General features: G+C 47.2%; 3 protein-coding genes and 1 long non-coding RNA gene across 5 annotated transcripts; 2 read left to right on the forward strand and 2 right to left on the reverse strand.

Moving 5' to 3' along the window:
• Window positions 1-8035: 8035 nt before the first annotated feature.
• Window positions 8036-9681, reverse strand: LOC136473304 (MYB-like transcription factor ODO1). Of its 2 annotated transcripts, XM_066470971.1 has the most exons (3): window positions 9283-9677; window positions 9048-9177; window positions 8036-8927 (listed from the first exon to the last, which is right to left on the reverse strand). In XM_066470971.1, exons 1-3 carry the CDS (start codon window positions 9413-9415, stop codon window positions 8174-8176), a joined length of 1017 nt encoding a protein of 338 aa, XP_066327068.1. In that variant the 5' UTR covers window positions 9416-9677; the 3' UTR covers window positions 8036-8173. The 2 variants fall into 2 exon arrangements, with proteins under 2 accessions (XP_066327068.1, XP_066327067.1); XM_066470970.1 differs by having other exon boundaries at window positions 9048-9681.
• An 18512-nt stretch (window positions 9682-28193) lies between these two features.
• LOC136469744 (uncharacterized mitochondrial protein AtMg00810-like) lies at window positions 28194-29181 on the forward strand. Its single transcript, XM_066467818.1, has 2 exons — window positions 28194-28736; window positions 29161-29181. The coding sequence occupies exons 1-2, from the start codon at window positions 28194-28196 to the stop codon at window positions 29179-29181; spliced, it is 564 nt and encodes a 187-aa protein (XP_066323915.1).
• A 1936-nt stretch (window positions 29182-31117) lies between these two features.
• On the forward strand, window positions 31118-38670 carry LOC136473305 (uncharacterized). Its single transcript, XR_010762567.1, has 4 exons — window positions 31118-31652; window positions 35507-35861; window positions 35965-36077; window positions 37674-38670. It is a non-coding gene; the product is annotated as an uncharacterized lncRNA (long non-coding RNA).
• An 11184-nt stretch (window positions 38671-49854) lies between these two features.
• On the reverse strand, window positions 49855-50295 carry LOC136469745 (uncharacterized). Its single transcript, XM_066467819.1, has one exon. The coding sequence runs from the start codon at window positions 50293-50295 to the stop codon at window positions 49855-49857; it is 441 nt and encodes a 146-aa protein (XP_066323916.1).
• Window positions 50296-71347: the final 21052 nt, after the last annotated feature.

A 71347-nucleotide genomic window follows, 5' to 3' on the forward strand; every position in this document is an offset into this window, starting at 1 on the left:
AACAACCCTATAAATCACTCTCGCACAAAAGCACATAGACATCTGACATCACTTTTTGAGAGACCACGAAGCCAAAGGAGATATCGTAGTTCATCATGTGAGCACCGAAAAACAACTAGCCGATATCTTCACAAAGCCCCTAGATGAGTCAATATTTTATGCTTTGAGGAGTGAGCTAAATATCATTGATTCTAGTAACGTGGCTTGATGTCTTGCACATACCTTGTTTGATCTAGCTAGGAGAAAAGATTTGAAAAATTATTCTGTGATGCTTTCAAAATCTATTTTATAGTTTTCATGTGTGACTATTGCCTTGTAATGTTTGACTGAAATCTAGTCACACCTAAAAATTCTAGTGTCGATCTTATTTTTGCCCCACATGACGTGGTGAGTTCAAGCTAGGTAGTTTTCAAGTTTCCTACGTCGTAAGTCCCAGTGTCTGTCGGAAGTTCGAGCATGGGCTGAAACTACCAACGTAGATCTGAGTCAGCCCCTTTGACTGCATTTTGACCACACGCTTTGACCCTAGGGTTAATATCCTTTCACTGTGGCCCAACCTAGTCATTTCTTTTTCACCCTCTCCCACCTGCCCAACCCCATCGCCACCGCTCCATGCTTCCCCGCTCATGCCCACAGCCGTCACCCTCCCTTGCACCCTTGTCGGGACCTCCAGCCGTCGGCACCTCCGCCCGGTGCTCCGGCCCGCCTTCAGCCGCTGGGAGCTCCAGCATTGCCCTCCTTCCGCTCTTGCCTGCGCCTCATCGCCCAAGTTCCTTGTCGACAACTTCTTCATGGATTGAAGGTCACATGGTGTTGTGGAGGCCATGGATCCGTTCATGGAGGCTACTCTTGCCATGGATTGTGTTGTCTTCTCCCTCCCTCTCCTTCGCTCAAGGTACAACCTTGTTTTGAAACCCTAACTTCCAATGTACCTTGGTTCTTGCCTTTTTTTCATCTCCCCTCTCTCCTTCTCTACCTTCCTTGTGTGGATGTATGTCTAGATCTAGAGCCCCATGAATGGGTTAACCACTTGGTGCATCAGAATTCCCAGCGTCCACTGGGAGTCCCAACAGCCAAAAGTCCCTGCTCCTGTTAGAACTCCTGACTCCTTGGTTGTCAATCCATCCATGTTTCTCCACCTCTAGATGTTCATTCCCATTTCCTTTCCTTGATTCTTAGTTCTTCTTTGTTTTTTCATCACAGCCATGGCCTCCGGTAGTGACGAAAGCCCTCCCCGCCGCCACGAGAAGCGCTCCAAGAAGAACCAAGACCCCACCGACACCTCTAAGCCATCGAGATGTACCAAGGCAATGTGGTCTCATGATGCTAGTGGTGCTCGTGGCCATGGTAGGGCCGCTTGTGCTCGTGGCGATCAAGTTCCGACGGACCTCCTCCGTCGGTGGGTGCTCAACAATGGGAGTGGGTCCCTAGCATTGGCAACATACGCACAGTGGATCCAGCAGAAGAAGCTCTTGAGTGAGAAGGATGCACCATTGCATCAGGTGTGTGTACTCGTACACCACCCTAGGGTCCTACTCATTTTGGTGAAGACCATTTGGTTCCTTTCCAAGGCGACCCTCCCACCATTCTGAAGCCTCAGCGCACCTACTCTCATGGCGATGGCTACACACCTCATTTGCATGTGTATTACAGTCACAAGGTGGAACATCTTAGGGAGCAACGTGCCAGCCATCTTTATGAGGAAGAGCCCAAGGACTTGAGGATATAGTATCATTTTTGGCATCCATTCCACTTTGATTTCTATGACTTCTTGGTCTATCGTCGGTATTCCACCTCCAAGAAGAATGAGCCTCTAGTCCTTGAGATGAAGTACATTGACACTTTGACACTTGGTGGCTTTCCTTAGCCGGAGCTTCAGTAGTTGGTTTGTGATTTGCGCTAGATGGGGCTTGATAAGTTGATGAATTTCCACAAACCATGGAACAATGAGATCATCTATCAGTTTTATGCTTCCTACCACCTTAACATCCACAACCGCTCTATCCATTGGACCACCGAGGGCAAGCACTACAAGGTTGATGCAGCCACCTTCTCTCATCTTAAAAAAGCAGTATAGATGAACAAAAATTACCTGACACGTTAATTTACAAGGCCTGATCTTTAACTCAAAAGATGCATACACAAAGCATCCAAACAAGATCTCTACGAGATCCAAAATCCAAGATTGTCCCTCTCGAATACAAATTTTCTCTCTAATTTTTTTCTCTTATTGAATTGCAACCATGGAGCTCTACTTTTTGTTCTTAAATGGCAGCACCTTCACCTCTATTTATTCTATTTATAGGCCAAGACAACTTCACAGAATTTCCGTACAATACCAGCTGTATTACATCAACCTCATCACGACATCCTTTGTACATCACAATCCTAGTACAAAATCTTCTGTACATCAACATCTATAGTATAAAATCTTCTTACATCAACATCTGTAGTATGAAATTTTGTGTACATTATATCTCCAATACGATCCTTCGAACATTGTCATTCATGGCATGAAATTTTTCATGCATCTGCATCCATATAGTATGGAACTTTTTGTACATAACATTGCAGTCGTCTTCCATTTTAGCACGTGACACCGAGTCACAAATTAACTCGCGCATTAGCAGGTGCTCGTATTCACCATTCTCTAGCCTGGACATCTCTTTTGACATTTTTTACCAATAGGACCTCAGTTCCTCCCTAAACACATAGTCCCAAAAATTTGTTCTCTCTTGGAACTAATTTTAGTCTGTCACAGACCACATTCCACCTCGAGCAATGACTAACATGAACAACTAACCATGTACATATGAGCACAAGTCCATGACTTTGACTCAGCATTAGTCCATGCAACACCACTCCTGCGAGTGTGTTGCATCTACTGTCATTAAGCCAGTTTGCTTTGGCCACCAGGAACCGCGTCCACATCACCCGAATTGTTCCCAGCCGTTCGATCTGCCATTGTGTGGCTGAGATTGGTTGGATCCGCTTCGATTCGAAGCTGCTTCTTGTGTTTCTCCTCTCTTCCAATGCCTTCTCCTCTGATTTTACTTTGCTTCTCTAGCTTCACATAAGAATCCGGATAAACAAATATATACCCAACTTCCAGCTGTTTCTTCCCCACACCTGTCCTTCTCGACGCTTCTCCTCTCCTTCCTGACTCTTCTCCTCCCCGCACCGTGCCCAACACCGCACCCGTCTCCGCCCTCGCGAGGTCGCTGGCCCTTCCTCGTCGGCGCACCCGTCTCAACCCTCACGAGGCCGGGCTCCGGAGCGCCGTCCTCGCTGCACCCCTGGCGAGGTCACTGCCGCCGAGCGCCGCGCCGGCCTCTCCGCCCCTGGTGCGCCGGTGACCCAACCTAGGGTTTCGGCCCTTCCTCGCCAGCCGCGCCGACTGGTCAGCTCACCGGGCGAGGTCCTCTCGCTCGATCTCATGGCTCCTCCCTGAATCCTTCCTCCCTCCATCTTCCCCTTTGCATAGGTCATTGGTCGCCGCTACAGCCTACGTTCCCTCCCGGCGATGGCAAACTCGCACAGGCCCTCGGGCGCACACTAATCAGTAGCTTCCTCCATTCATGATTTATTTGTTGTCTAATCTTTACTAATTTTTTTTTGCCATGCCACCTCCAGGGAGAGGATCCATGCTGCATTCCATCCATTCTTGTTTTGATATTTGCCATGAGTATGGAAGAGCTGCTGAAATTTGTTGCTGCCATTTTTCACTTTTTGTCTGATTACTTTTAGTGTGGAGTATTCCATTCAAGTTTTTTAGAATTTTGCTATAAAATTCGCACTTCCATATTTAGATTTTGAACAATATTGTGTGGTGGTTCTGCTACGTGTTCTGTGTATAATAAAGTAGTATGACATAATTTAGCTAAAGTTCTATAACATTTTTCCTCTTTACCACCTATTTACAATGGTTGATACATTCAATATTTGTTTTCTTCCTCGCAGGGATATTATGGTGATAAATGCACAGTTATGTGTTGATGGTGGGTGCTAGGTTTAATGCTCTAACGATAGTGCAGTTATGGACTAGCAAAACAGGTTACGCACCAGCAAAACACTCTACCAGCTGCATCTTAGTTCAACGTGCCTCTTAATTCATGTACACCCTTATATATAGTGTTTCCATCTTCATAGTGGTATCTAGAGGTCCAAAATATCTGAGGCTAGATAAATTTCTATTTAGGTGCCATATATTCTACTCTCTTTGTTTTATGTTCGTAGTTGCATGTCCAAAATATCTGACCTCTTTGTTTTATGTTTGTAGTTGCATGTCCAAAATATCCTCTAATTGTTATAGCACCTAGCGCAAGATGTTTTGGTTCAATATGTTGTTTCCCATCTTCTACTAATGTTTCCAAGAATTTTGAGGCCACACACAGTTTAGATGAATTCATCTATTGCATACGCAGAGATTTCCTTCGAAACTTGACTATGCTGCTCAAAGAAGTGTATTTTTCTACCCTTGTTTTTTGGGTGTAGATTTACTCTAAATCAGGTTTGTGTGGTTGGTTCCATGACATATCAGCACTCATAATATTAACCTGGTACAACTCACACTGCTCTTTATGGTTCTATTGTTCTACAAGACTACCTCTACCATTTCTACATTATCATCACTCTGACAATGTTTACTTCGTGTTGCATACGTTAAAATGGTTTCACGGGTTTGTTCTTGTTGAATAAGTTAAATTGATTTTCGTGAACACATTCCTTTTCCATGGGCTAAACCTAAAATTAATATTAGTATTATGACCACACCGCGCGTTGTTGCCTCTTGTCGTAGTTTTGGGCAGAATCAGCCGGTGCTCACAATGTGCTAACTGTGCAAACGAGATGTGCTCCTTCTGTTTACTACAAGTAATGGTACGATCCCTGGTTGGAAATTTTTTGTAATGTTTAGTTTTTTTTTTGCTTTTTCTTTGTTCACCAAATAAATTAATTATGTAATAAAATCATCTACTTACATGATGCTATTGTGAATGAAAAACTAGATCATCAAGCAGTTGACTCCCATCTCGAGAATCAGCTCAAAAATATATGTGCTTCACTGGTTTCGGTACCTGTAGTCTGTGTAGTAGACGAAGCAGGGAAAAATATATTCACATTGCTTCTTTTCTAATATTTTCTTGGGTATCACATTTCTGTTTGGTACAATTTATTTGGTTCTGTTAATTCCTTAGCTTCAGACATCGATGCTTTTCTCAAGTTCTCTCACACCATGCAATTTCTTTACATCGTGGGTTCAAAATTAGATGTTACTAGCAAGACAAAAAAACACTTAATTGCCACCTCATAGATATGTTCACTTGATACATTTTGTCCACGTATTTACAAGCCAGAATTCAGAAGGGGAACCGGATCAAATCTCCTCCCCTTATATTCCCCCCATCTTCCAGTTCTATTCATTCTCTCTCCATCTTTTTTTTTTCTTTTTTCCCATATCGACATTTGTCGTTCTGATTTTGGCGTACTGCTCATGCTGGACTCACGTGGGCTAGCTCTCCCCAATGATTTGTTGGGGATCCCCCTCGATTTTGGGTTTCCCCGTTTTATGTCCATTCTGATTTAGTTAATTAGTTCATGTTTTATATCTAGAGTATATTTATTGAAAATGTTCTAAATCGTGAGCTTGTTAGGTGGTTTATGTTATTGTGGCAGCGTTCTACTTTCAGTAAGTAGTCAATGCAATGGGGGAATTTTTTCAGACATTTATAGCAACTAAAGTATATAATATATGAGAATAAGAGGATTGGTGCTCTTGTTATTGCTTGAATAATAGGTTACAGGATTAGTTTTTACATGACTCGCTTGTTTGCCGAAGTAGGTCACAAAAAAAAACCTATGTGGATTACAATCAGCTTGAATTTGTTTTCAACTTAGACTGCTAGAATGGCAGCTTGCAATCCTGGACTACAATTTTATTTTCAGTGCTCACTATTTCCGAAATTGCCTTGCTAGTTTGTTAATGTAGGTGCTTTGTGTTTGAGAACAAATAATATGTACACGTGAATGGCGAGCAACGCAACAAAAAAAATGGCGACAAGGATTACAAACAGCTTGAATTAAGAGTTACCCTTCCTTTCATTCTAGAGAGATTAGGTAAGTGCTAATGTCACCTATTTGCTTTTGTTTGGATTTTGTGAGCTAGGAGCTAAAACAAAGAATTTTCCGCCAAAGGTGATTCCTCTGAATTTAAAATATCAGCCGATTACTATGCCATCTTGAGCTTGGCATATGATTGCTAAATTTTTATAAACAATGGTCCAGTGGTCTAGCTCAAATTCATCCAACAGAGAATATTGCACACTCTCTTTTATTTGTCCAGAGAATATTGCACACTCTCTTTTATTTGTCCAAGTCTGAGACTTTATCTGTAATGCTCAATCTAGATTTCTACTCAGTTTATAGGTTTGTTGACGAACATTTATTAATCATGCCACTTTGTTTCATGCTTCTATCGCAAAATAAAATAAAATAAAATGGTTCATGTCCTTATTCATGTTATTGTTGCTGAGCCCAGTGACTAATGTATAAATATAGCATCAATTTCATTGATTCGAACACAATAAACATACCTCTTGCCGCAGCTATGTTTATGTTGTCCTTGCTTCTTCTTACCTTCCTATTCTAAAAATTTTTGACAGAGTTATTTTATTAGTTCCTAAACTGGTGCTCCAATTTATGTGCATATTTTCTACAGGTTTTAGTATGCCACGAGGGTTTTAACTCAGCTTCGTAACATTAAAATGATTTTAGGTATGTTACGGTTGTTAGGTTGTTAGTAGTGTGGAAGTTCTTAATCACCAGTGTTAGCTTACAGTGCTTTGTATGGCCTTGAGGTTTTAAGACGCTATTCTAAAATTTGCGTTGTAAATTCGTTATTACCACGCATCGAAAGTGCCATGATTTCAAAAGTATGTATAGTGGATGTGTCCTGCACCATATAAAAAAAGCTCCAAGCTTTTGGTTTTTTGCATGACATATCTACATTAAACTCCTAATATTATTTCCATGCAAAGATTAAACATGTTTTTTACCTACGCCTTAATCAAGTGATTTGCCGGCGCGCGCGAGGGCGCGCGTAATGAACTAGTTAATCTCAAAGCTAGCACAATCCCAGCACCCGCATTTGAACAAATGTAATTATGCTTATCACTTTGCAATGTCAGTTTTATTACAAACCAATTCTTTATCATACATGATATTACACTTTGCCTCATACTCATCTTCAATCAAACACATCCTTGGGGCCAAGATAACAATGTCATCTGCAAGTGACTAACTCAGTGCGACTATGTACGCTACAAAAACACACGTTAATCACAAGCACTTGTTTCATCGATCACTAAAATCCCAAGACCGAAAATGGGGACCTAAATCCGTTTATAGGGATAAATAAATAAACAAGACTTCAACGCAGCCACACAGGTGGACAGGTTCCACCGCATAAATAACTTAATTTACCCTTGAATGATATGCGCATTCTTGATTCCTATATGTGCCAAAAGATCGAGTTACAATTCTTGCATGACCTCCTTTCTTATTACCTCCAAGCCAACAATAGATTTTCTGTTTGTGTTCTACTCGTACAAAGGCCGGAACTTTATCTGAACATGTTTCTTCAATGCTGAAATGAAGCTGTACTACTAGATTTTGTCTGTACAGTGTACACACTAGACACTGCACCGGTGGGACCAGAAAGCAGTTGCAGCTAACAGAATGAACAACCGTCCTGTACTGTCTAATTTGCTAGTTCAATGCAGTGAGAAGGTGGAAATCTCATTTATTAGAGGGTTATTAAGGGTCTGTTTGGTTGGGCTTTTTCTTTGGTTTTTGGTCCCAAAAGTCAAAAGCCTAATCAAATGGACTGTCTTTGGGGGCTGTTTTTTAAAAGCCGCTGCTTTTCCGTAGTACATGTTTAAAAACTGGTTTAATCCTGCTTTTAGCTTTCGGCTTTCTGCTTTTCGAAATTGGTGGAATAAAAAGCTCTTTCATAGTTGTTTCAAGAGAGATAAAGATAGAAGGATATTTTATACTTGTTTAACCAAACAGCTTTCAGTTTTTGTACAGCTCACGGCCCACAGCAGCTTTTCCACAGCTCACAGCCTACAGCAGCTTTTTCCCACAGCCACAGCTCAACCAAACACACCCTAAGTCATTAATAGCCATCGAATAGCTGAATCTTGTTCCCTGGCTCCGGGTCAAACGCAACGCCGCTCCTCTGCAGCTGGTACGCATATTCCTCGTACACCGGCAGCGATGGCGACAGCGGCGGCTGCGCCAAGGAGTCGTCCCACGACGCGACCATGTCGGCTAGCCCCATCTGGAACATGTTCTCCGGGACCGGGAACTCCATGTACATGAGCGGGAACAGCTCCTCCTCGTCGCGGCTCCAGGAATACGACGACGCCGAGGCTGCAGAGTAGGACGTCGTGGGCGTCGAGACGGCGGCAGCGGCGGGCAGTGAGAAAGTCGTCGGCAATGGCGGTGTCTGCAGGTCGCCGCTTAGTGGCACCATGATCTCGTCCGGGTGCATCATGGGTACCTCGTCGGTGCAGAAGCCTGGAGAGTTGCTAAGGAGCGTCTCGTCATCGTCGCCTGCTAGTTCCTCCTGGCTAGCTGTCGTCGCCGCCGGCGGTGGCGTCACCGGTGCTGCGGCTGTCTTCTCCTGCTCTGGAGGCTTCAGTAACGGAGATGGCGGCGATGGCTGCGCTTCCGGCGAGCCAGCGGTGGTAGCGGTGGGCGGTGGGCTCTGCAGCTGCTGCGGATCAGGGGACAATGACGGGCAGAGGGGCTTGTGGGTGAGCGGGTCGATCCCCATCTTCTTGAGCTTCTTCTTGATGTGGGTGTTCCAGTGGTTCTTGATCTCGTTGTCCGTTCGCCCTGGCAAGTGCGACGCAATCTTGGACCACCTAACAAATTTTTTTTAAGTTTATTATTTACAAGAAGAAACTGAGTTTATTTTCATTTTCATTTTTTGCTTTAGGAGAAAAAAGGAAAGAAGTACTCATATCTCGGTATATGGCACACACCTGTTGCCGAGCTGAGCATGCAGGTCGATGACGAGTTTCTCCTCGGCGTCGGAGAGCAGGCCCCTCTTGAGGTCCGGCCGCAGGTAGTTAGTCCACCGCAGCCGGCAGCTCTTCCCGCACCGCAGCAGCCCTGCACGCAGTATTTGGAAGCGCAACAAGTTCCTCTCATCATCACAAAAACTGAAGTGCGAAGCATGCAGGGACAGGGAGCGATGGAGCATGCAGTTGCACGCACCGGCGAGCTTGGGTACGGCGCGCCAGCAGCACTGGCCGTTGCCGAGGATGAAGCTGACGAGCTTCTGGTCCTCCTCCGCCGTCCACGGGCCCTTCTTCAGCCCCACCTTGTCGCAGCACGGCTGCCGACCCATGGTAGATTGCTAGAGGCGATGGACCAGGAGGGTAGCTGTAACGATGGACGACGGGGCCGGTAATGGCGGCACGAGCCCTGTCGGATGATCGCGAGCTAGCTCTGCGATGTGTGTAGGTAGACGACTAAGGATGCAGGTGCAGTGTCCACCTGCCTTTATAAGGAAGGATATATAAGAGGAGATGGAGCTCACTGTACCGCATGCGTGATCGATCACGAAGCAAGGGACGTCGTCGTGCTGCTGCCTGCTAGCTGCTTGCGTGCGTGTGACGTCGAATCCATGACCCAGCCTTTCCTCGCCCGCTACATAGGAGTGTACGTGTCACGGCCGTCGTACGTGAAGCTGAGCGGCGGGCCCGGGCGGCTGTCGGCACCGTTGGTTGGGCCTACCACGTGGCGCCCTGAGGCGGGCCCGGCCGCCTGATCGATAAGCTTCTGCTCATGGGTCCCTTTTGCTTGCGTTGCAATCGCAAGTGCTGCACTGCAAAGCCTCCCTCGATCTGTGCTGCTGCTGGCTTCTTACTTTTCCTTTTCCTTTCGTGATTGACCTCAGAATTATCTTGGGCTCAATCTTCCACGGGTCTTGTTCTTCTCCTTGTCTGATTGTGTTTTATTTACGCGGCTGTGGTTAACTTAGCCTCTGGCCCTCTACAGAATTGTCCAACGGACCATCGTCCCTAGCTAAGACCGTCTCCAACAAGAAATTTACATGGACATCCAAATCTAAAATAGATAACAAGAGACTTAAAATTAGCCTCCAATAAAGTACCTATACGGAAGACCTATTTTGAGTTGCTTGAGAGGTAAAACTCAAATATGGGCATCCTTTCTCTTGAAAACCTATTTACATAAAGGATTCTCTTTTGGATCTTGTTGTTGGAAAAGATACCAAATAGATATTGAACCTTTTGCCTGTAGCGTTACCCAAAAAATGAATAGATCTTATATTTTAGGTGTTGTTGTTGAAAATAGCTTAATTAGCTATCCTATCCTCTAGACGTTCAGTTCAGAAATGATGCCGCGTAGTACGTGATATTTTCTTGCGTTCCCAGTGATTCGCCGTCTTGAAATGCTATGGGCCGTTCGCTTTGATGAAAAAACAAGTCAAAATACTGTTTCAGCTAATTTGTTATATGAAAAAAAAGCTAAAAAGATGGATTATAAGAGAAACCGAAACACTGTTACGATGAAACTGCGATGAAATGTCAGTCAAGGATTCTGGAGCCTTGCAGCCGCTGTCTGATGCTAGCCTTGCAGCCGCTGTCAGCTGCTGGCCGGACTTAGGCGGGCATGGCTCCAGAAAGTGCCTGGTGGGGTTTGTTTGTTTTAGTTGACCGTGGATCTAGCTGATTCACCAACCAACAGTTACAATCAGGCATGCATATTTCCCCTTTCTTTCAGATCGGGCACGCAGTAGGAACACGCGCTGAAACTGTACTTCGTTTCTTTTATTTGACCCGTCGTCGATTTAACCGATTCACCAATCGGCAGTTACGCCAGGGAACCGGCCTATTGCATGCATGTTGACCAATTTGTTCTAATGTGTTCTTCGAAATGTTGAGGTGAGCAAAGGTAGATTAGTAAGAAATGGCAGCATGCTGACGACAGGGATCAGTAAGAATTGAGTGGTAAAGAAAACAAAACCAGCAGTTTGTTTGGTTTAGTTGAACGTGGATTTAGCTGATTCACCAACCAACAGTCACAGTCCACAACCAGAATATTAAATTTCTCCGGGGTTCTTTTAGTGTTTTGACATTCAAAATTTAGTATAAATTTTTCCGTTCAAATACCTCTAGTGAGATTTTCAAATGCTATGAGTAGTGATAGTATTGATACTTAAAAACGGACTATACAACGGAGGAGAGGAGATCTTGCATTGCATCCGACGAGGTCATTGACATGTGCAGGGCTCGCGCTCGCCATCGCAGAAAGGCTCTCTTTTTGCCTCGGCCGGCTCCCTGCGGATGCATCCAGTCGCGCCGGACGCGTGTGATCGGGGAGGGCCGGACGCGTGTGATCGGGGAGGGCGTTAGTGCCCATGTAAATGTCATGGATTCGTGGCCTCTTGTTCTTCATTCAGTGCCTGTCGACGGCCACCTACCGACTATAGTAGGAAAAGGAAAGCGTTTCGTTTCTAGCTGACGGACGGTGATGCGTTTGTTTCTGTTGGTGGCGTGTCAGCGAGCGAGCCAAGAGGTGCGCTTCACTCCAGCTCATGGTCATGGCAACGATCAGGGGGCTGGATTGGACGAATCCGATGCTGCCACCGTTCGGTCGGCGGCCAGTTTTTGGTTCTTCAATTTTTCTCGGAGTGGTTTCAGTCAGTAATTGGCATCGAAATTTTACACCCAGCCACCCAGGAGATCAGGGAGGGGAAAACCTGTTTCTCAGTTTCACACCCACCCAGGGCTAGGATCCACTCAGACGAGGTCTGAACATTGAGGACTCTAAAGCTTATGCTCTCTCCATCAGTAAAAGTTATATTCCAGAATCGCTTTCACCGCGTTAATCAGAGGGTAACACCCCAAAATTTGTCACTTTTGAAAATAGAGTTAAAATGATTTATTTCTGAATTTTGTGCACATGAAAACATAGAAAAATAAAATTTTTCATTAATTTAAAATTTATCATAAGGTAGCAACATGTATGTGCATACATGACGGTGCATTTGTTTTATTTGGTTGAGTGGTTTTGACAAAAATTTAAAATGGTTAAAAATTACTTTTGCAAATGAAATTAAAAATGGTCTTGAAGTAAAAGAAAAGAAAGAGAAGAGAATTAGAAAACAAAAGACTTTAAGAAGTTGTAAAAAATATATTTTTGAAAACTTATCAAAATTTCTCACTTTTATTTGAGTTGAAAAGTATATTTGAAACTACGTCGGAATTCGATTTGGATCATGTTTTAAAATCTGGGTTGAATTAAGAAAGGAAAATAGAAAGATATTTGGAAAAAGAAAACTCCATACTCCTTTTCTCGGTTTTGGCCCAGCCGGCCTGTTCTCCCTTCCCCGGCCCAGTTCCCTCTCAGCCCCTGCAGCCCAGCTCCTCCTCTCAGCATTCGGCCCAGCAACCCACCTCGCCTTTGGCCGTAGCCCGGTCCCGCCTCCAGCTCCCTTGGCCCAGTGCACCGGCCCAGGCCGAAGCCAGTCCGAAGCGCCGCGCCGTGCATCCCCTCCCTCTCTACTGCGCCGACAGATGGGGTCGCCTTGTCAGCTCCATCCCCTCCACAAGCTCGTATGCCGCCTGGACACTCCGTCGCCAAGGGAGTCCGTGCTTGTTCCGCCCGCTCCGTTGTCTTGCGCCGCAAGCCGCCTCCGCCCCATATAAACCGAATGCCCGTGCCTGTGTCCCCCAATCCAAGCTCCAGGGTCGCATCTGATCTCGCCGAGACGCCGAACAGCCCCGAGCTAGCTTGCACCGCCGCCCGGATCCCGCCGTGTGGAGCTTGACGTTGCCGAATCGCCTCCGCAGCTTCAACTCCGACCTAAGCCACTACTGAGCTACGTGTGGAGGTAAGAAACCTTTTGAAGTCATTTTCCCCTCGTTCTTCCGCTCTCAGTACCTCGCGCGACTTCGCCGTTGAAGCCGAGCCGCAAGCTAGCGCGTGCCGCCGTCACCGTCCCTCCACTGCCTCAACCGATGCCTCCATAGAGTTCTCCGAGTCTCCCTCTTGCTCCCCGTCTTTTTCCCGTAAAGGATGGTGGTCGGAATCACCGAAACCGACTTCTCCGGTGAGCTCATCCATGGCGCCACTGCAGGCACCTCGCCGTCGTCACTGTTCCAGCTAGCGAGTTTTTTCTCTCCCCTCCGATCCGATCTCAGCCGACCAGTGAAGATCCAACGGTCTGAGTTAGTCGATACCCCTTCACGTGGCCGCTTTACTAAAGAGTCCCTGCCTTTTTCAATTATAGAACCCACAGTCCAAAACATGTTTACAGATTTTGTTTTCTTCATTTGAAAGCGTATTTTGTTTCGGTTAAGTCTAAAATATGTTTTCAGCTATTTACAGATTTGCCACTGATTTTGTTTTGGTCATAACTTCTCCGTTTTAACTCCGATTTGATCCGTTCAACTTGCGTTAGGTTCGTAATTTCAAAATCTACGTGTTTATACTACTGTTAGATGTTTTTTCAACTTTTAAAATTCGTGGTTAGATTTAATCTATTATTTTATTAAAGAAAATCTTATTTATTTCATATCTTCTGCGTTTTAATTCCGTTTTAGTCCATTCAAGTTGCGTTAGATTCAAAGCGATGAGATCTACGCGTTAGTAACAATAGTTACCATGCCACTATTTCTGGAATTTCATGGTTTAAACTCTAATTTGAATAATAATTATGCAATTAGGTTTTATAAATAAAATATGATTTGTTTTAATTTAGTATTACAATTCAAACTTAAATTTGACTTAATTTATATTATCTATAAAATATCTTATATATGTTTTTATATATTAAAACACATGAAGCTAATGGTTTTATGTTTTTCTTTCATGAGTAAATCTCTCGGTAGTTGTATCTTTTCAAACGTAGCTTCGATTAGTGTGCTTTTCGCGTCTGTGTGTTCGTAGCGAGACGTAGATTCGTTTTACAAACTTTTCATCTTGATTTTATGTTTGGTGTACTGTTCTAATTTAGATCTATTGATTGCTTCATGTATGATTGTATGGATGCTTGTGTGGTGCTTTATGATTAAGTCCAGTCGGTGAGATATACGTGGTGATCAAGAAGAAAAAGAAGAAGAACATTGAAGATTAAAGCTTACCGAAGGATCGATGTTTAAGGCAAGCATAGCATGTGACCTTCCTTGTTGTCCTATACACTTTTAATCATTTAATTCATACTGCATGTGTCTACCTTGACTGCCACTAAGGATTTCCTAGTACTTTGTACCTTGTACCTTGATACCTATGGGGTATTGCATTTGGTAGTATGATGCTAGTGCTCAACTGCAACCATGATCTTGTAACTTGACAAATGTAATATGCAATAAACACTAAAATATGTTTTTTAGCAACATGGAATTAGAGGGCTAGAGCATTGGGCTATTTTTATGGTGCTCTAGATTCCTCTCCCTAAGGACTTATCTGTAAGTGATCATCCGGGACTTACAGCACAGCTATGAGGGCTACATGGCTCTAGCTTTAGCTCAGTATGAGGATCTTTTCTAGCTTGTGAGTGGTTACCTTTATTGGCGTAAGAATGGCTTGACGAATCGGGTATAGGACAGCCTCTACTCTTATGTGTATAGCCGTGATGGAATTGTGCCATTCGACAGGGGGTTCCTACATATGTTTGCCGAGTGAATCTAATGGCCCTAACTTGTTAGACGAACCTTTGAAAGGCTTCATAGTGAACCCTGCCGACCTTCCTTGGTAGTGGGTCAAGAGGCTGATCACCTCGGGTGAAAGGGTAAATCACGACTCATAGTGAAAGTGTACAACCTCTGTAGAGTATAAAACTGGTATATCAGCCGTGCTCACGGTCATGAGCGGCCTTGGAACATTTACATAATAAATGATGAACATAGATGATACTGATGATGAAGATACTCACTAATGATTACTGTTTATGCTATTCATTATTCATTTTTACCTGATCAGTGTTTATGGGCTTGTGATAAACTTGTTGCCACCCAATTGCTAAAAGATGACTCATTAAAAGCTAATCGTAGTAAACCAGTGTCAGCCTTTTGAGCCTCATGAACCCCATGTTATATTTGTTGAGTACAATATGTACTTACGCTTGTTTTATTTTCAATTATTTAGATAAAAATCCTAGATGGGTACCAGATTGCTAGAGTTTAGAGGAATTAGGCTTGTGATCAACTAGTTAGTTGTCCATGTGTATTTGGAGTCTTCGCTTGAAGATTGGAGTTGTCTTTCCGCTGTCTATACTCTGATGTTATATTCTTTATACTAATATGATATGTATTTAAGCATTGTCTATTGATATTACCCATATTTGTAGCTATATGTGAGATTTGACTTCCTAGGCTCACATATGGTGTGTATCTGGTTTTGTTCTTAAAACCGGGTGCTACATTCCCTCATGAAATTGATGGGTGGAAGTGGAACCTTAGCGAACAATGGGAAATCGAGAGCTGACAAGATAACTTTTGCATTGTTTCTTCCTTTTTCTCACTTCAGATGCTGCTTTGCTCACATGGAGGAAGATAGTGTATACATGGCAGTACAAACGTAACTGATTGTTGCATTCTGGGATCACGAAGCATCCACCTAAAGATGTGAGAGAAACTCAGAGTTTTAATGAGGTTTGAATAGAGGTTCAAGGGAGGTTTAACCGAGATCATCAAGATATTGATAATGCTACTGGACAAGATTTTGAGTTCGGATCAAGAGACCTCAGCTAAGTGTTTGAAGGAGTCCAAGAAGAGGTTGAAGTAAAATCTATGTATTATCTTTATCAGATTAGGACAAGAGCTTTATATCTACAATGATGCACCTTGTCAAGGTGTGGGATGTGTTCTTATATAAGAAGAAAAGTAGTGGCTTGTTCATTAAGTCAACTAAGGAATCGTGAGCCGAACTACCTAACATGTTATCTGGAGTTATCCATTGTGAAGTATGGAGGTACTATCTACTTGGGCATAAAAGTGATGTCTAGGAGGATCACAAGAATCTACAGGACATCTTCACTAAGTTGGTCTTGAGCTTCTGTTATCCTCATTGGAATGAAATTGATTATGACTTAGAAAAGTGCTATCACTTCGAGGAGCAAAGTCATGGCCGATAACCTTAGCAACGGAGAATTGTGCTAAGAAGGTTCGTGTGACACCAAGGACTACGAATTGTATCCAAGTTCGAGCAACTTAACTGGAATCCTTAATGTTTTGAAGATTGGTGGTAAATTCTCTTTCTGACCAAGAGATTCGCCAGGCTCCGTTAGAAAGTGAACATATGACGAAAGAGGTCTAATAAGTAAGGACTAAGAAGAAAAAAATGGCCTAGTGATTGAAGATACCTAGGTATGGTTTGGAGAATTTGTCAAAATTTTGAATTAGTAGAGCAAGTTACTTTGGGTAAGGTCAATAGGTATGCAGAGTAAGGCAGAATCCTTATCAAGAAGATGGAACTACTCGATGAAGTAAAGAAGAATCCAAAGGCGGAGAATCTATATCTCTTTGATCATCATCGTCCAAATCTTGAGGACGAGATTCATTTTAAGGGGGTAGAATTGTAACACCCTAAATTTTGCTTCTTTGGAAATAGAGCTAAATTGATTTAATTTTGTATTTTTGTGCTAATAAAACATAGGAAAATAAAAAAATTCATTAATTTAAAATTCATTATAAGGAGTAGCAACATGGATGTGCATACATGCTGGTGCATTTGATTTATTGCAATGAGTGGTTGAATCCAAAATTCAAAATGAATTCAAAATGCTTTTGAAAATGAATTTGAAAATGGCTTTGAAATAAAAGAAAAGAAAATTAGAAAATAAAAAAATAAAAGTTGTAAAATTATTTTTGGAAAACTTACCAAAATTTGCTCACTTTTATTTGAATTGAAAAGTATATTTGAAACCCTATTCAAAATTGATTTGGTTCATATTTGAACGTGGTTTTGAAATAGGAAAAGAAAATAGAAAGGGAATTCTTTATTTTTCCCAATCCCTATCCGGCATTTGGCCTACTCCCGCCACTCCCCCGCCGCGGCCCATCTCCTTCTCTCTCCCCACGCAGCCCAACTTCACCCCGTCGACCCGCAACCCACTCCCTCTTTTTCATAGCCCAGCTCACGCTCTAGCCCAAGCCGCGTAGGCTTGCTCCATCCTGAGGCCTAGGTCCCCTCTAGGCCACCCACATGGAGCGCCTCCCTCGCTCTCCCTCGCTAACATCTTGTCCCCGCCCTCTTGCCTCACTGACTAGTGGGACCCATCTGTCAGACGTCTCCCACCTTGCGCTGTCTCCTTTCTCCCGTCCACATCGGACTCTACAGCCGCCGCCGAGGAAGTCCGCCATCGCCACATCTTCATGTCGTGCCATGCACCCCGCGTTGCCCAACGTCGTAGCCTCGCCGTCAACCGCAAGAAAGTCCCGCGGTGAGTTTGCTATGCTCCCCTCGTTCTCCCGGTGTTTTTCTTGCTTCGACCTGTGGTCTCTAGGACCGTTTTCGCACTCGCCGACGAGCTTTGTGTCGCCAGCCATGGAAACTACCGTGCCGGAGTCACTGTGCTGGCTAGAGAAATCCTCCCAACCCCCGGTAGCCGTCCATCTTTGATCCAACAGCCCAGATTAGAAGATACCCCTTCGCAGGCAATTTTGCTAAAGAGCCCCTCAGTTTTATCTAAATAGAACCCACAGTCCATGGCGTACTCCTAGAATATGTTTTCTTATTCTGGAAGCGTAGTTTCTTTCAAGTAGATTCAAAATACGTTTTCATCTATTTACAGTTTTGCCACTAGTTTTCTTTAGGCCATAACTTCTCTGTTTTAACTCTATTTTGATCCATTCAAGTTGCGTTAGATTCGTAATTGAGTAATCTACATGTTCATCCTGTTGTTAAATATATTTTCAACTTTTGATATTTGAGGTTAGATTTAATCTATTATTTTATTAAAGCAAATCTTGTTTAATTCATAACTTTTTTGTTATAGCCCCGATTAGAGTGTTTTTCATGCCTGTGTGTTCGTAGCAACATATAGAACATCTTTAAAACCTTTTTACTTGTTTCATCTATTTGGTGTATTGTTCTAATTTAGATCTATTATTTGCTTCGTGTATGATTGCATGGGTGCTTGTGTGGTGCTTTATAATCATGTCTAGTCGATGAGCTTTACGTGTTGATCAAGAAGGAGTTCCATTGAAGGTTTGGACTAGAAGAAGGATATGAGTTTAAGGCAAGTATAGCATGGGATCTTCCTTGTTGTCATATACATCTTTAATCATTTAATTCAAACTGCATATGTCTACCATGACTACCACTAAGAATTTCCTAGTACTTTGTTACCTTGTACCTTCTTACCTATGGGGTATTGCATTGGGCAGTATGATGCTAATGCTCAAACTAAAGCCATGATCTTATAACTTGACTAATGGAATATGCAATAAATATTAAAAGATGCTTTTTAGCAACATGGAATAAGGGGGCTAGAGCATTGGGCTATTTTTATGGTGCTCTAGATTCCTCTTCCTAAGGACTTATCTATAAGCGAATATCCAAGACTTATAGTACAACTATGAGGGCTACATGTCTCTAGCTTTAGCTTAATATGAGGATCTTTTCTAGTTTGTTAGAGGTTATCTTTGTGGCGTAAGAATGGCTTGACGAATCAGGTATAGGACAGCCTCTACTCTTATGTGTATAGGTTGTGTGTCATTGTGCCATTCGACGGGAGGGTCCTATATCTGTTTGCCGAGTGAATCTAATGGCCTTAACTTGTTAGATAAACCTTTCAAAGGCTTCATAGTGAACCCTATCAACCTTCCTTGGTAGCGGGTCAAGAGGCTGATCGCCTCGGGTGAAAGGGTAAATCACGACTCACAGTGAAAGTGTACAACCTCTGTAGAGTGTAAAACTGGTATATCAGCTGTGCTCACGGTCATGAGCAGCCTTGGGCCCTTACGGAATAGATGATGAACCCTGATGATACTAATAATAAAGATGCTCACTAATGATTACTGTTTATGCTATTCATTATTCATGTTTACCTGATCATGTGTTTATATGGGCTTATGATAAACTTGTTGCTACTCAATTGCTAACATCATGACTCATTAAAAGCTAATCGCAGTTGAACCAGTGTTAGCCTTTTGAGCCTCATAAACCCCATGTTATATTTGTTGAGCACGACATGTACTTATGCTTTCTTTACTTTTTAAATCTTTGGATAAAAACCCCGAATGGGTACCAGATTGCTAGAGTTTGGAGGAATTAGGCTTGTGATCAACCAATCAGTTGTCCCTATGAAATTAGAGTCTTCACCCGAAGATCGGAGTTGTCTTTCTGCTGTTTGCTATCTAAGGTTACACCTTTCATACTAAGTACGTTATATATTGAGCATTCGTCTTTTGATATTACCCTTATTTGTAGCTATATGTGAGATTTGACTTTCTGGGTTCACATATGGTGTGTATCTGGTTTTGTTCTTAAAACCGGGTGCTACAAAGTGGTATCAGAGCAATGTTGACTGTAGGACGCAAGCCTAATAGAAAATTGTCATTTTAAGGTTTAGAAGTTGCTAAAAAACCCTTGCTCTATGGACCTTGATATTTTCTTCTCTACTATATCTCTATCCTTATTATTCATCTCTACCTTGGTGCTTATTTTAAAGTCTTTGTTCTCATCTTCACTCCCTGATTTGATATGCTTTTAGAACTGTCCCTCATCACCTTCTTATGTAATCTGAAGATGAGTCTTAGGATTGTTACCCCTAGTATAATAAGGACGATAGTATCGCAAGTGGAGTCAATGATTGAGTTGTGCACCATTATTGCTTTGTTGAATTGATATTATGCTTATGCTTGTTTGGATCTTTGTAATGACTTCAATGATCTTGTTGGGTGTTCCCACAATTTTCATTTAGCTTATATGCCTAAGGTATAAGGATTAATGAAATAAGTAGTTAGATTTTGTTTATCTTCTGTCTTCCCTATCCTGTCTTTTCAGAGCAGCCTGTCTTTATCGGTTAATATCTCTCTTCTACGATGACAAAAAATTATGAGAAAATTCTAGATAATAGTAGACTTCAATATCTTTCTCTGGCTGCAAGAATCACCCTGATAGCTATGTTGGTTATGGAGTTATGAAAATCACAGGACAATGCACCTGTGCTATCTAAAACCTAGAGCAGTTTCTGTTGTGCACTATTTTTGACTATCTGAACTGTAGAATTTGGAAAAAATGCTCTATAAGGAAGTCATGGAGGATTTGATAAGATTTCCAATGGTATAAGCTACAACTTCATTGAATTAATAGAATGAGAATTACAACTATTTTACTACACTGCTATTTTCTGCTCGCGAGGAATTCTAGATTTCTTGTTCTTGCCCATACACGAGAGTATCATTGGGATGTCAGAACGTCTTGATACTAGTTAGCTCATCTGGAAGAAGGTGCAAGCTACCCTTCATGTGTCCCCTAGTTGATCTTTTCTTAAGGGAGGTAGCCTAAGTGAAGGTGGTTTTGTAGATTCTAGCTCTCACTGAGAAGTAATCCTGCCAATTCTAATCCACTGCCACCTAATCCTCCATCTATAGAGCAGGCTTTGATGACGCGGACTTAGTTATTACAGACTATTGCTCAAAGTGTGTTGGACCACCTGCATCAAGCACCATCTATTGATAAGCGTGGTGAATTTATAAAGGGACATTCACCGACATTCTCTCATACAAGCGAACCACTAGAAGCTGATGACTGGCTTAGAGATGTGGAGACAATTGGACGTAGCTTAGTGTGATGACCATGAGAAGGTGTTTTTTTTGCATCCAGCCAACTCTAGGGCGTAGCACAAGACTGGTGGGAGTCTTACCAGTATGGACGTCCCAACAATGTTGGACAGATCACTTAGGAGTTTAGCGAGAGCTTCAAGTTGTACCACATTCCCATAGGTGTGGTAGAACTCAAGCCAGATGAGTTTTGGGCTCTCAAGCAAGGATCTATGACTATGTGTGAGTATCATGACATGTTCACTTAGTTGTCGCGCTATGCTCTAGAAGAAGTGGATAATGATGCTAAGAAACAGGAACGCTTTTTGAAAGGATTGAATGATGGACTTCAATTACAGTTGATGATTGTTGTGTATCCTGATTTTAAAACATTGGTGGACAGAGCAATTGTAATTGAGAACAAGCGTCGAGAGATGGGAGAGAAGAAGCGAAAGCGTGACCTTCAACACCAGTTAAGAAACACTCATCTCCGTTTTGCTACACAACCAGAATGTTAGTCATACCCTATGAATCTGCTTGGGAGTACAGATCAAGGTCAGTATTAGCAACCCTATGAGGAAGTGTAGCATTTTAGCTCTCAAGAGCCATGTCTATCATCTTCCACTATTACCTTGATAACGACAAATACTTCTACTAGTAGGGAAGGTTATGATTGTGGGGAGGTTGAGCCTTATAAGAATGATTGTCTTGAGAAGTTTGCTAAGAGTAATCAAGGCCAGAGGTGTTGATTGACCCTAGTGTGTCACATTCATTCATATCTAGGGAATGTGTAGAAGATCATAAGATAACTATACTTCCAATGAGGAAACCCCTGATACTTAACTCTCGAGGAGGAGAAATGAAGGCAAACCGCATATGCCCAAAAGTTAGTCTTGGCATAAATGGGGTAAACTTCGAGGCAAACCTTATTGTTTTGGAGTTAATAGACATTGATGTTATCCTTGGAAAGGGATGGTTATCTGCTTGTAAAGGAGTGATTAAGTATGCCCAATGTTCGGTGCTTCTAACAACACCGTCAGGAGAAAGATTTGAGTATGAGGGTATTAAACCTGCACCTGAGGAATATGAGAATGACCTATTAGAAGGTGTATACTCAGAGGATGTATACCACTTAAGGGTTTCATCATCCAGAGTAGTATCCTTTGCTTGGTTGATAAGTTATTGGATCATCTACGAGGAATGGATGCATTCGATAATATGGCTCTGTAGTTTGAGCTATCCTCAGTTGGGAGTCTAATCTTAAACATACCCAAGACAAGTAGGCACTGATGACGTAGGAATGAGATATCTAATAACTACAGTTGGTTCTACGGAGTCTCAGGAAATCCCAACAAAATACTAAGCATGACAAGAAGGTTTTGATTGAAGAGTGTTAATTTAGAATCCACCCAAAGATGTGAGAGAAACTCAGAGTTTCAATGAGGTTTGAATAGAGGTTCAAGGGAGGCTTAACCGAGATCATAAAGATATTGATAATGCTACTAGATAAGGTTTTAAGTTCGGATCAAGAGACCTCAGCTAAGTGTTTGAAGGAGTCCAAGAAGAGGTTGAAGTAAAATCTATGTATTATCTTTGTCAGATCAGGGCAAGAGCTTTATATCTACAATGATGCACCTTGTCAAGGTGTGGGATGTGTCCTTATACAAGAAGAAAAGTAGTGGCTTGTTCATTAAGTTAACTAAGGAAGCGTGAGCTGAACTACCTAACATGTTATCTGGAGTTATCCATTGTGAAGCATGGAGGTACTATCTACTTGGGCATAAAAGTGACATCTAGGAGGATCACAAGAATCTATAGGACATCTTCACTAAGTTGGTCTTAAGCTTGTATTATCCTTGTTGGAATAAAATTTATTATGACTTAGAAAAGTGCTATCACTTCGAGGAGCAAAGTCATGGACGATGACCTTAGCAACGGAGAATTGTGCTAAGAAGGTTCGGGTGACACCAAGGACTACGAATTGTATCCAAGTTCGAGCAATTTAACCAGAATTCTTAATGTTTTGAAGATTGGTGGTAGATTTTCTTTCTGACCAAGAGATTCGCCAGGCTCCGTTAGAAGGTGAACATATGAAAAAAAGGTGTCTAACAAGTAAGGACTAAAAAGAAAAAAAAATGGCCTAGTGATTGAAGTTACCTAGGCATGGTCTGGAGAATTTGTCAAAATTTGGAATTAGTAGAGCAAGTTACTTGGGGTAAGGTCAACAGGTATGCAGAGTAAGGCAGAATCCTTATCAAGAAGATGGAACTACTCGATGAAGTAAAGAAGAATCCAAAGGCGAAGAATCTATATCTCTTTGATCATCATCGTCCGAATCTTGAGGACGAGATTTATCTTAAGGGGGTAGAATTGTAACACCCTAAAATTTGCTTCTTTGGAATTGGAGCTAAATTGATCTAATTTTGTATTTTTGTGCTCATAAAACATAGGAGAATAAATTTTTTCATTAATTTAAAATTCATTATAAGGAGTAGCAGCATGGATGTGCATACATGTCGGTGTATTTGATTTATTGCAATGAGTGGTTGAATCAAAAATTCAAAATGAATTCAAAATGCTTTTGAAAATGAATTTGAAAATGACTTTGAAATAAAAGAAAAGAAAATTAGAAAATAAAAAATTTGAAAACTTGTAAAATTTATTTTTGGAAAACTTACCAAAATTTGCTCACTTTTATTTGAATTCAAAAGTAAATTTGAAGCCTTATTCAAACTTGATTTGGTTCATATTTGAATGCGGTTTTGAAATAGGAAAAGAAAATAGAAAGGGGATTCTTTATTTTTCCCTCTCCCTATCCGGCATTTGGCCTGCTCCCGCCACGATCCATCTCCTTCTCTCTCCCTGCGTAGCCCAACTTCACCCCGTCGACCCGCAGCCCACTCCCTCTTTTCTGCGGCCCAGCTCGCGCTCCGGCCCAAGCCGCGCAGGCCTACTCCATCCCGAGGCCTAGCTCCCCTCTAGGCCGCCCGCGTGGAGTGCCTCCCTCACTCTCCCTCACTGACATCCTGGCCCCGCCCTCTTGCCTCGCTGACTAGTGGGACCCATCTATCGGACGTCTCCCACCTCACGTTGTCTCCTTTCTCCCGTCCACGCCGGACTCTGCAGCTGCCGCTGAGGAAGTCCGTCGCCGCCACGTCTTCGCGTCGTGTCGTGCACCCCATGCCACCTCGCCTCATAAAAGTCGAGCGTCCATGCGCATCATCCCCATCCCAAACCCTAGCTCACGTTGCCTCATGTCAGACTTGCAACATCGCCGCGGAACCCTAGCCGCCGTGCTCGCCATCGTCCCGCCGTGCTGCCCGACGTCGTAGCCTCGCCGTCGACCACAAGAAAGTCCCGCGGTGAGTTCGTCATGCTCCCCTCGTTCTCCCAGTGTTTTTCTCGCTTCGACCCGTGGTCTCTAGGACCATTTTCACGCTCGTCGATGAGCTCTGCGTCGCCAACCATGGAAATCCTCGCGTCGGAGTCACTGTGCCGGCTAGAGAAATCCTCTCAACCCTCGGTAGCCGTCCATCTTTTGATCCAACAGCCCAGATTAGAAGATACCCCTTCGCAGGCAAATTTGCTAAAGAGCCCCTCAGTTTTTTCTAAATAGAACCCACAGTCTGTGGCATACTCCCATAATACGTTTTTTATTCTGGAAGCGTAGTTTCTTTTTAGTAGATTCAAAATATGTTTTTATTTATTTACAGTTTTGTCACTAGTTTTCTTTAGGCCATAACTTCTCTGTTTTAACTCTGTTTTGATCCATTCAAGTTGCGTTAGATTTGTAATTGAGTAATTTACATGTTCATCCTACTGTTAAATATATTTTCAACTTTTGAAATTCGAGGTTAGATTTAATCTGTTATTTTATTAAAGGAAATCTTGTTTAATTTATAACTTTTTCATTATAGCCCCGATTAGAGTGTTTTTCATGCCTGTGTGTTCGTAGCAATGTATAGATCAACTTTAAAACCTTTTTGCTTGCTGTATCATCTGTTTGGTGTACTATTCTAATTTAGATCTATTGTTTGCTTCATGTATGATTGCATGGGTACTTATGTGGTGCTTTATGATCATGTCCAGTCAATGAGCTTTACGTGTTGATCAAGGAGTTCCATTGAAGGTCTGGACTAGAAGAAGGATCTGAGTTTAAGACAAGTATAGCATGGGATCTTTCTTGTTGTCCTATACACATTTAATCATTTAATTCATACTGCATGTGTCTACCTTGACTACCACTAAGAATTTCCTAGTACTTTGTTATCTTGTACCTTGTTACCTATGGGGTATTGCATTAGGCAGTATGATGCTAGTGCTCAAACTAAAGCCATGATCTTATAACTTGACTAATGGAATATGCAATAGACATAAAAAGATGGTTTTAGCAACATGGAATAAGGGAGCTAGAGAATTGAGCTATTTTTATGGTGCTCTAGATTTCTCTCCTTAAGGACTTATTTGTAAGCGAATATCCGGGACTTACAGTATAACTGTGAGGGCTACATGGCTCTGGCTTTAGCTTAGTATGAGGACATTTTCTAGCTTATTAGAGGTTACCTTTATGGCGTAAGAATGACATGACGAATCAGGTATAGACAGCCTCTACTCTTATGAGTATAGGCTACGTGTCATTGTGCCATTCGACAGGGGGTTTCTATATCTGTTTGTCGAGTGAATATAATGGCTCTAATTTGTTAGATGAACCTTTGAAAGGCTTTATAATGAACCCTGCCGACCTTCCTTGGTAGTGGGTCAAGAGGCTGATCATCTCGGGTGAAAGGATAAATCACGACTCACAGTGAAAGTGTACAACCTCTGTAGAGTACAAAACTGGTATATCAGCCGTGCTCACAGTCACGAGAGGCCTTGGACCCTTACGATGAACACTGATGATACTGATGATAAAGATGCTCACTAATTATTACTATTTATGCTATTCATTATTCATGTTTACCTGATCATGTGTTTATATGGGCTTATGATAAACTCGTTGCTACTCAATTGCTAAAATCATGACTCATTAATAGCTAATCACAGTTGAACCAGTATCAACCTTTTGAGTCTTATGAACCCTATGTTGTATTTGTTGAGTACGACATGTACTTACGTTTGCTTTACTTTTTAAATCTTTGGATAAAAATTCCGGACGAGTACCAAATTGTTAGAGTTTAGAAGAATTAATCTTGCGATCAACCAGTCAGCTGTCCCTGTGGAATTGTAGTCTTCACCCGAAGATCGGAGCTGTCTTTCCGCTGTTTGTTGTCTAAGGTTATACCTTTTATACTAAGTACGTTATATATTGAGCATTTGTCTTTTGATATTACCCTTATTTGTAGCTACATGTGAGATTTGACTTTTTGGATTCACATATGGTGTATATGTGGTTTTATTCTTAAAACCGGGTGCTAAAATGAGATTCTCGAGTGTTATGACTAGTGGTAGTATTACTATTTAAAAATACTAGGAGAATTTTACCATTTTGATAGTGGTCAGGTATATTTCCCCTTTCTTCCAGATTGGGCACGCAGCAGGAAGTAAGAACACGCTGAAACTGTACTTCGTTTCTTTTACTTGACCGTCGATTTTAACCGATCCACCAACCGACAGTTACGTACAGTACAGTCAAGATTTCAACTCCAAGAAACAGGTTGAACGAATGAGCGGCTGCTTTTTTTCCTTCTTCCCTCGTTATTAATTATGTTCAGATGAACGAAGATCAATTCGTGCTTAAATTTCGACTTGCAAGTCAAATTAGTGTACAGTGGTCCACTTAATTTACCACCTCCTCCTTATTGAATACGAATAAAAAATTGCTGAAGACATCATCTGGTCGGTCATGTCAACGAACAAGTATAGGCTAGCCAGGATAGCTCTCATCCGTTCATATTTGTAAACGGCCAGCCACTCCACATCTCCTCTGTGGAATCTGCATGTATTCATTTTTGCACTGTATGATCTGCATGTATTCATTCGTAGCTGGCCAGAGCTGTGCTCCTGTACTTATACCCCAAATGAGTGAAATACAAGCTGCGGTCATTCTTCCCAAATTGCTTTCTTACATGTATCAGTCGACCATTGATCCTCTTTCTCATCTTCCGCTGCTTTCCAGCCATGACGAGCCCCGACGGTTCCATCTCCTCCAACCCGTTTGCTGCGGCCGGCGAACCTGCTCCTCCCACAGCCACCACACTCGTTCTCATCAATATCCACAGCCACATCCCTGTAACTCTTGCCACCGACGACGGCAACTTCCGTCAGTGGCGCTCCTTCTTTGAGCTCACCATCTAGAAGTTCGGGCTGCTGAGTCACATCGATGGCACGGTGGACGCCGCCGCCATGACTGATGACCCCGAGTGGCTGCAGATCGATGCCTGCATCGTGTCATGGCTCTATTCCACGGTGTCCAAGGACATCTGGACTGACGTCTTCAAACCACGCAACACCGCTTACGCCGCGTGGTCCGCCATCACCGGGCAATTCCTGGACAACAGCCTTCAACGCGCCGTCTACGCCCAGCAAGAGTTCCATAGCCTCTTCCAGGGCGACATGTCCATTGGCGAGTACTGCGGCCGCCTCAAGCGGCTCGCCGACACCCTCTATGACTACGGCGCCGTCGTCTCCGACCCGGCTCTCGTCATCAACACGCTGCGCGGGCTGAACAACAAGTTTAGTCATGCGATTGCTGTGCTCTCCACCATGACGCCGCTGCCGACGTTCCTCAACGCCAACATCATCACCGGCAAATGGATCTTCAAGAACAAACTTCACCCGGATGGAACTCTAGAATGGCGCAAGGCTCGGTGGGTCGTCCGTGGGTTCTCCCAACGCCCAGGGGTCGATTTTCACCAGACCTTCTCGCCGGTGGTGAAGCCCTCCACCATTCGCATGGTCCTCCACCTCACCGCCACACGACAGTGGCCAGTGCACCAACTCGACGTCAAGAACGCGTTCCTACACGGCGACTTGGCTAAGAAGGTGTACTGCCATCAACCGGCTGGGTTCGTCGACGAGCTGCATCCGGATCACGTCTGCCTCCTTGTTAAGTCTCTATACGGACTCAAACAGGCACCACGGGCATGGTTCCAGCGTCTAGGCAACCACCTCCGATCCATCGGATTTGCTTCGACAGGATCCGACACATCGTTGTTCGTCTACAAGCAAAGAGATGCCATGGCCTACCTCCTGGTCTACGTGGATGACATCATCTTGACTGTGTCATCGCCGTCGGTGCTTTGACACATAGTCCAACAACTCTGTCGAGAGTTCGCCATCAAGGACCTTGGCGACCTGCGCTTCTTCCTTGGTGTTCAGGTTCGTCAAGACGCCACTGGTTTCTCCCTCTCATAGGCTCAGTGCACGGAGGACATCTTGGAGTGAGCGGGCATGACCAACTGCAAGCCCGCCTCCACTTCAGTCGATGTCAAGCAGAAGTTGTCCGCTGCTGCTGGGGAACCAACAACTGACGGCACGTTCTACCGAAGCATCACAGGCGCATTGCAGTACTTGACTCTTATGCGTCCGGACATAGCCTATGCAATCAATCAAGCTTGCCTGTACATGCACTCTCCTCGTGCTGCTCACTGGAACCTCGTCAAGAGAATTCTCAGGTATCTTCGTGGCTCTATCAACGACGGCATCTTCATCTCCGCTTCGCCGTCGAACAACCTCACAGCCTACTCCGATGCCGACTGGGCCGGATGTCCGGACACCAGACGGTTGACGTCAGGCTACTGCGTCTTCCTTGGGGACTCGCTTGTCTCATGGTCATCAAAGAGACAACCGACCGTCTCCCGGTCAAGTGCGGAAGCTGAGTACAGGGCGGTGGCTAATGCCGCTGCAGAATGTTGCTGGCTACGGAATTTACTTCACGAGCTTCATGTTGATGTCAGGAAGGCCACTGTCATTTACTGTGACAACATATCAGCTGTATATTTATCTCAAAACCCAGTCCATCATCGACGAACGAAGCACGTTGAACTGGACATTCACTTTGTCAGGGAGAAGGTAGCACTTGGTCAATTCAGAGTTCTGCAGATTTCAACTCGGCATCAACTAGCTGACATAATGACCAAGGGATTGCCAACACCTCTGTTTACAGAGTTTAAGTGCAGTTTATGCATTCGGACAACCGATGCTCAAACTGCGGGGGGGTGTCAACGAACAAGTATAGGCTAGCTAGGATAGCTATCATTCGTTCATATTTGTAAATGGCCAGCCACTCTCCACCTCTCATTCTCTATAGGATCTGCATGTATTCATTCCTTCTATGTAGGATTTGTGCTCCTGTACTTATACCCCAAATGAGTGAAATACAAGCTGCGGTCATTCTTCCCAAATTGCTTTCTTACAGGTCAAAATAATCATGTCTTAGTCATCACTCTAGCTACCAGCATGATTAGCCACTCTTCTTTACACAACTAATCAAAGCATCTGAGACTTGACCCAATCCATGCCGTCAGTGCACCACCGTGTTTCGGTGTCGCTGCGAGGCCCAATCCTCGACTGCACCAGAATCAAAAGCTGTTGAAAACCAACGGTGATCGTCACGCTTTATTTCTCTACTGTCATCCACTAACCCTTCATCAAATCATTCCTCAATCAATTTGGATGTCACGACTCACGAGCCTTTTGACATGGGATGTGAAAGCATCAGGGCCCAGCTGGATTAGGAGTGGCCAGGTGGCAGACGACGCTTGCGCTTGCATGCACACAAAGGAAGCGATCAGATCGCCACACCGTACCCACACATGAGTGACATGATGATGGCGAGAGATGGTTGGGGGTGGGGTGGCCCAAAGATTGTGTTCTCCCAACCAACATGACCATACAACGGAGGAGAGGAGATCTTGCATTGCATCCGGAGAGGTCATTGACATGTGCAGGGCTCGCGCTCGCCATCGCAAAAATGCTCTCTTTTTGCCTCGGCCGGCTACCTGCGGATGCATCCAGTGGCGCCGGACGAGTGTGATCGGGGAGGGCGTTAGTGCCCATGTAAATGTCATGGATTCGTGGCCTCTTGTTCTTCATTCAGTGCCTGTCGACGGCCACCGACCGACTATAGTAGGAAATGGAAAGCGTTTCGTTTCTAGCTGACGGACGGTGCTGCGTTTGTTTCTGTTGGTGGTGTGTCAGCGAGCGAGCCAAGAGGTGCGCTTCACTCCAGCTCATGGTCATGGCAACGATCAGGGGGCTGGATTGGACGGAACAGCCCAGCAGGCAGCAGCATACTGCCTTGCCTTAGAACTCACTAGTGACTACGTAGTGAAACCAAGATGTGTCAGCGTTTTTGGCGGACGAATCCGATGCTGCCACCTGTTCGGTCGGCGGCCAGTTTTTGGTTCTTTAATTTTTCTCGGAGTGGTTTCAGTCAGTAATTGGCATCGAAATTTTACACCCAGGAGATCAGGGAGGGAAAAACCTGTTTCTCGGTTTCACACCCACCCAGGGCTAGGATCCACTCAGACGAGGTCTGAACATTGAGGACGCTAAAGCTTATGCTCTCTCCATCAGTAAAAGTTATATTCCGGAATCGGTTTCACCGCGTTAATCAGAGGTTTCCCTCGTGAAATTGACGGGTGGAAGTGGAACCTTAGCGAACAATGGGAAATCGAGAGCTGACAAGATAACTTTTGGATTGTTTCTTCCTTTTTCTCACTTCAGATGCTGCTTTGCTCATATGGAGGAAGATAGTGTATACATGGCAGTACAAACGTAACTGATTGTTGAATCCTGGGATCACGAAGCATCGGGAGCAAAAACTAGTCCATGTTGTACTGTACAATTCTGCTATCAATCAGCATCAAGAAAAATATAAGAGCAGTGTATGAGCAGTGTACGTGGAACCTTAGCCGAACGCATTCATTTTTTATTATTACTAGTTGACATGCACGTTCGTCCCGCACGTGTCTAAAAGATATTTGTTGTTTTTATTTGCCATTTTCTAGCTTGTTTGCCCTTATCATCTTATCATATTATTTCCATGTTTTTTAAAAAACCAACATTTTTTTTGTTTTTATTTGTATTGAATTTTTTATGTTTTTTAAACTTTTATAATTTATAATTGGTCGTTAAATTTTATATTGTACGTTGTTGGGGGCATTAGAGTAGAATTTCATATCCTTCAGGTAAGGTATTATTAGACACACCAATCATGTTTTTTTCCTTATTAATGATTTTTTTATTCTGTTTTTTTTACCAACTTTGTATTTGTATATATTTTATTTTCTAATTCTAATTGGACCAAAAGCCCATTAGACCCTGGTAGCAGCAAACAAGTGGCAAACGCCCATAATTGTTTCTGTCAGCATCTAATTTTTCTACGGCGGCGCATCCCAATTCACTGTCTTCTCCATTTCTCTCCACCTTCTCTCCTCCATTTCTGCCATTACTCCACCTTGCTGTGCAGAGCACCACCGCCGAGGCTGGCCGCGCGTCCCAGTTCTCGCCGCCGGTGAAGAAGGTGAGTCGGGCAGAGCTCCTTCGCGGGGTCTGGCCGCATCGCCCATATGGCTGGCCGCCATAGCCGGTGAATCTGCGCGTAGGTTGCCGGGGCAGGGCTGCGCCGGGTCTAACCGTGTCGCCCAGGGCTGTCCGCCGGAGATGGTGGATCCACCTGCAGGACGCCGGGGCAGGTCTGAGCCGGGTCTGGCCGCGCTGCCTACTGGCCGCCGGTACAGGGCCGCGCCGTCGGGCAGGTTGCCGTTGCTGGTTGCGCCATCCGAAGGCCGCCAGGGCATGCTCTCCTTCTCGTCTGTGAGGCGACAAGGGCGCCTTCGGCTCCTACTCGGCGAGTCCAGTGGTTGCTCCAGCAGCTCACGTCTCCTTGCCGCGTTCTATTTCGTAGTAAGTTCAGTTGATTTCATTTAAATGTTAATTTCCTCCCTTTAATCTCTTTTTGTTAGCAATAATATGCCTACCATATTCAGTTTTTGTATTTGGTCACTAATCTAGTCAAACTGAAGCGAAGTTAGCCCTGGTAAAGGAGGAGGGTTGTGTTAGGCGTGGCGAGCCAATGTAAAAACTTAGCCACTTTAATGGAGATGAAACCCGAAAAAAAATCGTTGGGGCGTAACCCTCTTAGCGACGCGCCATATCGGAACCCGGGTATGGTGTTAAATGGGCAAGGGCCGGGTCGTCACCCCCGTGACGCGCCGTGTCGTGATCTGGGCATGGTGTCAAGTAACCAAGGATCGGGTCGTCGCTTCCTTAGTGGCGCGCTACATCGGCGCCCGGGTGTAGTGAAAAATGAGCAAGGGTCTTCGCATCTGAGTCGACGGGTGCGAAGGGTAAGGAAGCTAGTCGAACCAACTAGGATCCGTTTAGGTAGTTGGAATGTAGGGTCACTTACTGGTAAGTTAAGAGAATTAGTTGATACCGCGACTAGGAGGCGTGTAAATATATTATGCGTTCAAGAGACTAAATGGAAGGGTCAGAAGGCGAAGGAGGTGGACAATACAGGTTTCAAGCTTTGGTACACAGGGACAGTCGCGAATAGAAATGGAGTAGGAGTTTTGATTGATAAGAGCCTCAAGAATGGTGTGGTGGGAGTGAGAAGGCAAGGAGATAGGATTATCTTAGTCAAGCTTGTCGTTGGTGATATGGTCTTGAACGTAATTAGTGCGTATGCCCCCCAAGTAGGCCTCGACGAGAGTGTTAAGAGACAGTTCTGGGAAGACTTAGATGGCATGGTTAGAGCTATACCTAGTAGTGAGAAGCTTTTTATAGGAGATCTTAATGGGCATGTAGGTACTACAAGCGCAGGTTTCGAGGCAGTTCATGGAGGTTTTGGGTATGGTAGTAGGAATCAGGAGGGGGAGGAAGTTCTGGACTTCACGGTAGCTTTTGACCTGATGATAGCCAACACTTTCTTTAGAAAGAGAGAATCTCATCTAGTGACCTTCAGTAGCGGACAACACTGTAGCCAGATTGACTTTGTCCTCGCAAGAAGAAAGGACAAACGAGCATGCTTGGATTGCAAGGTGATACCAGGAGAGTGTGTTGTTTCTCAACATAAGCTTTTGGTGGCAGATTTTCGTTTTCAGGTACGGGCCCGTAGGGATAAACAAGCTAAGATTGAAAGAACAAAGTGGTGGAAACTGAAAGGGGAGACGTCAGAGGTATTTAGGGAAAGGGTTATCAAAGAGGGCTCTTGAAAGGAAGAAGACGACATAAACAACATGTGGGACAAGATGGCAACCAACATTCGGAAGGTAGCCTCAGAGGTGTGTGGAGTAACCAAGGGAAGGGGACGCGAGGCTAAAGATACTTGGTGGTGGAACGAGGAAGTCCAAAGGGCTATTAAAGAGAAGAAAGAATGCTATAGACGCTTGTACCATGACAGGAGTGTGGACAACATAGAGAAGTACAAGGTGGCAAAGAAGACTGCAAAACGAGCTGTAAGTGTGGCAAAGGGTACAGCGTATGAGGATCTTTACCAACATCTGAGTACGAAGGAAGGAGAGAAGGACATTTATAGGATGGCTAGGGTTCATGAGAGAAAGACACGGGACTTCAACCAAGTTAAGTGCATTAAGGATGAAAGGGAGCACCTCTTGGTGAAGGAGGATGAGATCCGACATCGATGGCAAGAGTATTTTGACAAATTGTTCAATGGTGAGAATATGGACACAACATTTCAGTTGGATGACTCTTTTCATGACACCAATAGGCGCTTTGTGCGGAGAATCCAAGAATCTGAGGTCAGAGAGGCGTTGAAAAGGATGAAAGGAGGTAAGGCGATGGGACCGGATGGTATCCCAATCGAGGTGTGGAGATGTCTCGGGGACATAGCTATAGTATGGCTAACCAAGCTATTCAACCATATTTTTCGATCGAACAAGATGCCTGATGAGTGGAGGAGAAGTATATTGGTACCGATCTACAAGAATAAAGGGGATATTCAAAGTTGTACGAATTACCGGGGAATTAAGTTGATGAGCCGTACTATGAAGCTATGGGAAAGAGTTATCGAGCATCGCTTGAGAGCAATAACGCGGGTCTCTATGAACCAATTTGGTTTCATGCCCGGAAGGTCAACCATGGAAGCCATTTTCTTAGTAAGACAAGTTATGGAGCGGTATAGGGAGAAGAAGAAGGACCTACACATGATTTTTATTGACTTGGAGAAGGCTTATGATAAAATACCAAGGAATGTTATGTGGTGGGCTTTGGACAAACATAAAGTCCCAACGAAGTACGTCGGACTCATTAAGGACATGTACAACAATGTTGTGACTAGAGTTCGAACAAGTGATGGAGACACGGATGACTTCCCGATTAGGATAGGACTACATCAAGGGTCAGCTTTGAGCCCTTATTTGTTTGCTTTAGTGATGGACGAGGTCACAAGGGACATACAAGGGGACATTCCTTGGTGTATGCTTTTCGCGGATGATGTAGTGCTAGTTGATGAAAGCCGGACAGGAGTGAACCAGAAACTGGAGTTATGGCGGGAGACTTTGGAGTCCAAAGGTTTTAGACTCAGTAGAACTAAAACTGAGTATATGAGATGTGATTTCGGCACTACTACTCGGGAGGAGGAAGATGTTAGTTTGGAAGGTCAAGTAGTGCCTAGGAAGGATACCTTTTGATATTTAGGATCAATGCTACAGAGGGACGGGGATATTGATGAAGATGTTAGCCATAGAATCAAAGCAGGGTGGATGAAGTGGCGGCAAGCGTCTGGTGTCCTATGCGACAAAAGGGTACCACAGAAGCTAAAAGGCAAGTTTTATAGGACGGCGATTAGACCTGCTATGTTGTATGGTGCAGAATGTTGGCCTATGAAAAGACGACATGTTCAACAGCTAAGTGTCGCGGAAATGCGTATGTTGCGTTGGATTTGCGGTCATACAAGAAAGGATCGAGTTCGGAATGATGATATACGTGAGAGATTAGGGGTAGCGCCAATTGAAGAAAAGCTTGTCCAACACCGGTTGAGATGGTTTGGACATGTGCAACGGAGACCTCCAGATGCACCGGTGCGTAGCGGAATCCTAAGCCAGGACAGTAACGTGAAGAGAGGCAGAGGAAGACCGAAGTTGACTTGGGTAGAGGCAATAAAAGGAGACTTGAAAGGATGGAATATACCCAAAGACTTAGCCTTAGATAGGAGTGCTTGGAAGACAGCTATTCACGTGCCTGAACCTTGATTGCTTCTGATGGGTTTCAACTCTAGCCTACCCCAACTTGTTTGGGACTTAAAGGCTTTGTTGTTGTTGTTGTTGTTGTAGAGATACATAGAACATGTATATGTAGGTATGCTTATAGAATCAGAATCTAGCACCACCACCACTTTTTGATATATCTGTGTTGGATAGAGGGTAAATAGAGTAAAACTTTGTAGCTAATAATGTCATGTATCCCAAGCATGTAATAGTTGCAAAACTTATCTCTTAACATCTGTGGTTCCTATGGCCACGTGCGGCACGCACGTGTCTAGAAGATATTTGTTGTTTTTATTTGCCATTTTCTAGCTTGTTTGCCCTTATCATCTTATCATATTATTTCCATATTTTTTTAAAAACCAACATTTTTTATTTTTGTATTTTTTTTTGTTTTTATTTGTATAGGATTTTTCATGTTTTTTAAACTTTTATAATTTATAATTCATCGTTAATTTTTATATTGGTCAGCTCCTACACATGCAACACCTGCCTTTCAAGCTGTATAAACTGAACTCAATTTTTTTCTTGCAGGAAAGTTAATGATTTTGCATGTTTCCTTGTTCCTTGGGTTCACGTGGTGAACCTCTAGTACCCTTATGCTAAGCATGTAGGGATTCCTAATCCTTTTGCGGCCTGTTCGCTGGTTGGTTTCTGGGCTGATTTTGGCTGGCTGGTGCTGATTTGTTGTGAGAGAAAAATACTGTTGGCTGGCTGGTTTGGGCTGGCTGAAACCAACAAGCGAACAGGCTGCAACAGGATATGATGTTAATAGGAAAAATGTTATTATTTGAGGAGTCCTTTCTGTAACGGCCATCTCTGCAGAGTACTTGCCACCTATGTACATTGGTGGCAAGGCTGACCCATTTGTGGTCCTGTACTTAAAGAGGTGAGAAACAAAAAGAAGATGGGGGTTATTATCATTCCCAATCTCAGAGTTATGTACGTCCATATATTTTTTTCAAGGCTCTTATAATTCAGTATTATTGCAGGTTGTTACAGGCATGCTAAATCCAATATGGAACAAGACATTTGATTGATTATACAAGATGCACTACATGATTTGCTCATGGTGGAATTATGTGACCACGATACATTTGGAAAGGTGTGCATTCTGTCTCTTGCATATTGTTTATTCATTTGAAATCTAAAACTCCCTACCTTGATTCTTTGCGGCTTACGACGTTACTTCCAATTTGTCCCTGTGTTATTCTTTATAAGGTTTTTTTCCGTTTTGTTGGCTTGACCAGATAAACATTCTGGTTTAACAAGTCCGAGAAAAACTGTGCGAGAGGCTAACCGAGTGGCACAGCTAGGTTTTTGGTTGTTGTATGCAAGATTCTCTTATTTCACAATTTCAATCGTACCTAAACACAATAATATATTATTATAAATAGTTGAATACTTTATTAACATTAGACCAATAAGTTTAATAATAATCTTGCAGTAACCAAATATGTAATCAAACCTGTGTTGTTTGCAATTAGCATGCTTGATTAGGATGACGTTGTTCGTTAACATCGACCTTAGCCCTTAACTTTGCATGATAATTATGGTGATATTCCCAAATTTTAGCCCGTCTTTCTGCGTCTGTGTCTTTATCATTACACTACACACCAGTACGTTCTATTTCATATTTCAGTGTGTTTTGCCTCAAATATATAACATTTAATAGTACTGCAGTAATATTTCAAATTTGTAATCAAACCTGTGTTATTTGCTATCATCATGTTTGGATTAGGATGATGTTCTTCATTAGCACTGGCCTTAGCCCTTAACTTTGCATGATAGTTATGTTGATATTCCCGATTTCTAGCACATCTTTTTGCCTCTTTATCATTAGACTGCACACCAGTATGTTCTGTTTCACATTGCAATTAATTCTATTACACATTTATAACATGTAATAGTATTGTAGTAACATAATTAACATAAGTTTAAATCAAACCTAATTGCTTTGCTATTATCATGCTAGGATCAGGGTGTTCTTTTTGTTACCAACAGCCTTAGCCCGTAACCGTGCACGATAGTTACGCTGATATTCTCAGCTTCTAGCCCATCTTTCACCATCTTTATCACAAGTCATTGCATAATTAGCTTGTGCTTCACGTTTCCTTTTACATCCTATTGAATTTCTATTCTCCAAGCCGACTTCATCCTCTAACAAATATACGAAAATGTTATTTGATTTTGAAATAAAAAATCCACATAGACTGATTTTTAAAAAACAAATAACAAATCACCTTGAACATTGCTGTCTTGTCTTGTGGTCAGATTACCATCTTGTCTTGTGGTAGAAGCCATAACAAGATTTAGGTTGTCTTGTTTATATTAATATGGAGCACTACAAACAAGGAATTTTAAAGCAATGGTGAAACAAAAAATTAAAGATAAATGCATTTAAGCAATTCAGGTTTAGTTGCAACTTGCAAGTCGGAAAAGAGTAGATTACTTTTTAGAAACATGTAGTTGTAAGAGAGTTCAGAATAATTTGCAACTTGCAAATCGGAAAAGAGTAGATTATTACTTTTTAGAAACATGTAGTTGAAAGAGAGTTCAAAATAATTTTAATAAACACGCAACACAGATTATATTAATCAATCTTTAATAGAACGTAATCAATCTTTATTAGATCATATCAACACAAAAATAAAAAATTATATACCTGCATTAATCAAACTTCTGGCTTCTGATGTGTTAGGCAGAGAGCTGTAGGTGTCCACGACGGCAGGTCAGCAGCTACAGACGTGAAGGCGGTGCCGGCCACTGGAGACTCGCAGATGAAGCTGCTGCTGGACACACGTTCTTGACACGTGCTGTATGCCGAGGCCCGGAAGGATGCGGTGGACTTTCTGATCACACGTGCGTTACTCCGTGCCACGGGAAACCGACAAACGTGACGCCGTGATCGACGTGCTGCGGAAACCCGACGAACTTTCTGATCTCGCTTGCGTGACTCCGTGCCGCGGGAAACCGACGAATGTGACGCCGTGCGTGTGTACAGATAGGCGGAATAGGAGGCGCAGGTGGGTAGAATTTTGTCTCTGTGAAAGATGCCGTGATCTTTCGGGAGTGGGTGCGTGCGGTATAAAATTGTCTCAATGAAAAAAACAACGCCAGCGATGGAATTGATTGTATGGCAGGAACGTAAAAATCTTACATTTTGTGAGATGTGGCCCACTTGTTAGGAGGTAATCACTTGTTAGGAGGTAATGACGTTTATTATCCCTTAGATTAAGATCTCAAATCACATCTAAGGGTTAAAACATAGGGTGGGTAGGAATTTTCAGGTAACATATATTTTTCAATTCCTTCGCTCTTTTATATTATAGATTTTTGGATACCTGTCCGTGATATATCATCTTCATCCAGATTTTGGACAGATATAACAAATAGTTCCATGGCATAGCATTTCTGTTATGGAAGTTGTCAAATAGACAGAACAGAGACAGACGTTGAAAACATTTGCTCTGACAGCTGTTAGAGGTAAAAAAAAATCTTGCCAATGTACATTACTAGATGCATGTTGCAATGGGCACACATGACTCTTAAACATTTGACAAAGTGGCCAAAATAATACAGATAAGCAAAGTTGAATCATGACAACCCTTCAACTGTCTTGTTGTTCACATTGTCCCCCCTTGACATGGCAGCTGAGTAGGAGCCCTTTCATTCAGACAAGTTGGATGCGCAAGACCTTGAAGTCTGCACCCACTTTGTTTGATGAAAGCAATATAGGCAATTAAGCTTCTAGTTAGTCCATCAGGTCTCATAAGCTCCACACGTGATGATTAAGTCAATAAGAAAGGCTGTTACAGGGGAGTCCGTCGTGTGTTAACAGTCCCAATTATTTGGTTACCGTCACAGAGCAACATCTCTTCTGGTAACTGTCGATGGGGAACCCTACAGGCCCCCATGGACTATACTGCAGGGAGGTAGACCTTGGTAACAAGGCCTACAGCCCAATCGTCAAGAAGAACACGGAGCAAAACAACGTGCAAAACCGAAACTCCAACGCAAACTATACAAGGAAAGGCGTCCGAAGCATAGCTTAGGACTCTGACCTTGTATCCGAATAGGACACAAACAACGCCTCTCAGCGCCTGGACTATAAAGGGCTGGTGAGGGTACCCATTGTAAGAGGAGAACGCATACCCGATACTCAAAGCAATACAACGCAAACAAGCTAACGCCAAAACTGGACGTAAGGTTATTACTCAACCAAGTCGAGGGCCTGAACCAGTATAAATCGTGAGTCTCTTTGCGTAACCGCCGAATTCCACTATTCGCCGAAGCCCGAACAACTGTCCCGGGTACCCCCGTGGCAGGCTATCGGTGGTAAAACATCGACAGCTGGCGCGCCAGGTAGGGGCTTTCGACGAATTTTTTCTCGAGAGTTCGGCGGACCTCAACCTCAAGATGACCTTTTCGGCGGGAACAACCTTTGTCTTCGGATCCTAGATCTGCAAGGCTGACAGCGACGGCAAGCTTCGTACCCATCTCCGAGAAGAAAAAAATTCGATGACGAAGTTCAATACAAACTCGCCGAGAAGATGACGAAACTCTCAACTTCGGATACAACTCGGAATAAGGAAGAAAGCGGATACGAAACCGACTCTGAAAAAGAGATACAACCCGATTCCAAGACAATCTTCACGGCACAAGAGCCAAGCCTAATTGGACTCGGAGACCCAACAACGATCACGAAGGGATACGACCCGTACAACTCAAAGAAGAACTTGGGAACTTACGGACTGCGCAACGCGGCATCAGTCTATCAACACTTTACCCAAAACAAGATGAACTCAGCAAGAAGAATACTCCTGGAGGGAGCACAAGAAGGGATGATCATGACAGTGACCCCGCAAGATTGTGTGGTGCATTGGCCAGGTTCTTTCACCTCAAGCAAAGTCCAGACTGGCACGCGCGTTGAAGAACTACCTTATCAAGAGAGAAAAGAACTCGGATCCAGTTCAGAAGCTACAGACAGCTCAACCAAACGAAGGATGGAATACCATACAAGAAGAGCTCGGAAGAGGTATACTATATACATGGCGGAGCAGTTAGAACAACCTTTGAAACCACCACAGATACCAGATATAAAATCTTCAGACGAATCATAAGGCAACATCTCGCTAGATGAGAAAAGCAACAGCAACGAAAATGATGAGCAAAGACTAGCAAGGCTAAAGAAGAATAAATTGAAAGCTGGAAGGAGGAACCGGGCTAAACAAATGAAGCAAGTCTGGAATAAATACAAAGCGGAGCTAACGGAATACAACAGAAAGAAGGCGGAAAAAGAAGCCACAAAAAATACAAAAAGGGAAAGAATTGAAGAATTAACAAAGGAGTTGTACACCCTCACGAATAACAGGAAAGCAAAGGAAGACCAGAAGAAAGAAGTTGGGGGATCAGAAAAACAACCCGACGAAGAAGTTCCACAGGAGCCACAAAGGGAGCAGCCACCCAAAAAATCGAATTTTCAAAGGATAGGACTAGTAGAAAGTGCTGATATCAATGGAAGGAAGGAACACTACTCAAAGCAACAAGAAAGAGACAAACCAGAATTGAGCCAACGCTACCAAGTAATATCAAGAAGATTTGACAAAGAAGATGACTACGGAGAGTCTGAGTTAAAAGAAGACATGTCTTATTACAGAAGGGCAAGATCGCCAGATTACGGAAGAACAGAACCATACGACAGATTCCCTTGTTTCGCAGGAAGACTACAAACTTTAAAGCTACCGCACAAGTTTAAACCAGCAAATCATTCCAAGTATGATGGCAAAGTCGAACCAAGACAATGGCTAAGGGTTTACTCCCAATCTATTGAATTAGCTAGAGGAGACGACGACATCAAGGCTCTATTCTTCCCAATGGCCCTCAAAGCAATGCCGCTACAATGGTTTGACAAATTGAGGCCAAGATCAATCAAGTATTGGGAAGACTTGCAAGAAGCTTTCTGCAACAACTTCGCAGGCATTATTACCCATCCAATGACTACAGCCAAATTGAAAGGAGTAAAGCAAAGGAGAGGAGAAAGTCTAAGGGAATACTATAGAAGATTTGGAGAATTCAGGGCTCAAGTCCACGACATTACTGATAGGGAGGTGATAGAGGCCTTTGCAGAAGGAATCTGGGCAAACTGGCAATACAAGGACTATTTCAATGAGAACCCAAGAACAAATGAAGACTTCAAGAGGGTTGTTGAGAAGCTAATTTCGTCAGAAGAAAGAACTCGGCACAGATTTGCTAGGGACAACCCAGAGAATAGAAGACCCGATTATAGACAGCAAGACAAAAGACCAAGGCAGGACAATATGGTGGCAACCACAGACAACAAAAGAAGATACAATGGCAACGGCAATGATAGCAATGGTAGCAATCACAATGGCAACTACAACAATAGCAACAATCGTAACAACAGCGGTTACAACAGTAATAGCAACTATCAGAGTAACAACTATCGAGAAAGAGCACCGGAAAACATAGAAAACATGCCGTGTCACATACACCCAGGGGCTAGACACAAGTTAGTTGAATGCAGCACTTTTCAGCGGCAATTCATGAAGAGAGAAAACAGGAATCAAAACAACTCAGAGCCAAAGCAAGAAGAATCCAAGAAGGAGGAAAAGAGAGCTGAAGGAGATTATCAAGAACCCCAATGCCAATTAGCGGTGATATTTTTAGGTGTTCCTAACACACGAAGCAAAAGACAAGAGAAACTAGCTCACAGAGCCATCATGGCAGCTGAACCAGCCATCCCAAGATATCTAGATTGGTCAGAGTACCCCATCCACTTCACAAGAGAAGACCAATGGACTAGTGCAGCAAACGTAGGATGCTACCCACTGGTACTGGGTCCGACTATCACAGGAGTAGCAGTAACAAAAGTACTCATCGATGGAGGAGCCAGGCTTAACATAATTTTCGCAGATACTCTCAAAAGGATGAATCTGGATTGTGAAGGTCTAATGACACCCACAAGCACACCATTCTACAGAATAGTACCCGACAGAGCAGCTATGCCCCTCGGACAGATAACCCTACCCGTCACCTTTGGCACACCAGACAAATACCAGACGGAATTCATCAAATTCGAAGTTGCAGACTTTGAATCATGCTACCACGCAATACTTGGGAGACCAGCTTTAACAAAATATATGGCAGTACCACATTATCCATACCTACTGCTCAAGATGCCAACAATAAAGGGCATATTATCATTGAAAGGAGATCTAAAGAAAGCACATGATTGCGACGTACAAGCAGTACAAATATCCGAAAGATTATAAGATATAAAGGAAGGAAAGGAGATTGCAATGCTGGCCAATGAAATGAACCCAGATGAGATTAAGATACCGGCTAAGAAGCCAAGCAACTTCACACCACCAAAAGAAGCCGCTACCAAGACTATTGACCTACTGACTGGTGATCCGGAGAAGACGGCAATCATCAGTGCAAATCTCGACCCCAAATAGGTACTCGCGCTCACCAACTTTCTTCGGGACAACAAAGATATTTTTGCTTGGAAGCCAGCAGACATGCCAGGGGTCCTAAGGGAGTTGGCTGAGCACATAATTGATGTGAACAAAGGGTCCAAACCCGTTAAGCAGAAGTTACAAAGATTCGCTCCAGATAGAAAAGCAGCAATCAAAAAAGAGATCACCAAGCTCATGGCAGCAGGATTCATCAGAGAAATAATCAACCCGGATTGGCTTGCCAACCCGGTCCTAGTAGAGAAGAAAAATTCAAAAGAATGGCGCATGTGCATCGACTACACAGACCTCAACAAACATTGCTCAAAAGATCCATATGTCCCACCAAGAATTGATCAAATCATTGACTCGACAGCAGGATCAGCTCTGTTATCCTTTCTAGATTGCTATTCAGGCTATCATCAAATATCCTTAAGAGAAGAAGACCAAAGCAAGACTTCGTTCATTACACCCTTTGGGGCATATTGCTCGGGGGCTTGTCGATGGGGAACCCTATGGGCCCCCCATAGACCATACTGCAGGGAGGTAGGCCTTGGTAACAAGGCCTACAGCCCAATCGCCAAGAAGAATGTAGAGCAAAGCAACGTGCAAAACCAAAACTCAAACTCAAACTATACAAGGAAAGGCGCCCGAAGCGTAGCTTAGGACTCTGACCTTGTATCCGAATAGGACACAAACAACGCCTCTCAGCGCCTGGACTATAAAGGGCTGGTGAGGGTACCCATTGTAAGAAGAGAACGCATACCCAATACTCAAAGCAATACAACACAAATAGGCTAACGCCAAAACTGGACGTAAGGTTATTACTCGACCAAGTCGAGGGCCTGAACCAGTATAAATCGTGAGTCTCTTTGCGTAACCGCCGAATTCCGCTATTCGCCGAAGCCCGAACAACTGTCCCGGGTACCCCCATGGCAGGCTATTGGTGGTAAAACATCGACAGTAACCTTCTCCCAAACGGTAGCAAACGCTGTACACTCCTTACAGGTGAACTCGCCAGACGTGATTGTCGGTGTTTTGAACAAACACCAACTAGTAAATTTATATTTGTTACGCGTTAGACTCGGATAGTGTACTAAAGGACACAAGGTTTATGCTGGTTCGGGCAGAATGTCCCTACGTCTAGTTTGCTATAGCTCATGTTATTAGTACCGAAAAAGGTTCATAGTAGGGGGTACAAACGGTCGAGAGAGGGACAGGTCCTAAGTCTCTGATAGAAAGGTCAAAAGAATGCCAAGAGCTCGATTGCTGCTTGGTTGTGTATTGTGTGTGGAATTGATCCGTCCCCTTAGTGGGGTGCACTGCCCTCCCTTTTATAGACCAAGGGGGAGCAGGGATTATAGATGGGAGAAAGAGAAAAAAACCCAGAGGTTGAGAAGGTCCTTCGAAGGAGCCAGGTCTTCCTTTTCCCTTGAGCCTGCCCTGCTGACATGGTAGACAGTGCTAGGGATGGCATGTTCGTTGATCCTCATAGGGTCGTGCTCTGGCCTTGTTCAGCAAGTGGTTGCATCCCATCCTATATCGGCAGACAGTGCGGCGTGCCAGGGTGCCGAGCTGTGACCCTACGGGGGTAGACGGGGAAGTGACCATACGTCTGTCACGGAAGATGATGCGAGTTCTCTCTTGGATTTGTAGTGGTTGTCATATGCTTGTGTCAGGGTCCGCGCCCGAGGGCTAATGGCGGTGCCCACAACACTATAGGACAAAAGTCAGCGCCTACAACACTGTTCGGGCTCTGTCAGGCCGGAAAGGGCTTAAAGCGCCCGTCCCGCCGTATCCTGACGGTACCTTCCTACAGGCATGCAGGGCATGGTACTCGGTACTGCGGTTGACTCGAATGTCCTATCGTACCCTTTGCTCGCCATTATGAAGGAGTAGGGTACAGTCACCGGGTGAGGTGGAGCCAGCCCTCAGTCATTACGCGAGGCGGAGTCCAACCCTTGGGGGTCAGGTGAGGCGGAGCTAGCCTTCGGGGGTCGGGCGAGGTGGAGCCAGTCCTCAGATGTCGGGCGGGACGGAGACCTACACTCGGACATCGGGCGAGGCGAAGCCTACCCTCAGGCATCGGGCGAGGCGGTGCCAGCCCAGAACATTGGGCGAGGCGGAGCCAACCCGGAACATCGGGTGGGGCGAAGCTTGCCCCTAGACGTCGAGCGAGGTGGAGCTTGCCCTCGAACGTTGGGCGAGGCGGAGCCTGCCCCCAGACGTCGGGGGAGGCGGAGCTTGCCCTTGGACATCGGGCGAGGTGGAGCTTGCCCTCAGACGTCGGGCCAGGCGGAGCTTGCCCTCGGACGTCGGGCAAGGCGGAGCCAATCTTCAGTCGTTCAGGCAAGAAGTATAGCTACATTCTTGTCTGTTCGGAAGCATCAACGTTTGATGGTTATTAGTTACACCCCATTGGGTACCCCAGTATTAGGTCCCCGACAGTAGCCCCCGGGTGATTCGGATAGAATCGCCTAGGGTGATTTGACTTGCTAGAGGGTGCGCGTGAGCGCACCCGATGGGTGTAGCCCCTGAGCCCCTGAGTGATTCGGATAGAATCATCTAGGGGGGGTTTTGATTCGAAAGAGGGTGCGCGCAAGTGCACCCATCGGGTGTAGCCCCCGAGCCCCCGGGTGATTCAGATAGAATCGCCTAGGGGTATTTCAGACCCTTCGAGGGTATGGCTATGGATTCAGTATTTTGACAACTGGATAGCTTAAAGGGAACCCTGGTATCCCATTCATGGAGATTCATCTAGGGTTGGCCTAGCTGAGACTCAATCGTGGATCGAGATTCCTTGAGGTTCGTGTGCCTGAGTTCTGGCCGCTTGCGGGCCCATCCCTCTTTGGGACGGACGTCAAAACTATTGGACCAGTCCTCGAACTCTTGGGCCCAGGCGGTTCGGAGAAATGGTTCTTAACCTATATCCCCTCCGCGGGAAAAGAGTCCTAGTCTACCTAGGAAGGCGAAACGTCCGGCGTGACTTTTGGTGGGAAAGGATAGGGATTGTGGGCGCATATCCCACGGCATGATGTGGTGGTGTATCATGGCCAGCACGGAGATCTAGGAGGACGGTTGCCCTTCTCGCATCCATCACCCCTATAAAACCAAGCGGTTCGCCCCCAGGGTTCCGTACTTTGCCATCTCGCCTTTGCATCTACAGCTTCCACCGCCAATCGCCTGAGCCTCCCGTATCCGCATCGCAGCCACCGTCAAGCTCGCATCCACTCCCCTCCCAATCGTTTGATGGAGCCGAGGTGCAGATCCAACATCACCCCTCAGCGCCTGGAGGGCCTCGTTCACCGTGGCCTCCTTTGCCCGCTGACCGCACCGAGGAGTGGCAGCTGCCCGGTAATGAGGATGAGCCATCGCCGCCTGAAGGCTATGTGGTGTCCTTCGCTCGCTTTCACAAGTGGGGTTTTGCCATCGCCGCCCATAAGTTCCTTTAGGGGCTGCTGGATTACTACAAGGTGGAGTTGTAGCACCTTACTCCTAATGGGGTCTAGCACATTGCGGTGTTCGTCGCCCTGTGTGAGGGGTTCTTGTCGATTAGTCTCCACTTCGACCTATGGCGGTATCTCTTCGCCGTCAACCTTTTGAAGAAGCGGGTCGGGAAGCAAGAGCTGAGCGTGCCGGTGGGATGTGCTGGCATTCATCTCCGCAACAACCAAGTGAACGAATACCTATCAATGCGTCTGTCGACCTCCAACAAGGGGTGGCATTCGCATTGGTTTTATGTCAAGGACGACATTGCCGCCCCCTTGCCAGCGTTCTCCGGGCACATCATCGAAGAGGTCCCAGAGTTGTGGAAGTGGGGTGTCCCGTACAAAGCCAAGAAGAAGATCAAGGACCATCTCGCTGCCCTCCAAATTATGAAGGAGTAGGGCATGAAGAGATCGGGGATCATTGGCGCCTACCATACGTGGAGGGTGGAGCCACTGATGAGCCATGTGCTTCCCCTGTACTTGATGGGGCCCAGAGTGTCGCTCGAAGTGACAGCGCTTGTCGACAAAGCGCTCCCCCCTCTGAAGTGGTGCAACGCATCAAGGAGGTGATAGAGCCTTTGAAGAACAACGCCAATGTTGTCCTTGATTTTGTGTATCCAGTGCCAGGGCATCCCCCAATGTGGCCGGAACTGGGGTTCATCGACTTCGTAAGTTTTCTTTCCCCGTGCCTCCTTTTTACTTGAATTCCCGACCCCTTGATGCTGACCTCGAGATAGCGGGACCAGCCAAAGAGACTCGTCTTCTCGGATAGCCCGGCTCCGCTGCCTAAGGACCCACTCATGGCAGCAGCGAATCGCACCGTGGCCAAGTGGGATTTGAAGACAAAGGAGTTCAAGAGAAAGAAGATGCTATAGAAGCAGCAAGCACGGGAGCGACAAGAGGAGATAGATAGTGACGATGACGATGATGATGACAACAAGGAGTATGACGAGGTAGTTGCCGACATTGAGTGGGATCTTTATGGGATGCCTCAGCTCCCTGTTCGTCGTTTGCTTTGATTCTTGGTGCTCCATAGTCGAGGTCCGTCGGGAGGACAACCTCGAAACCGTACACCATGAAGAAAGGTGTGTAGCCGGTGGCCTGGCTAGGAGTTGTCCTTAGGCTCTAGAGCACCGCAGGGAGCTCGGCGACCCAGCGTGTGCTGAACTTGTTCAACCGGTTGAAGATCCTAGGATTGAGGCCCTGTTGGAGCATGCCGTTTGCGCGCTCGACCTGCCCGTTTGTTCGGGGGTGTGTGTCGGTAGCCCAATCGACTCAGAAGTGTTGTTCATCGCAGAATCGAATGAATTTCTTGCCGGTGAACTGCGTGCCATTGTCTATGATGATGGAGTTTGGTACTCTGAAGCGATGGATGATGTCAAGAAAGAACAGCATAGCCTGCTTGGATTTGATTGCAGAGATTGGCCGAGCTTCGATCCATTTTGTGAACTTCTCTATGGTGACAAGCAGGTGGGTGTAGCCCTCGGGCGCCTTTTTGAGAGGCCCAACCAGATCGAGCCCCCAGACTACAAAGGGCCACGTGATGGGGATCATCAGGAGTGCCTGGGCTAGGAGGTGAGTTTGTCGAGCGTAGTACTAGCACCCTTCGCAGGAGCGTACGATTTGCTCAGCGTCGGCTACTGTAGTGGGCCAGTAGAAGCCCTATTGGAATGCGTTCCCAACCAGGGTCCTAGGCACGGTGTGGTGACCGTAGACCCCATCGTGGATGTCGCCCAGCAGAAGCTTCCCCTGTTCGGTGGGGATACAGAGCTGCAAGATCCCGGTGTGGCTCCATTTGTAGAGTTCGCCTCCTACAAGAACGAAGGACTTGGCGCGACATGCGAGCCATCGAGCTTCCAACTTATCCATCGGCAACGCGTCACGGAGGAGGTAGTCGAGGTAGAGTGTTCTCTGGTCATCCAAAGGGTCGGGCTCTGTCGCTAGATCCTCTTCAAGCTCCATGACACCAGGGCCGGGCGGAGCCGTCGGTTGGTCAGCCCTCGGGGCTAGATTAGATGGGCCATCGTCAGCCACTTTGACCCTTCGTAGCACACCAAAGGTTTGTGTTGGTCACTGGTGAAGATGCCCGTCGGCACCGATTCTTGACCGAACGCTGCTTTTGCAAGTGTGTCGGCCACCTCGTTGAGGTGGCTTGGGATGTGATTGAGTTTGAGGCCGTCGAATCTGTCCTCCAGCTGTTGGACCTCTTGGTAGTACGCAGCCATCTTGGCATCGTGGTAGCTTGACTCCTTCATGACCTGCTCGACGATCAGCTAGGAGTCACCCCAAATGTCGAGGCGTCGGATGCCCAACTCGATGGCGATTCGTAGACCATTGTTGAGCGCTTCATACTTGGCCACATTATTTGATGAGGGGAAATGGAGACGATCCATGTACCTCATGCGGACCCCAAGGGGTGATATGAAGACCAGCCCCATGTCAGCTCCCTTCTTCATCCGCATCCTATCGAAGTACATCATCTAGTACTCTTGATCGATGACCACTGGTGGTGTCTGGATCTCGGTCCATTCTACGATGAAGTCAGCCAACACTTGGGACTTGATCGCCATTCGGGAGGCATATGTGATGCCTTGATCCATCAGCTCGAGTGCCCACTTCGAGGTTCTTCCCATGGTGTCCTTGCTCTGGACGACCTCACCGAGGGGGAATGACATCACGACCATCACAGGGTGTGAATCAAAGTAGTGACGTAGCTTCCTCTTGGTGATGAGGACGATGTATAGGAGCTTCTAGATCTAGGAGTAGCGAGTCTTGGAGTCGGATAGTACCTCACTAATGAAGTACATAGGGCACTGCACCTAGAGCGCGTGCCCCTTTTCTTCCCGCTCCACTACCAGGGTGGCACTGACTACTTGCATGGTGGCCGCTATGTATAGCAGGAGGGGTTCTCCGCTGCTTGGAGGAACTAGGATCAGAGGCCTTGTCAAAAGCAATTTGACCATGTCAAGTGCCTCTCGGGCCTCGGACGTCCACTCAAAGTGGTTGGCTTTCTTCAAGAGTCAATAAAGGGGGAGACCTCGTTCGCCGAGGTGCGAGATGAATCGGCTGAGGGCAATGAGGCACCCCGTGATTCGTTGAACCCCCTTTATGTTTTGAATTGGGCCCATCCTCGTGATGGCCAAAATCTTCTCCGGGTTGGCCTCGATGCTGTGCTTGGAGACGATGAATCCGAGCAGCATGCCCCTTAGGACCCCAAAAACACATTTTTTGGGGTTGAGTTTGATGCCATTTGCTCAGAGTTTCGTAAAGGTTTGCTCAAGATCAGCGACGAGGTGATCAGCCCATTTGGACTTAACTACGATGTCGTCGACGTAGGCCTCAACGGTCCGCCTGATGAGGTCCCCAAAGCATCTAAGCATACAACGTTGGTATGTAGCTCCAGCGTTTTTCAGACCTAACGGCATGGAGACATAGCAGTATGATCCGAAGGGGTGGTGAAAGATGTTGCAAGCTGGTCAGATTCTTTCGTCTTGATTTGATGGTAGCCGGAGTACGCATCAAGGAAGTAGAGGGTTTTGCACCCCGAGGTAGAGTTGACTATTTGGTCTATGCGCGGTAAAGGAAACAGATCCTTTGGGCATGCTTTGTTAAGACCCATATAGTCAACACACATCCTCCATTTCCCACTCTTCTTTCATATAAGAACATGATTAGCTAACCACTCTGGGTGGTGTACTTCCCTCATGAATCCGGTGGCTGACAGTTTTGCTATCTCTTCACCGATGGTCCTACGCTTTTCCTTGTCGAAGCGACATAGGCGTTACTTCACTAGCTTGGAGCCTAGATGGATTTTCAGGATATGCTCAACGACCTCCCTTAGAATGCCTGGCATATCTAAGGGTTTCCACGCAAAGATGTCTTTGTTGTCGTGGAGGAAGTCGACGAGCGCGCTTTCCTATTTAGAGGAGAGTGTGGTACCAATGCGTACCGTTTTGCCCTTGGAGCTGCTGGGATCCACGAGGACTTTTTTAGAGCCCTCGACCGACTCGAACGACCCGGTCGACTTCTTTGCGTTGGGCGCTTCTTCGGTGACCTCCTCCTTGAGGGTGGTGAGTTCCCCAGAGGCGACGATTGTTGTGGCGTGGCCGCAGCATTCGACCTCGCACTCGTAGGCCCGCTGGAAGGAGGTGCCGATGGTGATGACGCCATGAGGGCCCAGCATCTTGAGCTTCAGGTATGTGTAGTTGGGGATGGCCATGAACTTCGCGTAGCATGGTCGTCCCAGGATCGTGTGGAAGGTTCCGAGGAACCCAACCACCTCGAAGGTGAGGGTTTCAGTCCTATAATTGAACTGGTCCCCAAAGTTAATGGGCAGATCGATCTGCCCGAGTGGCATGGCCTGCTTCCTATGCATGATGCCATGGAAAGACGCTTGGATTGGGCGAAGGTGTGTCTAGTCGACGCCCATCATGTTGAGTGTCTTTGCGTACATGATGTTGAGGCCGCTGCCTCCGTCCATCAGTACTTTAGTGAGGCACTTTGGGCCGATGATCGGGTCGACCACAAGTGGATATCTTCCCGGGTGTGGGACGGCATCTAGATGGTTAGTCCGATCGAAGATTATGGCAGACTCCGACCACCGGAGGAAGGGAGGTGTGGCCGGTTGGATCATGTAGACTTGGCGGCGTGTGACCTTCTGACGGCGTTTGGAGTCATAGGCCGCTGATCCTCTGAAGATCATAAGGTAGCCGTCTGGTGTTGGAAAGTCATCGTCCTTCTCCTCGGCGTCATCTACAGTAGGGGTAGGTTCCTTCCCCTACTCTCCTTTGTTTGAGCTTCCGGACAAGAACTTCAGCATGAGGCTGTAGTCCTTGAGCGGATGCTTTACGGGAAAGGCGTGGTTCGGGCATGGCCCCTCGAGCATTTTTTTGAAGTGGTTCAGAGCGCCCTCCATGGGCTTCTGACCACCCTCGTGGTCAGCAGCAGTAGCTACGAGGGAGTCCTCATGCCATTACTTCTTATTCTTTCTTTTGGTGGAACGATTGGAGGTGCCTTCGCCGGCACCCTCATCCTGCCTTGCCTTGCCCTCAAGGTGATCAAAGATCGCTCCGACCACCTCCTCTCCTGAGGCATGGCTAGTGGCGATGTCCAGGAGTTCCTTGGTGGTTCATAGGCCCTTGCATCCTAGATTATGAACCAAAGAGCGGGTCATCTCAGACAAGAAGGCTCCTATTACGTCGGCATCGGTGACGTTAGGAAGCTCGTTGCACTGCTAGGAGAAGTGTTGGATATACCCATGGAGGGTCTCACTGGCCTTCTAACGGCAGTACTTAAGGTCCCATGGGTTCCTAGGGTGTTTGTACGTGCCCTAGACGTTTCCCACAAAGATCTCCTTCAGATCCGCCCAACTCTAGATTGTGTTGGACGGCAGGTGTTCCAACCACACCCAGGCCAAATCGGCCAAGAACAGTGGAAGGTTGCGGATAATGAAGTCATCATTAACCGCACCACCAGCTTGATAGGCAAGCCGATAGTCTTCAAGCCAAAGTCTGGGGTTTGTCTCCCTAGAGTATTTAGGGATATTGGTAGGTGGTTGCAGCATTGAGGATGTGTCGGCTGAAGGCCTGAGGCCCTGGTAGGCCAGGGCTTGGGCTTCGGTCCTTGCCGCTGTCGTAGCGTCCGCCATGTTGAGGATGATAGCCACGGCAAGCTCCTTCCCTTGGGTCGCTGTAGGTGCGTCTGCGCGCATCGATGGTGCTACGTGCGTCGTGGTTGTGGCCGAGTCGTTGATGTACTGGGGTCGCGGCGCGCTACCTGGTGCCTTGTGGTGCTTGGTGGACTGATGTGTCCCTAGCAGGATGCAACGAGGGCGTATGGTGGCTGGTGTTGGGCTCACATCGCTGAGACAATGAGCTTTCCGCCTGCTGCGCTGCCGCACGCTCAATGTCGGTGTTTCATACAAGCACCGGCAAGTAAATTTATAGTAATGCGCATTAGGCTCGGATGGTGCGCTAAAGGACAAAAGATTTATACTGGTTTGGGCTGAATATCCCTACGTCTAGTTTGTTGTTGCTCATGTTATTAGCACCATGAATGGTTCGTAGTAGGGGATACAAATGATCGAGAGAGGGATAGGTCCCAAGTCTCTGATGAAAGGGTCGAAAGGAGGCCAAGAGCTTGGTAGCAGCTTGACTGTGTGTGTGTCGTGTCCCCTTTGTTGGAGGAAGCGCATCCCCTTTTATAGATGAAGGGGGCGGCTTTACAAGGGTGAGGACTTAGATGCATACTCCACCTAGCCTTGTGGTTCATGTCTACCCAGCTCGGTTACCCATTCTGATGGGTGTGAAAGGATGATAAGCGCCCACAATACTATTGATGCCCCTGTAGAATGTCAGGATGTTTGCAGAATACTGCCCTGCGCAGGGTATGGGCCGTAGTACAGTGGTTTTGACTTATGAACCTGGCCCAGCCTTGCTCTGCACACCTCCTGGCTCCTATGAGTCTCTGTCGGAGGGACGTGGGGTCAGGGTCCAGAGTAGCGCTATGGACAAAGTCCTTTGATCGGGTGGACCCGAGGGGTCGGAAAGCGGGGCGCCGTTCCCTTGTGTCCATAACGTGGTGACGGCATGTCCATCCTTCGTGGAGATCACAAATCCTTTTCTAGAGTGTAGTGGTTGTCATATATCTTCATCAGGTTCCATGTCCTAGAGCTGAAGGTGGTGCCTACAACTCTACAGGGCGAGGGGCATGCGCCTGCAATACCTTTTGGGCTCTGCGGCGCCCGAAAGGGTCTAAAGCACCCGTCCAGTCATTCCCTGGCAGTACCTTTCCTGCCGGGGCTTAGGGTATGGTCCTTTAAGCCATGGTTGACCCGAACGTCTTGTCTTGCTCTGTACCCATCATCATGAGGGAACGAACGAGAAGTTATCAGGTAAGACGAAACTAGCCTTTGGACATCGAACGGGGGCGAGGTTTGTCCTCGGTCGTCGGGTGAGACAGAGTCCAGTCCTTATCCCTCGGGCGTGACCGAGCCCACCCCTCAGGGGTCGGGCAGGGCGGAGTCCATCCCTCAACCCTCGAGCGAGGCGGAGCTGTCTTGAAGGCGTCGGGTGGAATGGAGGCCCGCCCTTAGCCCTCGGGAGAGGCAAGGCTGACCCAAAGACATCGGGTGAGGCGGAGACTAGCCCTTAGCCCTCGGATGAGGCGGGGCTAGCCTAAAGGCGTCGAGCGAGGCGGAGACTAGCCCTTAGCCCTTGGGCGAGGCGGGGCTAGCCTAAAGGCGTCGGGTGAGACGGAACCAAACTTCCATCATTTGGGCAAGGAACATAGCAGCGCCCTTGTCTGTCTAGAAGTTTTTAACGTCCATTGGTTATTGGTTCCACCTCCTGGGGTACCCTAGTATTAGGTCCCCGATAGTAGCCCCTGAGCCTCCGGGTGATTTGGATAGAATCGCCTGGGGGTGTTCTCGATTTCGTCGGAGTTACTTTGCCGGAGGGTGCACGCGAGCGCACCCGATGGGTGTAGCCCCCGAGCCCCTGGGTGATTCGAGTAGGGTCGCCCAGGGGGTTGTATCAGACCCTTTGTGGGTAAGGCTGAAGGACTTAGTTTTTCACCAACTGGATATTTTTTCGAGGGGGTCATAGTATCCCGTTCGCGGGGATCTCATTCAGAGCTGATGTAACCGGGGCTTGACCGTGGATCGAGATCCCAGTAACGCTTGCGCCCTTGATTTCGGATCGTTCACGGATCCACCCTCAGTTGGGCCGGCCGCCGAGCTTCTGGGCCCTAGGTGGGCCAAAGAGAAAAAAGTCTTCGTGACCTGTGTTTCCCAGATGGGCAGAGAGTCCGGATTCGCCTGGGGAAGGTGAACCGTCCACCATGATTTTTGGTGGGAGAGGATAGGGACTACGGGCATGTGTCCCACGACATGATGCGGTGGTGCGCGTGGCAGGCCTGGAGATCAAGGCGGATGGTTGCCCTTCTCGTGTCCGTCACCCCTATATAACCACGGGGTTCGCCCCCAAGGTTCCGTATTTTGCTCCCTTGCCTTTGCGTCTGAAACATCCACCACCAACCACCCTAGCCTCCTACGCCCACACCGCCACCGTCGACCGGCTTGCGTCCGTGTTGCAGCCGCCGTCAAGCTTGCGCCTATCTTGTAGCCGCCGTCGAGCTCGCGCCCACCTTCTCCCCAGTCAGTTTAATGGAGTTGTGGGGCAGATCTAGCATCACCTCTCAGCGTTTGGAGGGCCTCGTCCGCCATGGCCTTCTCCGTCCATTGTCCATCGTCTAGGAGTGGCTGATACCTGGTGACGAGGGTGAGCCGAAGCCGCCCGAAGGGTATGTCGTATCTTTCGCCATCTTCCATGAGCGGGGATTTGTGGTACCCGCGCATAGATTCCTTTGGGGGCTGCTGGATTATTATGTGGTGGAGCTACAGCATCTTACCCCCAACGGGGTTCAACATATGGCGGCGTTTGTTGCCTTGTGCGAGGGTTTCCTGGGGATCGATCCCCATTTTGATCTGTGGCGGTATTTCTTTACCGTCAGTTTGTCAAAGTGGAAGATTGGGGGGAAGGATGTGAGCGTGCCGATGGGATGCGCTAGTGTTCATCTGCGCCATACCCGGTCGAGGGGTTACCCGTTCATGCGTCTGGCGACTTCTAACAAGGGATGGCACTCGCAGTGGTTTTATGTCAGGAATGATGTGAGTGCCACCCTACCGAGGTACACCGGGCGCCTTATTGAAGAGGCTCTGGAGTCGTGGGCTTGGGGCGTTTAGTTCAAAGATAAGAAACACCTTTCCGACCTTCTTTCCGCCCTCCAAGTCCTAAAGGAATAGGGCATAAAGGGGGCGGGGATTATTGGCACCTATCATGCGAGGAGGGTGGCTCCGCTGATGGCGCGCTTCCCCTGCATCGGATGATGCCCGGGATGTCGTTCGAGGGGACGGTGCTTGTTGACGAGGCGCTCCCTTTCTCGGAAGTGGTGCAGCGCATTAAGGAGGCGACGGAGCCAACGAAGGATTCCGCAGGCGGCGTCCTCGACATTGTGTATCCGGTGCCCGGACATCCCCCAATGCGGCCAAGACCTAGGTTCTTCGAATTCGTAAGCCTTCTTCTCCTGTGCTCTTTCTTTTTCCTGAATCTCCATTTTTTTTGATACTCGCTTTTGTGACTTTGGAACTAGCTGAGGGGGCTAGTCCTCAAAGACAGTCTGGTTCCGCTGCCAAAGGACAAGGCCATGGCGGTGGTGAATCAACTCGCGTCCAAGCAGGACAAGAATGCAAGGGAGCAGATGAAGAAGAAGAAATGACTGAAGCATGAAGCACGGGATCGGGGAGAGGACATGAGCAGTGATGATGACGACGACGATGATGATGATGATGACGAGGTAGTCGTCGACGTGGATTGGGGCATCCTGGAGGACGAGGACACGCTGACAAGTGCCCACCTGTCCGTGCAGGGACCCTTCCCGTTCCACGCGGAGGGAAGTGAGTCGGTGAGGTCGGTGGAGGCTAGAGAGTCCACCGCTTCGCACGGCGTGTCGGCCAAGGATCGGTGGATGGGGGAAGGCAGGCCTGCCGCCGCCGACCCCGAGGTGATGGTGGAGGGGAGTGGCTCTGGTGCCGTGCCCCATGAGATAGTGGAGGGGAGTGGCTCTAGTGCTGCGCCCCATGAGACGGTGGAGATGAGCCCCCCCTGCCTCAGAGCAGGGGGCAGGCTCGAAACGGTCCTGCCCAGACAAGTCGAGGCAGGGACCTGGGGATCCGTCCCCAAAATGCTTCTACCGGCCGAAGGCGTTAGTGTAAGCCGCTGATTCCCTTGTTTTCATCCTTTTTTCCCTTTCTATTTTGACCTAATGGCTTTTACCTTTGTGTAGGTTCTTGCGGACGGGACACTCCCTAGGGCTAGTGCCCAAGAAGAGCCTCGCCATTCAGGTGGGACGGATGGCACTACCCGGCGTCGCCCCTATTTCGGGCAGGAGTGGTGCCGATGTTGGAGCCATGTTGGCCGATCCGACGACGCCTGTGGTGGCGCCCGCGCCCTCGGTGGTTGCTGAGTAGGCGGCATCTTCCGTGGTGGGCGTGGTACAGCCGGCCGAGGGTCTGGTATCGCCGATGGAGGTGGTTCCTGAGGGCGCAGTGTAGTCCGTGCCGCTAGAGACCCAAGTGGAATTGGTTGCGGCCGTACCAAGCCTGGTGGGGCTGGATGTTGCCGTGATGGCGCCCGAGGGGGTGGCGCAGTTGATGCCATCGGTGGCCCAGGCCATGGCGGACGAGGCGGGCTGGATGGAGGCGGACATGGTTGGAGGATCGTTGGGCGTGGTGGTGGTGCCGCATAGGATTAGGAGGGAGCCGCCCTCGGCCCCTTTGTCGGGAGGCAGCCGCTCCCCCATGCGGGGGGAGCCGCCGCTCCAGTGGATGGCCGCCCAGGATCCGACGTCGGCTCTTTTCTCGCTCGACGATCATGCCAAGAGCATGGAGCGGGAGGGTCTTGACGTCGGGATCTCGACCATACTAGACACCCTGGACCAGGCCAGAGGAGCCCTACGTGAGATCGTTATCCCTACTATCCAGGTATTCGCTTGGTTTTCTTCTTTCTTCGCATGTTTTGTGTTTTTGTATTTCTGATTCCGGTCTTCTTCTTCTTCAGATTCTCGTTGCTCGTAGTTGGAATAAATCCCGATTCCTCCGTGAGCAAAAGGCAGAGTGGGATCACCTTGTTGAGGAGGCCCGGCTGCGAGGAGATGTGGGTGCGCAGCTTGCTGCCGCCTAGCAGCGGGAGGTCCAGGTGCATCAGGACGCGGAGGATGCCCACAAGGACAAAGCTAGATGAGGAGATCGCCAGGCTCCAAAAGGAGCGAGACGAGCTGCTGCAAAAGAATGCCACGGCTGGTGAGAAAGCCAGCGAGCTCCTGGCAGAGCTACAGACAGAGCGGGACCTCAAGCTGAAGGCTGAGGAGAGGTCCGCGACATTGCAGGAGAAGGCGAACCAAGATGCCGCAGTGATTGAGCGGACGACCCGAGAGCGCGACAAAGCGTGTCGGGAGGCCAAGGCACGCCAGACGGATCTTGGAGTCGAGGTGACCCGATGGTTGGATGCCGAGGAAGTTTCTACCGGTTTGCGCACCGATCTTGCCGAGGCGCGGTGGCTTCTTCAAGCTGAAGGTGATGAATATGATCGCCTGTCCCTCGCCATTCTAGCGGTCTGCGATAACCTATAGGTGGCACAAGAGGAGGGGACCAGCTCGCCTGCGACCCATGCCGCTAGTATCACGGCTCGGGTGGGCCAGCTTGAGGAGAGTGCTTTTTCACACCGGGATCACCCAGGCCTTCACCATCACCCATGCTCATTACGAGAAGGAGATCAACCTAAAGGTGATGAGCGAATGTTTCCCGCCTACCTATGAGGATGATGAGCTGGAGGCAATTGAGAAGGTGGTGGCTCCCCTTGCGAAAAACCTAGCGGATAATCTGAAAGAAATGGTTCTCCCTTAGTGGGAGTAGTTAGTCAAATAATTTTGAGCACAACTTATATGTAATATGTGAACAAGTGTCGGTATTTTCGAGTCTGGATGTAGTTTCATGATTTTGCTTCGTAATTTCATTTTGTTTGATTTCACCTTCTGCCCGTGGTCGTCTGGTCGTTTGGTTTTTGCGGTCTTACCAAAATGTTCCCCCAAATCTTGCCGCTGGTCTTGACGTGAGGAGGGAATCTAATGTAATGATTGTTTCAAAAAGAGGAAGGGAGGTAGCCATACCTTTACCAGTCCCCGAGTGAGATTCGACCCCTTGGGGTTGCTGGGGTCGGGTGTTACTTGAGACCGGAGTGATGGTGTGCCCGATGAGCTTGCCAACAGGGATGTTCGGACAGAACCTCGTTCCGTGGTTTTGTGACAGGGTCGGTAAAGTCCTTGGATGGCGTTCCACTATTCCCCGCCCTGCCTTCCAACAGAATTCCCTAAATGGGGACTCTATGGGCTTGGCAAAGGGGGTCATTGAACCTATGTCCCTACATCAAGCGGCTCAAGCCCCTGAGCCCTGTTAGGGTCTGATAGGGGTCGGCCATGTTTCGCGCGTTACCCCATCCTCGATTTTCGTAATCAGAGGGGCTGAGTAGACGACTCTTGCCTCGATGGCTCGAGTATCGCGCTCAATGAGCTCGCTAATGGGTACATTCGTGTGGAATCCGGGACCATCATTTGCTGATGGGGTCGGTAGAGCCCTCTGGTGGCATTCCATACCTTCTTAACCCGCCTCCCGGCAGATGCCCGAGCCGTTCGATAGGCTTAGGTGGCCCGATGGCCTCTCCTCGATGGAGATTCTGTGGGTTTAGCTCGGGGTTAGAATCGAATGAGAAAAGGTTGAGACGTCCCTGTCCGCTTCTGAGCGGGGTCAGGCAGGGCCGCTAGGGCTCGTCTTAGTTATTTCTCCCTAGCTTTGTTCAGCACGAGGCGGCCTCAAGCCCTTCATGGGCCGGCCTTCGAACCTCGGCTTGCTGCCACCTATATCGAATGAGGCGACGGCCGTTTCATGACGCGACACGAAGCATTGGGATGCAATGTTTAGCATATGTAATGTTTGAATGTATAATTTAATCGAAATAAAGGCGGGGTTGGTAACGTTACCTTGGTGGCATGAGTGACGGAAAAGCTCCTACCAGATGTGTTTGTGCGGGGTTTGGGCCCTGATGTTTGCGACGAGGTTGGAGTAACCTGCATAAGAATCGCTATTCTTTGTTTTTTGTATCTCGGTGGCGGTCCGAGCTGCTTAGTTGACTTGGGTGACCTGACAGCTTCTCCTTTGGGGGAGATTCTGTAGGCGGACCCCCCCCCCCGAACCCTTCTTGAGAAGGTAGATGTCGAAGTTGGAGACACGGGGGGCGTTGAGTACGATTATTCTGGTGAACAGAAACACCGTAGCTATCGGGGCGTAGGGTCTGCTAGTTCGTCTAGTTTTACTCAAAGTTCTATGCCCGTATTCCACGCCCCTGGTTTCAAGCGTACGGAGGGGTCGGGTGAGGAGGATGTCTAGACTGGTAGACACCCTCGGCAGCCCCCAAGTGATGTTCATGTCCTCGCCGTTTGACGGGGTCGGAAGCTCGATAATGAATTTTAACGTGTAAAGTAAGAAGGCAGAGATGCTTATCTTTCTTTGGACATTCATTCATCATTTCTCCTAGGCCGCATGGTCGACCCAGGAGATTCGTTGGGCTCCCCTTCATAGAGGTCCTATCATCGGATCGTTTCGTGGTCCTACATGGGGAGGCGAAGGGTCGTCTGCCCATGTGGGCACCTTAATTGCCATGTCCGGAGCGGGTCAGTGGCGGGCCATACCTAGGCAGTGTCTAGTTTGATCGGGGGGGATGCCTCGTCGACTGGGGCGCATCCTGTCAGTTGCGGCGCGTCCCCTCAGGTGTCTATCTGCATTGATTCCGTATTTAAGGAGGGGAAGGGAGAGAGTTTTTTGTCCAACCTTTCACCTTTCCTTAGCTGCTATGCCTCCTCTTTAAATAGGGAGGGGGAGGGGAGTTCTCATCCCACCTCTTCTTCTACCTCTGAGCCGCTACCTCTCCTTCTTCTTCCTTTCTGCCGAATGCGTCCGTGTGTCGCGGCGGTTCCTGAGTGAGGAAGGCTAATGCTAGAGAGAGAGAAAACTCACAAATCTGCTCATGAATCTGGAGCGTGATGTCGAGCCAGAGGTCATCCAATGTAGATGAGATGGTACGTGAGGCCCTTGCTGAGGAGTCGCTGCTGCCGAAGGAGAAGGAGCGCTGGTGGGCGCCATACGTCGTCGACTTTGCCATCGTTTGTTGTGTTCCTCCTTTGGCGGGAGGGGCTTCCTGCCCTGATGCCGTGGTTAGGGTTGCGGCTGACGATGATGGCGTAGTCCCCGGATGCCCCGGTGGAGGCATCGCTGTCGGGGTTGCGGCTGACGACGATGGCGTAGTCCCCAGTGGAGGGGTGCCACCGTCAGCGGTGTGGTGCTCGGCATTGCAGATGACGGAGCCTTCGAGGATCCCACAGAGCGGCGGGACATCGCCGATGGAGAGCGTGGCATGGTGGCCATAGTAGACGAACTGGCCCATGCACATGCCCTGGGCGTTGCCGATGGAGAGCGTGGCGCGGCGGCCACAGTAGACGAACTGGCTCGTGTACATGCCCTGGGCGTTGCCGATGGAGAGCGTGGCGTGGCGACCGCATCAGTACTTGTAGTAAAGCTAGGCAGAGACTGTAATTGAATAATTTTGTGGGGAAGCCCCCAAGTAATCAGTCCTCTAAATTTACAAGTATATTAGTCCTTTTTCTAATGAAATCACTTTGTAAGTGGCAAATTTGTGCAAAAATGAACAAATTTTCATCTTTTGCTATGGCAAGCAGTTTTTTAACTTCCTCCTTTTATAGAAGCGGTTTTAGTGCCCTCCGACCCTTCCCATGGTTTAAGTCGTAAGAAACTAGGAACGCGGGCGCATTAATTCTGATTGCGCTGGTGAGCAAAGAGGTTGCAGCCGCTGGGGTGTGGGTCTCCCGCAGTCCTACCAGTTGTACTCAGAATTTATTCCCAAAATCTTTAGTCCTTAGGACTTGTTTATGAGAAGAACGTAAAACTTAGAGAACGTTTGCAAATATAACACAGGAAGTTTTTGCAAGCCTACTACTTGTATTACTGATGTCAGCCCCCGAGTGAGGTCTGACCCCTCGCGATTTGCAGGGGTCGGAAGTCACTAAGGATCAAGGTTTTGTAATGACAAAAACTGATAAGGAAGAGTATGCGCTTATTTAAGGGTAAAAACGACGTAGCTGTTCAATGTTCCAGGCATTGGTGAAGACCTCGTCATTGATGGTTTTCAACTTGTAGGTGCCCGGGTGAAGTACTTCTGTGATGACGTAGGGACCCTCCTAGGGCGGTGAGAGTTTGTGGCGGTCCTTGTTGCTCTGCACAAGGCGGAGGATGAGGTCCCCGACGTTGAAGGCTCGACCCCGTATCTGTCAGCTGTGGTACCATCACAATGCCTGCTGGTACTTAGCCGAACGGAGGAGGGTGATATCGCAGGCTTCATCTAGCTGGTCCATGGCATCTTGGTGGGATGCCTCGGCCCCCTGTTCATCGTACGCTCTGATTCTTGGTGCTCCATAGTCAAGGTCCATTGGGAGAACGGCCTCGGAACCATAGACCATGAAGAAGGGTGTGTAGCCAGTGGCTCGGCTAGGAGTTGTCCTGAAGCTCCAGAGTACGGCTGGAAGCTTAGCGAGCCAGCATGCGCCGAACTTGTTCAGCCGGTTGAAAATTCTTGGCTTAAGGCCTTGCAGGAGCATGCCGTTTGCGCGCTCGACCTGCCCGTTCGTCTGGGGGTGCGTGATGGCTGCCCAATCGATCCGGATGTGTTGTTCATCGCAGAATCGAATGAATTTCCTACCAGTGAACTACATGCTGTTGTCTGTGATGATGGAGTTTGGTACTCCAAAGCGATGGATGATGTCGAGGAAGAATAGCACAGCTTGCTCGGATTTGATTGTGGATATTGGTCGAGCTTCAATCCATTTTGTAAACTTGTCTATGGTGACAAGTAGGTGGGTGAAGCCCTCGGGCGCATTTTTGAGTGGCCCAACCAGGTCAAGCCCCCAGACCATGAAGGGCCACGTGATGGGGATCATCTAGAGTGCCTGGGCTGGGACGTGAGTTTGCCGAGCGTAGTACTGACACCCTTCACAAGTGCGTACAATTTGCTTAGCATCGGCTACTGTGGTGGGCCAGTAGAAGCCTTGTCGGAATGCATTCCCAACCAAGGTTCTTGGTGCGGCATTGTAGCACCCGGTTTTAAAGACAAAACCAGATACACACTATATGTGAGCCCAGGAAGTCAAATCTCACATGTAGTCACAAATAAGGATAATATCAAGAGACAATACTTATTACATAACGTATTAGTAAAAAGGAAAATAACCTCAGAGTATAGACAGCGGATAGTTGACTCCGATCTTCTGGCGAAGACTCCAAATCCACAGGGACGACTGACTGGTTGACCACAAGCCTAACTTCTCCAAAACCAACAATCTGGTACCCATCCAGGATTTTTATCCAATGTATAGAAAAATAAAGCAAGTGTAAGTACATGTCATACTTAACAATCATATCATGGGGTTCATGAGGCCCAAAGGCTAACACTGGTTTACTGCGATTAGCTTTAATAGGTCATCTTTTTAAGCAATTGAGCAGCAAAGGATTTATCATTCCCATAAACACATGATCAGGTAAACATGATTAATGTATAGCATAAATAGTTGATCATTAGTACCATTATCCATTAGTGATCATCTCTATTCCATAAGGGTCCAAGGCCGCTCGTGTCCGTGAGCATGGCTGTTATAACAGTTTTATACTCTGCAGAGTTTGTACACGTTCACTGTGAGTTGTGATTTACCCTTTCGCCCGAGGTAGCTATTCTCTTGACCCACTTCCAAGGAAGGTCGGCAGGGTTCACTATGAAGCCTTTCAAAGAATTTGTCTAACATGTTAGGGTCGCCAGGCGTATGTGGCCCATCTCTAGGAGTCATAAGCGTGGGCATCGCAGCACGGTACACACTTCCCAGCAGCAAAGGAAACATACCCCGCGCCTCAAAGGTAACCACTAACAAGCTAGAAAAGATCCCCATACTGAGCTAAAGCCAGAGCCATATGGCCCTCACAGCTGTACTGTAAGTCTCGGATGATCGTTTACAGATAAGTCCTTAGGGAGAGGAATCTGAAGCATATAAACACTTCAGCCCCCTGATTCCATGTTACTAAAAAGTCATGTTTTAATGTTTATTGCATATATCATTAGTCAAGTTACAAGATCATGGTTTTGATTAAGCACTAGCAAAAACTACCCAATGCAATGTCCCAAAGGTTTCAAGGAATCCATGATATCAATTAGCTAGGGAATTTACTACAGTTGCCAAGGTAGACACATGCAATATGAATTAAGTGTTTAAATGTGAATAGGTAACAAGGATAGTCCCATGCTATACTTGCTTTACACACCGATCCTTTGGTAAGCTTTATTCTTCGATGTCTTTCTTCTTCTTCTTCTTAGATCACCACGTGTATCTCACCGACTGGACAATCGTAGAACACCACACAAACATCCATACACATACATGCATAGCATATAGTTGCATCTATATCAGAATAGTATACCAATCATAGAAAAATAAGTAAAAGAGATTGAAATACGATTCTACGTATCGCTACGAACACACAGTCACGAGAAGCACGCTAATCGAAGCTACAGTTGAAAATTTACAACTACCGAGAGATTTGCTTAACACATGGAAAAATAAACTATAGGCTTCATTTTTGTTAACTATATGAATTCATATACAAAAGATATTTTATAAACAATATGGATTGAATCAAGTCAATCTTAGATTTAAATTATAAAACAAAAGTAAAACAAATCATATTTTATGTATAAAACCTAGTTGCATAATTATTAATCAAGATATGATTTAAGCTATGATTTTTATGAAATAGTAATATAGTAAACATCATTACTAATGCGTAGATCACATCGTTATGAAACAAACACAACTTGAACGGACTATTTCGGAGTTTAAATAAATAAGTTACGATTTAAACAAGTTTTTCTTTAATTAAATAATAGATTAAACCTACTCATGAATTTCAAGTGTTGAAAACATGTCTAACAATTGTATAATCATTTAGAAAACGTAAATACGATCCTAACGCAACTCGAACTGGTCAAATCGGACTTAAAACGCAAAAGTTACGCATAAAATAAGATCCAGTGGCATTCCTGTAAATATTTGAACTCAAATTTGAATTAAAACAATTAAAAATCTGAATTTAAATGTATTTTGGACTGGGCATACTATTTCTGGAAATTATAGGGTCCTAAACGAATAAAAACAGGACTGATTTGAATTTATTTTGAACTGCTACGGACTGCGGGTTATTTTCTTGAAACTCCAGGGGCTAATCTGCAAAACGGGCGTGGTTGACTGGGGGTCTGACTCGTGGCTGCTGACTGTGTGCCACGCGGCAGCTAGGGACTGGTGTGGTGCACCACATATGCGGTGGACCAGTGCTGACGCGGTGGGGTGGAACAGGTCTACGGCCCACGGTGGACCGGTCACTTAACCCGAAGGGGTATCTAATCGCGGTCGTTCAAAATAGATCCGATGGCGCAGGTGGGATCGGGTGTTTACCCATCACTGCACAGTGCCTCTGACGAGGGCACCATGGCCGGCGGTGAGCCGAGTACGGCGGCAAACGTCGGTACGACGTTTCAGTGCATCCCGATCGATTCCAAACGCACTGACGCATAGAACATGACCCCGTGGACTCAACGGAGCACAAAATGATGGCGAGGTATGCGCCGGAGCGACGTCCCATGGTGGCGCCATGGCTGGCCTATCTGGATCTCGCCGATATGGCGTTCCAATGTACGAAATGATGAACGGAAGGAAGAGACAGGATGAGGAGCTCATCGTGAGTTGATGGGAACGGAGCGCGGCGTCCAGGACAGGCTCCAGAGGCGAGGTCGACGGCGGCAATGGCTGGAGAGAGAGAGAGTGGGCGCAGGTGAGGTGAATCCGATCGAATCGTGACCAAAAGCAAGATATGGAGGTACCTACGGCTGCGGGAGGTCACGGCGAATCTCGGAGTGGCGTCGGCATCGAGTTCGGAGGCGCGGGAGGGGTGGATTGCCGGCGGCGGTGGTTCTCGGCTACGAGGCAGAGGATGGGAGAGGAGGTGGGGCTTGGCTCGGGGTTATATAGACTAGCTAGTGGGGGAAATAGGGAAGGGAAGCGGCGGGTTGGTAACCTTCCATGCATGGGCGACGGCGGTGGCCTTCCATTCGGGCAGCGCTGACAGCGGACGCCGAAGAAAGAAAAACGTCGGGCGGTGAAGAAGAAAGGAAAGAAAAGAAAAGAAAAGGTGCTGATAGGTGGGTCCCATGGGATAGTGAGAGAGAGAGAAAAGCAGCGCGGTGGCTTCGAGTGATGAAGGCCGAGCGGCCCGTGCGCTGGCGAGCGGGGCAGGCCACCGAGTTGGGCTGGTGCGCCTGGTGGGGCCGCGTGCGGTGCGCGCGCGGTGGAAGCGCAAGGCAGGCCGAGCAGTGGGCCGGGCGACAGGCTAGGCTACACAAGGGAGGGAAGAGGGAGTGTGGCTGGGCAGCTGAGCAGCGGGCCGGGGCCGGGAAAAGCAGGCCGGCGCGTGAGGGAGGAAAGAAGGCTGCTGGGCTGGTTCCGAGGTTGGGCCAAAAAGGGCAGAAATGAATATTTTTCAAATAAAAATCCTTTTCTATTTCTAAATTCTATTTCTTAATTCAAAACCATTTCAAATATGAACCAAATCAAGCATAAATATGATTTAAAATATACTTTTCAAATATGAACCAAATCAAGCATAAATATGATTTAAAATATACTTTCTAATTCCAACATAAATGAACCAATTTTTGGTAAGTTCCAAAAATAACTTTTTAAGTTCTCACATTTTCCAATTCCTTTTCTTTTTCTAATCTTCCAATTCTAAGCTAAATTCAAATCCAATTCAAGTATGGTTTCAAATATACTTTCCCATTCAATAAAAATGGACAATTCTATTAAGCTTTCCAAGATAAACTCTACAACTTTAAAAATACTCTTATTTTTCTAATTTTCTTTTCTTTCTTTTCTTTTATTTCAAAGCCATTTTCAATTTCATTTCAAAAACATTCCAAATTACTTTGGAGTTTTAGATCAACACCATCCATCACAATAAATAAGATGCAATAGCATGTATGCTCACACATGTTACTACCATATGTTGAATTTTAAGTTAATGAAAAATTTTATTTCCTATATTTCATGTACAAAAATTCATAAATAAATCATTTGAACTCTATTTCAAAATAGGCTAATTTTAGGGTGTTACAGGCATGATGACCGCAGACTCCACCGTGGATATTGCCCAGTAGGAGTTTTCCCTATTCGCCAGGGATACAGAGCTGCAGGATCCCGATGTGACTCCATTTGTAGAGTTCGCCTTTTACAAGAACGATGGACTTGGCGCGACGTGTGAGCTATCGGGCTTTCGTCTTGTCCACTGGTAGTATGTCACGGAGGAGGTAGTCGAGGTAAAGCATTCTCCAGTTGTCGAGAGGGTCAGACTCCGTTGCTGGGGCCTCTTCAAGCTCCATAACCTCAGGGTCAGGCGGAGTAGTTGGCGGATCAGCCCCTGGTGTCGGACTAGATGGGCCATCATCGGCTTGTTCCAACCCCGGGTAGCGTATCGAGGGTTTGTGTTGATCGCTGAAAAAGACGCCTACCGGGACTGGCTCTCGGCCGGACACTGCTTTCGTGAGCATGTCAGCTGCTTCGTTGTGGTGCTTTGGGATGTGATTGAGTTTGAGGCCGTCGAATCTGTCCTCCAGCTGTTGGACTTCTTGATAGTATGCCTCCATCTTGGCGTCATGGCAGCATGACTCCTTCATGACCTAGTTGACGACCAGCTGGGAGTCGCCCCTGACGTCGAGGCGTCGGATGCCTAGCTCAATGGCGATTCGTAGGCCATTGATGAGCGCTTCATATTCTGTAGTATTGTTTGATGAGGGGAAATGGAGCCGAACCATGTACCTCATGTGGACCCCGAGGGGAGATACAAAAACTAGTCCTGCTCCGGCGCCCTTCTTCATCAGCGATCCGTCGAAGTACATTGTCCAGTACTCTTGATCAACGACTGCTGGTGGCATCTGGACCTCGGTCCACTCTGCGATGAAGTCAGCTAGTACCTGAGATTTGATCGCTATTCGGGGGGCATAAGAAATGCCCTGATCCATTAGCTCGAGTGCCCACTTTGCGATTCTTCCCGTACCATCATGGCTACGGACGACCTCGCCGAGGGGGAACGATGTCACCACTATCATAGGGTGTGACTCAAAGTAGTGGCATAGCTTCCTCTTGGTGATGAGGATGGTGTAGAGGAGTTTCTGGATTTGGGAGTAGCGGGCTTTGGAGTCGGATAACACCTCGCTGATGAAATATACAGGGCGCTGCACCTTGAAGGCATGCCCCTCTTCCTCTCGCTCTACCACTAAGGCAGAGCTAACCACTTGGGTGGTGGCCGATATATATAGTAGGAGGGATTCTCCATTGCATGGAGGAACTAGGACCGGAGGTTTAGTTAAAAATTGCTTAACCATGTCAAGCACCTCCTGAGCCTCGGCTGTCCACTCGAAGTGGTCAGATTTCTTCAGGAGTCAATAAACGGGGGAGTCCTCGTTCGCCGAGGCATGAAATGAATCGGCTGAGGGCGGCAAGGCACCCTATGATCCGCTGAACCCCCTTTATGTTTTGGATCGGGCCCATCCTCATGATGGCTGATATCTTCTCTGGGTTGGCTTCGATGCTGCGCTCGGAGACGGTGAAGCCGAGCAGCATGCCCCTCGGGACCCTGAAAACACATTTTTTGGGATTGAGTTTGGTGCCGTTTGCCCGGAGTTTCGCAAAGGTTTGTTCAAGGTCGGTGACAAGGTGGTCAGCTCGCTTGGACTTGACTACGATGTCATCGACATAGGCCTCAATGGTTCACCCGATGAGGTCTCCGAAGCAATTGAGCATACAGCGCTGGTAAGTTGCCCCAGCATTCTTTAGACCGAACGGCATTGAAATGTAGCAAAACGATCCGAAGGGGGTGATAAAAGATGTCACGAGCTGGTCGGACTCTTTCATCGCGATTTGGTGGTAGCCGAAGTATGCGTCAAGGAAGCAGAGGGTTTCGCACCCTAAGGTGGAATCGACTATTTGGTCTATTCGTGGCAAAGGAAACGGATCCTTTGGACATGCCTTGTTGAGGCCTGTGTAATTGACACACATTCTCCATTTCCTGCTCTTTTTTCGCACAAGAATGGGATTTGCTAACCACTCTGGGTGGTATACTTCCTTAATGAATCCTGTGGCCAACAGTTTGGCTATCTCCTTGCCGATGGCCCTGCGTTTCTCCTCGTCGAAGCGGCGCAGGCGTTGCTTCACCGGCTTGGAGCCCGGGTGAATTTTTAAGGTATGCTCGGCGACCTCCCTCAGGATGCCTAGCATATCCGAGGGTTTCCACGCAAAGATGTCTTTGTTATCGCGGAGGAAGTCGACGAGCGCGCTTTCCTATTCGGAGGAGAGCGCGGTCCCAATACGGACTTTTTTGCCCTCGGAGTTGCTAGGGTCCAAGAGGACCTCCTTGGGTCCTTCCGCCGATTCGAATGACCCGGACGACCTCTTCGCGTCGGGTGCCTCTTCAACGACCTCCTCCCTGAGGGTGGTGAGCTCTTCGGAGGCGATGACTGTGGATGCGTGTCCGCAGCATTCGACTTCGCACTCGTAAGCACGCTGGAAGGAGGTGCCGATGGTGATGACCCCGCGGGGGCCTGACATCTTTAGCTTAAGGTACGTATAATTGGGGACGGCCATGAACTTCGCGTAGCATGGTCGTCCCAGGATGGCGTGGAAAGTCCCCGGGAACCCCACTACGTCGAAGGTGAGGGTCTCAGTCTGATAATTGGACCGCTCCCCGAAAGTGACAGGCAGATCGATCTGCCCTAGTGGCACGGCTTACCTACCAGGCACGACGCCATGGAAAGGAGCTCGGATGGGACGAAGGTTCGTTCGGTCGACGCCTATCTCGTCGAGCGTCTTGGTGTACATGATGTTGAGGCCGCTGCCTCCGTCCATCAGTACTTTCGTGAGCCGCTTTGGACCGACGATCGGATCGACGATAAGCGGGTACTTTCCCGGGTGTGGGACGGCATCCGGATGGTCGGTTCGGTCGAAGGTTATGGCGGATTCCAACCACCGGAGGAAGGTAGGCGTGGTCGGTCTGGCTATGTAGACTTCACGGCGCGCGACCTTCTGGCGGCGCTTGGAGTCGTAGGCCGTTGATCCTCCGAAGATCATGAGGGCGTCGGTCGGCGTTGGGAAGGTGTCGTCCTTCTTATTTTTCCTTTTGGCGGGACGGTTGGAGGTGCCTTTGCCTGCGTCCTCGTCCCGCCTCATCTTTCTGTCAGAGCGATAGAAGATGGCTCCGACCGCCTCCTCTCTAGAGGCATGACTAGTGGCGATGTCCAGGAGTTCCTTGGTAGTCTGCGGGCCCCTGCGTCCTAGCTTGTGGACCAGGGATTTGCAGGTTGTCCCGGATAGGAAGACTTCTATCACGTCAGCGTTGGCGATGTTAGGGAGCTCGTTGCACTACCGAGAGAAGCACCGGATGTACCCACGGAGGGTTTCATCGGCCTTCTGGTGACAGTTCTTGAGGTCCCATGGGTTTCCGGGGCGTTTGTGCGTGCCCTAGAAGTTGCCCACGAAGATCTCCGTCAGATCCGCCCAACTTTGAATGGCGTTGGATGGTAGGTGCTCCAGCCATGCTCGCATCGAATCGGCCAAGAACAGTGGGAGATTGCGAATAATGAAATTATCATCACTCGCACCATCGGCCTGACATGCAAGCCGATAGTCTTCGAGCCAAAGCCCGAGATTTGTTTCGCTGGAATATTTAGGGATGTTGGTAGACGGTCGATACCTTAGGGGGAATGCAGCATTGAGGATGTGTCGGCCAAAGGCCTGAGGGCCTGGCAGGCTAGGGCTCGGGCTTCGGTCCTTGCCGTTGTCGTAGCATCTACCATGTCGGGGATGGTAGCCGCGACGGGCCGCCTCTCCTGCGTCGCCGTGGACGCGCCTACGGGCGTCGATGGTGCTGCGCACATCGCGGTCGTGGCCGAGACCTTGATGCACCGGGATGGCGGAGGGCTGCTTGCCGCCTGGCGGTGTTTGGTGAACAGATGCGTCCTTGGTGGGATGCACTGAGGGCATGCGCTGGCTGGTGTCAGGTTTGCATCGTCGAGACAATGAACTTTCTGCCTGCTACTCCGCTGCACGCTCGACCAACGTGCGAATTTCTCGGCGGGCGCGGCGATCCTCAGACGTCGCGGCCTCTAGTAGGCCATGCAGCAAGGCAGTTGCTGCGGCGATGTTTTGGCTCGCCCGAGTGAAGTAAGGAAGGGTCCCGTCGTCGGTGAGGATCCTTTGGTGTACGGTGTGGGCCGTGGCACATGCGCAGCCCCCGTCTTTGCGGCGTTCAATCTCGCGATTGATGTCCGCATACCACCAGACAAGCCCTTGCCCGACCTCATCGATCTCTAGCTGATGGGCCCTTAGCTGCTCCATCCTTAGGCGAGATGGGGCTGTCATCTCTTCCCCAGATCCGCCGTTAGGGTTGTTTGTCAGGGTGACCTCTTCCCCGGAGACACTTTTGACATGCCCCTCAGGGGTCTGTGCCATAAAGCATTCCTGGGAAGGGTGGTGGCTCCCCCTACTGGAGTCCGAGCTAGAGAACGATCCTGGCTCCTCGTTGAGGAGCCCGTAGAGAGTCTCCGTATCATGCTCAATCGCCCCCACAAACTCGATGTCCATGGGTGATTGAACGATACGTAGTGCTAGAAGGTGGCTAGCGGTTGCCGTAGTGTTGTGGAGACCAAACGGAAATGCTGTTGGGGCGCTCCGTACGAGGCCTTCTAGAAACAGAGCGATGTTGTGCGAGGCCTCCCTGGATAACTGGGGTCCAAGGGAGTTGCCTGGCGGGCCCTCAAGTCTCAGACGGCTGAGATTGATCGAAGGGAGAGACTAGGCGGCCATGTGGGTCAGCGCCAGTTCTCCTCCTAGTGTGACGATGAAATCTAGGTCGCCGAAATGCACATGTGCGCCTGGGGCCCAACTGATTGCGTGGGTGGCCATCCGAGGCCTGATTTGGAACGTGCAAGCCCCTACCTGGCGCGCCAACTGTTGGTGTTTCGTACAAGCACCGGCAAGTAAATTTATTGTAATGCGCGTTAGGCTCGGATGGTGCGCTAAAGGACACAAGATTTATACTGGTTCAGGCTGAATATCCCTACGTCTAGTTTGTTGTTGCTCGTGTTATTAGCACCGTGAATGGTTCGTAGTAGGGGATACAAATGATCGAGAGAGGGACAGGTCCCAAGTCTCTAATGGAAGGGTCAAAAGGAGGCCAAGAGCTTGGTAGCAGCTTGACTGTGTGTGTGTGTCATGTCCCCCTTTGTTGGAGGAAGCGCATCCCCTTTTATAGATGAGGGGACAACTTTACAAGGGTGAGGACTTAGATGCGTACTCCACCTAGCCTTGTGGCTCACGTCTACCTAGCTCGGTTACCCATTCTGATGGGTGTGAAAGGATGATAAGCGCCTACAATATTGTTGATGCCCCTATAGAATGTCAGGATGTTTGCAGAATACTGCCCTACGTAGGGTATGGGCCACAGTACAGTGGTTTTGACTTATGAACTTGGCCCAGCCTTGCTCCGCATGCCTCCTGGCTCCTATGAGTCTCTGTCGGAGGGACGCGGGGTTGGGGTCCGAAGTAGCGCTATGGACAAAGTCCTTTGATTGGGTGGACCCAAG

This window comes from Miscanthus floridulus, chromosome 8 (genome assembly GCF_019320115.1).
Source record: "Miscanthus floridulus cultivar M001 chromosome 8, ASM1932011v1, whole genome shotgun sequence".
NCBI classification, from domain to species: Eukaryota; Viridiplantae; Streptophyta; class Magnoliopsida; order Poales; family Poaceae; genus Miscanthus; species Miscanthus floridulus.

Excerpts from the sequence above, each read along its gene's own strand:
- LOC136473304 (XM_066470970.1), bottom strand. The coding sequence starts at position 9,415 with ATGGGTCGGCAGCCGTGCTGCGACAAGGTGGGGCTGAAGAAGGGCCCG. Across the intron at positions 8,928-9,047 it reads CATGCTCAGCTCGGCAACAG|GTGGTCCAAGATTGCGTCGC; the intron begins GTGTGTGCCATA and ends AAAATTTGTTAG.
- LOC136469744 (XM_066467818.1), top strand. The coding sequence starts at position 28,194 with ATGACCAACTGCAAGCCCGCCTCCACTTCAGTCGATGTCAAGCAGAAG. Across the intron at positions 28,737-29,160 it reads ACTGTGACAACATATCAGCT|GTCAAAATAATCATGTCTTA; the intron begins GTATATTTATCT and ends GCTTTCTTACAG.
- LOC136469745 (XM_066467819.1), bottom strand. The coding sequence starts at position 50,295 with ATGCCACTCGGGCAGATCGATCTGCCCATTAACTTTGGGGACCAGTTC.